This window comes from Magnolia sinica, chromosome 19, assembly GCF_029962835.1.
Source record: "Magnolia sinica isolate HGM2019 chromosome 19, MsV1, whole genome shotgun sequence".
Taxonomy (NCBI): Eukaryota; Viridiplantae; Streptophyta; class Magnoliopsida; order Magnoliales; family Magnoliaceae; genus Magnolia; species Magnolia sinica.
In genome coordinates this window covers 17,818,383-17,871,939 of record NC_080591.1, presented here as the reverse complement: position 1 = coordinate 17,871,939, position 53,557 = coordinate 17,818,383, and the positions used below count along the sequence as shown (strand labels likewise).

General features: G+C 39.7%; 2 protein-coding genes across 11 annotated transcripts; one reads left to right on the top strand and one right to left on the bottom strand.

Moving 5' to 3' along the window:
• The first annotated feature begins 12,414 nt into the window (after nt 1-12,414).
• Nucleotides 12,415-18,053, top strand: LOC131234367 (uncharacterized). Of its 9 annotated transcripts, none has more exons than XM_058231195.1 (4): nt 12,415-12,571; nt 12,653-12,767; nt 13,240-13,466; nt 13,575-13,822. In XM_058231195.1, exons 2-4 carry the CDS (start codon nt 12,698-12,700, stop codon nt 13,593-13,595), a joined length of 318 nt encoding a protein of 105 aa, XP_058087178.1. In that variant the 5' UTR covers nt 12,415-12,571; nt 12,653-12,697; the 3' UTR covers nt 13,596-13,822. The 9 variants fall into 9 exon arrangements, 5 of the variants coding, with proteins under 5 accessions (XP_058087178.1, XP_058087175.1, XP_058087177.1 ...); XR_009165692.1 differs by adding an exon at nt 17,749-18,053 and having other exon boundaries at nt 12,416-12,571; nt 13,240-13,673; XR_009165691.1 differs by adding an exon at nt 14,618-14,923 and having other exon boundaries at nt 12,416-12,571; nt 13,240-13,673.
• A 169-nt stretch (nt 18,054-18,222) lies between these two features.
• Nucleotides 18,223-49,554, bottom strand: LOC131234366 (short-chain dehydrogenase TIC 32 B, chloroplastic-like). Of its 2 annotated transcripts, XM_058231188.1 has the most exons (10): nt 49,243-49,554; nt 43,490-43,721; nt 41,082-41,161; nt 38,857-39,010; nt 26,118-26,195; nt 25,960-26,038; nt 25,476-25,557; nt 22,389-22,435; nt 20,251-20,463; nt 18,223-18,457 (listed from the first exon to the last, which is right to left on the bottom strand). In XM_058231188.1, exons 1-9 carry the CDS (start codon nt 49,358-49,360, stop codon nt 20,287-20,289), a joined length of 1,047 nt encoding a protein of 348 aa, XP_058087171.1. In that variant the 5' UTR covers nt 49,361-49,554; the 3' UTR covers nt 18,223-18,457; nt 20,251-20,286. The 2 variants fall into 2 exon arrangements, with proteins under 2 accessions (XP_058087171.1, XP_058087172.1); XM_058231189.1 differs by lacking the exons at nt 18,223-18,457; nt 26,118-26,195 and having other exon boundaries at nt 20,205-20,463; nt 49,243-49,552.
• Between the last annotated feature and the right edge of the window lie 4,003 nt (nt 49,555-53,557).

Sequence of the window (53,557 nt, the reverse complement as noted above, 5' to 3'; positions counted from 1 at the left end):
CTTCACACTCCAGCATGGTCATTCCATTCGCACTGCATATTGCATTACATCCACGGCATACGGTATTTTGGGTTACTGTGCTTTTGCATTTAGATACGACTGACAACATTTGTGAACTCATTAGGAATTGTATTTTGCATCCTCGACATATGATATTTGATTCTTCATGACTCTTCCTTTGCATAGTTGATCTGTATTGCATACTCTGATAATGTATAACTCATGGACTTGTCAGTAATTTCTGCTTACTCTGATATCGTATGATTTATGAACTTGTTAACATTTTCGCTTACTCTGTTTACTTTGATATTGTTTACTTGACACTTTCCTTGTGCACACACTTTCACAATCCACTAAGCTTTCTATAAGCTTATGCACGATAGATGCGTGCAGGTGGTGGTAGGTAATAACAGTGTTGAGCTTAGAGCATGCAACGGTCTTCTGGAGCTTGATTTTCGATTTATGCATTTCCCTTTCAGCATTGTACTCAAATGATTATATTAGCAAGTATGTGATGATGATGTTGCCTTTGTGATTCAGGTAATCTTGTGGTTATGCTTATTACGAGATAAATGTAAGTTGGAAAATCCTCCTTGTAGGATCCCAAGATCAGAATCTGACGTATGTACGCTGAGAACCGAGAATAGGGTACTACGGAGGCTGTCAACACCGGATTCGGCAATCGAGAATTTTGTGAACCCAGTTTTCGAGTTTGGGGTGTGACAAGGAGTTTACCACATTGTGTTTGACTATCCAAATTTAGGTATGGGACTGGTTTGGATAGAAGTCCCTTGTGATGGACCCCATAGCCTGTGATACTTCGTACTATCATCCCGACTTCACATTCCAGCATCGTCATTTCATTCGCACCGCATATCATATTACGTTCGCAGTACTTAGCATTTTGGGTTACTATGTTTTGCACTTATAGCCTAGATGAGGTTGATGGTATTCATGGCTCGTCAGGATTTGCATATTGCATTGCATCCTCAACATCTGTTATTGTCTTTTTATGTTTCGTATCGCATGGCCTTGGTATGGTCGATAGCATTCATGCCTTGCATCACACAGCTTTGATACAACTAATAGCATTCATGGACTTACCCTATATTTCCGTATTGCTCTGATATTGTATGATTCATGATCTTATCAGTATTTCTACTTATTCCGATGATGTATGATTTATGGGCTTTATTATATACTTGACACTTACCTTATACACACTTTCACCATCCTCTAAGCTTTCTATAAGCTTATGCACGATAGATGCGTGCAGGTGGCATTAGGTTGCAGCAGCGTTGAGCTTAGAGCGTGCAGCAGTTTTCTGGAGTTTCGATTTTTGATATATGTGTTTCCCTTTCAGCATGTACTCAAACATTTATATTAGTGGATATGTGATGATGATGTTGCCTTTGTGATTTGGGTAAACTTGTGGTTATGTTCCATACAAAAAAAAATCATATTGAAAATCCTCCTTATAGGATCCTAGGATCGGAATCTATCGCATGCGAGTTAGGAGCTGAGAATGGGATACTACGGAGGCTGTCAGCACTGAATTCGACAATAAAAAATTTTGTGATCCTGGTTTCCGAGTTTGTGGCGTGATAGGTGGGCCCCAACAAAAAAGCAAAAGGGCCTCACCTATCATGTAATTCGTAACTGAGCTAAATACACTGACCAAAACAAAGAAAAGTAAGAGAAGCGGCTCGAAGCTGAAAGGAGTCTGAGCCTAAGTCCCCCTCCTCACTGAACCTAAAGACAATCTGTCTAAGAAGAGCAGTCCCCGGACTGTCGGTGGGAGGTCAGCATGGAGTAAAACCAAAGTCGTCCTTTGACCTTCGCTCCCCAACTTGGCGAGGGCATCCGCTGGCCCGTTTCCTTCTCTAAAAGTATGAACAAATTTTACATTTCTAGACTTGGAGAGGTGGTTTATTCTGTTTATCCAACATTTCCATTTCCAACCAGGGACAACAAGACCCAAGAGGAAGTTGATGACGAGGAGCGAATCAGATTCAACAAAAATATTGGGGTACCCCAGCAAAAGGCAATGTTGAAGTCCATCGTGAATCGCCCGAAGTTCCGCCCGAGTATTGGAGGCAACGCCATAACCCGAGTGAAAAGTGAAAAGGAACTCACTCCTCTCACCCCTGCAAACACCTCCTCCCCCAGCTGCACCTGGATTACCCCTAGCAGAACCATCAACATTTAACTTGACCCAACTCGGCGGGGGCTTCCTCTAAATCACCACAGGGGAAGAACATCTCGGCTGGGCCGACACGATAATTCCCATAGCCCCAAGCACCCTACTCAATGAATCAGATCGGGACCGATGGACACCCCATCTATTGACGATACAGTGAATCCAACTATTGATGCGGGAGATGATGATCCCTTGCTTCATAGGCACCTCTTCATAACGCGCCAAATTTTTGCTCTTCCAAAGCTCCCATAAGATGAAACAAGGAATAATCTTCTTGAAAGGGGCTGACGGAACGTTCCCTGATCGAGAATCCCACCAATGGGCTAAACCGGCCCGAAGAGAAGAAGAATGGGGCATATGGACATCGAAAAGGGAAGCAAAGTGGGACCAAATGGCACGTGCCATTTCGCTCTGAAGGAAAAGATGGGGAATGGTCTCTATCTGCGGCCTGTGGCCTTGGATACTGTCAACGTTACAGCAACAGCAAATGGAAGTGAGGTGGACTCCACGAGCTTGCACTCTCGCATCTACCGGAAGAGCACACAAGATGATTCTCCACACCAGCACTGACACCTTCGGGGGGACCTTGACATTCCAAATTTTGGGGCCCCAGAACGTGGTGGGCCTGCTCATCCTGATAACATCCCACGCCGATGCAACAGAGAAGGCTCATGTGGGGTTTCTGGGCTAAATAGGAAGATTAGGGCCATCCAAAAGACAAGCCCCTACATGAAAGATGAAGTCTAAATCCTGTTGAGACAGAACCGTGAGGGCCGCCGAAGGCGGGAGGGGGCCAGAGTTGCCCACAAAATCCTTAATTCTGAGGTTTCTGAGAGGGGATTCGATGATGGAGGCAACCCTATTTTCCAAAGGACCTAAACCAGTCCAATTAGTTGTCCATAAATTTTGATTTCCCTCACCGATTTGCCATTGCATGTGGATATCCAGAAGTAGGAAGAGAAGTCTGATTCTTTTCCACAAAGGAGAGAAGTTGGATATCGGTTGAGAAATGCTATCCGTCCGAAAGTCTCAGGTGTATTTTGATTGAACAAAACGACACCACAGCCCTTTGTGTAAACTAAACTTTGTAGACCATGCCATCTTTAGGCGGAACGCCAACATCACATCAAACAGACTTCTGATTCCAAGGCCCCCTTCTGATTTCGGGGATGAAATGTGCTGCCAAGATTTCCAGTGCAACTTTTTTGTGCCGTCAGCCCAACCCATAGAAAATTTGAAAATCTTTTCTCCAGCGATTTTAAAACACCCGACGGGATATGCGTAGCAGCTAAAGAGTGAACCGGGATACTTGACAGCACATGTTTAACCAACATGACTCTACCAGCCATCGATAGTCACCTGACTTTCCAACCTTTGATTTGACCGTCCACTCGATCAACCAGATTTTAAAAATCACTATTTTTCCTTCTACCTACTGATATTGGGAACCCCAAATAGCCGATGCTATTAGCTGAATTTGGGATCCCCAGTTCCCTTTGTATAGTAGCAATTCTAGCAGAGATCATGGTTTCTACACAAAGGAAGACACTCTTGTGGAGGTTGATTTGTTGACCAGAGACCCACTGATACATTTCAAGAAAACCCTTTGCCACTCAGATGGAACAAAGACCTCCGTTAATGAAGAGAAGAGTGTTATCACCGAAAAGAAGGTTAGACACTACCACATTATCCCTTTGGCCTTTGAAAGGAAGACAGGACCCGGAAGCCACTAGCTTGTTAAAACCTCGACTGAGCACCTCAGAGGCTAAGATGAATAAACTGGGGGAGAGCGGGTCGCCCTGACGAAGACCTCGAGTGGACTTAAAGAAGCTGCCCAATTCACCGTTTATGAGAACCGAGAACCAACAGTTGCTCCAGCAGCATTCCACCAGCTTGATCCAGTCATGGGAGAAGCCGAAGCGGTGAAGCACTCTTTTGAGGAAAATCCAATCAACTCTTTCATAAGCTTTTTCCATATCCAATTTAATGACGATATTCCCACCTCTAACTTTTCAATTAAGTTCTCTAAGCAGCTCCTGGGAGAGGGCAATGTTTTTTGAGATGGAGCGTCCCTTCATGAAAGCACCTTGCTCTAGGGAGATGAGGGAGGGAAGCAGTTCACTCAATCTGCTCGCGATAACCTTGGCAAAGATCTTATAAACCACATTACAGAGAAAAAAGGCGGTGGAAGTATCTGGCTACCTCAATTTTGATGTCCTCTTGTAACTCCACAATCTGCCCAGAGTCCAGATGGATTACAGAGATAGCGGCTCTCCTGGCCCTTTAAGTTGCTAACGCATGAAAGAAAGCAGTGTTCCTATCTCCCTCCTGAAGCCAATTATTACAGGCTTTCTATTTCCAGAAAGTTTCCTCCATCCGCTCCAAGCTGGATAAGGAGGTCCTCGCATCATGGAGCTGACGTAGGAGGGGGGCAGACTCTGAAACCGGCTCCTCATTTTGCTGAAATTGCTCCTCCAAGATGGACATCCTCTGCTCAGCTTCTTTGACTGCTGTAAAAATGTTCCCGAATTCATCTCGGTTTTAGCACTTCAGATGGGATTTAACAGCCTTTAGTTTGGAGAGAATGTTGATCATGGGATGGGAATTTTCAGTAGATGACTAGGCTTCCTTGACTTTGGGCAGGAAAGTGTCATGGAGGAGCCACATCCGCTGGAAACGGAATGGTTTGTGGCTAGAAAACTGTTGCCTGGGGAAAACAATTAATAGCGGAGCATGATCGGAATTATACCGAGGGAGGTGGCGTACCTGAAGAGAGGGGAAGGAGATGCTCCAAGCCGCATTGATCAGCACACGGTCCAATCTTGCCCACACTTGAGCCATGCCTGCCTGGTTATTAGACCAGGTGAATTTACTGCCTCGGAAACCAGCATCCAGAAGACCAGCGTTGTCAATGGCCTCCATAAAATTGCGGGAACTCCCGCTATCAAACCTCCTTCTACTGTGCCTTTCTGAAGAGTTGATGACGACGTTGAAATCACCACCCACTGCCCATGGGCCCTGAATGGAGCGAGAGAGATTGGACATCTCATCCTAGAGGCTTCTGCGTTTGACTCTAGAACAGCTCGCGTAGACCACCGATAGAGTGATTTGGTTACTAAATTGCTGCAACTTCAGTGTTAAGGTGATCATATGGTTTGATCTGGCAACAACAGAGATAGGAGACTGGAATTTGGAGAATATCCAAATCTTGCCACCCACATCAGCATTAGAGTATGAATAATGGAACCCAAGGCGGAGACCAATTGCTTTGCGTCTGGAGTCCCTGATCATAGGCTCTAAGATCACCACTATCCAAGGATTGTGGATCTTGATAAGCCTCTGTAAAGTCCTGATAGTTAGTGTGTTGCCAATTCCGTGAGCGTTCCACAATAGAATGTTATCCGTCATTGAATTCCTTATTTTTCTCGATCCTCCTTTATAGATGCCTCAGTCTGGCGTCACTTGAGACTGCATTCGGGGGATTTTTAGGGGCCCTTTTGCCTCCTCTTTTTCGAGTCCGCTGAGCTGATTTGGTGAAGATTGGCTGCGAGGGATGGGGAACACATGGTTTACTGTCGGTTCTTCTGATCCGTCCAATAACTGATTGAGATAATGCTGCTTCAGGGGTGACCGCAAACTAGTCAGATGATCAGTTTATGAGCCTTGTTTCGCTGAGATGTTATCCCAGGCGTCCCCTGATGGAGAGAAGTAAGGGGAGAGATTGACGACAAGCCCTCTGTTATCTGGGGTTCCAACAATTCTCCCATGGCAGGGAGTCCGCGGAGTAGAAGGTGGGGGAGAGTCATCAGATCTGTAGGAAGAAGTATAGGACTGTAAATCAAGATCCTTGTCCAAATTCGAGGTTGTTGATGGATAAGGTCCTGCTGACCGAGCCCTGTTGTAAACCCTGGTAATCTTCTTTCGAACATATACTAGTGATTTACTGCTCCTCTGAGTAGCATCAGCCTCCTTGCACTGAAATCTGGTTGCGAGCAGTTTATGAAGCAAGTTCGATCTTTGTCTGGATCAACCTCTTCGATAGTTTAGTATCCAAGCAACAACTGATGAGGCTTTGGGTTCCGAGGAACTTGTAGGGAGAGCATGCCTTTGCCATGGTTGATGTCCACCCCAGGCCGAACCTCAATCGGTTGGATCTCTTCCACGACAATTAGAGCCTGTCTGAGAGGCTGAACTTCATCATTAGGATTTACCAAAGTTTCCTCTGTCGATTCTGGGGTAGGATCATGAGTAATCTGCTGGTCACTACCCTCATTGAGAATAAGCACAATCTCCTCTGCGATTGGTGTCACTTGTGCATATCGACGGACAGGTAATGAGCGTTGTATTGGAACCACGGAATCCGTTTCCAGGGGACCAGGCCGCGGGCTCCCAGCGCCTTTCTTATGGGATTGGAAACGGTCTTCCATCCACGCCTTAGTGCTGTAGTAGTACCTAGAAGTAAGAGGAGCTGAATCAGTTTCCATTTCTCTGCTTGCGTCTACCTTCTCTGTTTCCAACATGGCATAGATTAGGTATTGCCTCCCTTCAACAACCAATCTCAGGACTCTATGCAGATCGACACCCGGGTGGAGCTGAACTTTAATTCGGGCAAACACTTGAAATAAACCGAACCTACTGATAGAATCTATCAGCAGAACTTTACCAAAGTAGTTTCCCAGGTCCAGTAAGACAGATTCGAACTAAGCATGTGCCGGGATCCCAAAGAGCCGTAACCATGTTCCCCTGTCTTCTCCTGTTGTCGGGGGTGTCTAAGGGGAAATTTCGACTAGACCCATCCTCTTTTGGAGATCCACATTGGCTAGGAACTGTTCTAAGTCATCAGCAGATTTCAGTCTAATAAGGAATGAAAATGGGGATAGACGTACCACATCGACACTAGAGGAAATGGATCTGGACTCATTGATTGATCGGATTAGGTGGAGGATGGAGATAAACGTGGATGTCCACCCAATCAAGCCTAGCTTCAGCTCCTGCTTTTTTCTCCTAACCGCCGCTGGGTCTGCAATGGTGGTGATATCGTCTTGTTGGTGCACCCGACTATGGTGACCCTTTCTTGAGGTATGATGCTTCCCCTAATTGTTCATCTCCGGTGTCGCGTTGGTTACTGTGGCTGCATAGGATTTCGTTGTTGATCCAGGATGCAGATTTGGGGTTTTCGAAATGGTTGGGGGATTAATCGGTCTTGGCCTGGGGGGGGGGGGGGTGTTGACATGTTGAGCCGGGATGTAGATTTGGGGTTTTCGAAAGGGGTGGTGGATTAATCGGTCTTGCCCTGGGGGGGTTTTGAGATCTAGGGTTGGCCCACTCCACCTTCGCTCGCCTACCATCAATCCGCCTACCTCCCAAGATATCCTTAGCGTTTTCTGCGTCCTGTTCGTAGAGAAATCGCACAAATGTGAATCCCCTGGGGAGATTGGTTGATGCCTGAAGTGAGATGTAGACGTCCTGAATTCTTCCATACCTACCAAAGATTTGATAGAGGTCCTAGTGGGAGCAGTCGTACGGTAGGTTTCCAACAAATAAGTTGAAATCGTGGTGGGTTGGAAGACGCGTTCTGGGGAGGGCTCCTCTAGTACAGGAAAGGCGGGCAGCCGATCTGCTCTGGTGACGAAGGACATCCCACCCCGTCGGACGGGACATTGGAGCCCGAGTGGCGTTAGGACATAAATGGGGAAGGATTGGGGTTTAGATGGGGACATAGCATTTAAATGCAGAGAACCACTCACGACTCCTATGCTCAAACTCAATATCAAAATGTATAAAGTTTTCCATCTTAACTGATATGCCTTGAATGGGAGAATATAAGTTCTTGCAATAGAGCAAGTCCTCCATCTTAGCCTTCCATATGGTCCAATTAGAACCATTGAGACTGATCATCCTTGAAGAGCCACTTTCCATAATTCAAACCGATCTCACTCCGTTCAATAAACTAATATCCCTGATACCACTTTGTTGGGGGGCGTTGTACAAAACCTTAGGATCTGGCCTCCCCAAAACACCAGAATTATGGGATAATAAAGCAATGAAATAAATTAAAGCACAAACCACACGACACAAGAGATTTTTACATGGAAACCCCTCAAAGAGGTAAAAACCACAAGACCCAGTACAAAGCAACAATCCACTATGAAGTAGAATGTTACAACTGATTACAAGCACACACCACTTAGATCAAACCTTCTTCACTCATGGAGGAGCAGATGAACAATAAGAGAATAAAAGAAAAACGGAAAGATCTCACCGATCACGAGGATATAGAAGTGTTGAGACGTCGACTATGAATTCTTCCTTCCACAAGCTTCCTCTTTCTCCTTCTCTCTCTCTCTCTCACCTTGGTCGTGAAAACCCTTAAAATACCCTTCTCAATCCCTAGAAAAGCCCTAGGGATCTCTATTTATAGTTTAGGCAACTTGCTTCCGCACCTCTTTAAAAATCGCCTCAAATTTACGCAGTCCGCACAAAATCCGGAATGAATCTGCGTAACCTCGACTAGTCGAGCAGTCCTAAACTGGTCGAGCCAGGCCCTTGACAAGTCGATCACTGTTCACTCGACCGGTCGAGCAGTCCACTCGACTGGTCGAACAGTGCGGTGAAACACTCCGATTTTCAACCAGCTGCACTATCTCTCCTTTAAACTGAGGAGGAAAACCCCATCACTGTGCACTTGACATTGCACCGAAACTGATGGCTAACCCAAAAAACTACAACCTTAGGAAACCAGTTGTCATGAACTGGAATTGTTTTAAGCTTGACTAAGACTTTGTGCATGCACCCCAGCTACCCATACGTGTACGTACTTCCTCACCCGCACAAGTTCATGCATATGCGAACTCTTGTGAGTGAACATGCTATCATCCTATACATATGCACACAAGGCAATAAGAGGAAGTTTGACCAAAGACCCAAGAAAAAAAATACCATTGACCCTACTTTACGCCTCACCATCATTTTTGATAGTAGGCTTTAACCTAGTCAAACCTACGTAGCAGAAGGCCCATGGCCCATTCCAATACTTCCCACTCTCTCTTACATTACTTACCCTCAAATCATGCCCTCCACTAAGTAGGCCTCTCTCTCTCTCTCTCTCTCTCTCTCTCTCTCTCTCTCCACATGCACCCATGTATGTTATTCACCTCATCTCTCATCTCCCTTTCTACTAATGCATGCTCTGATGAAGCCTAGCTACATTTCCGTACATAATTTTCAACTAACTCATCTAACCGGCCAATAGAGTTACTATACTCACAATCCTAAGTTCTAGTTAGTTCTTTGCGTATTTAGAGCTTATAACAAGAGAGAGAGAGAGAGAGAGAGAGAGAGAGAGAGAGAGAGAGATTCCATCAAAGGTTGAAAATCTATTTTATTTTCATTTTTATTGTTTATAGTAAGTTTTGGTTCGATCATAACTAATTTTGATCCTTTGAGTTTTTTAGAGTCATGCTTAACATGAAAAAGGCTTAGAAAAATTAGGAAAATAACATGGTTAGGCCAAATTGGATACTTAATATTTTTGACTGAAAACCATGAAGTATAGTAGAAATTATAACAGTCTATGAACAGTAAATTATAATAGTCTATAAATAGTAAGTTCACTATTTATAGTAAGTCATGTTTTTAGAGTTTGAGTTGAAGTTCGATTCTGAAATACGTTTGATATCAATACCATCAATTAATTTATTTTCGATTTTATTAAAATTGATTTCTTTTTCCTTGTGGATTCGAAGAATCTCTGTAATGAGTCTAGAGAACTTCATGGATTCGGAGTAACTATACTATGAGGAAGACAATGGTTTTTTTTTTTTTTTTTGGTGAGAGAGGAAACATACATAGAACACATATATAGTAACTGCTACCTCTCTACCATTATCTTGTTCACATATATAGTAACCGCTACCTCTCTACCATTATCATGTTCGTTGCGTTAGAATTTCATTTATTCTCTTCTCCACCGCTATCTTGTTGGTTGCATTAGAATTTTATTTAAATAAATTAAATTTCAATTGGTTATGTTTAGGAGGATTAGTTTAAATTTCAAAGTATTTGAATTTTAGTTGCTTTTATTTACTAGAATAACCTCATGTGAATATTTAAATTATTAGGAATAATCTATAAATTTTATAGATTCGGTTGGAAAATCGAAGGAAAATTACTCTTTAAGATTTATCTTATTATTATTATTATTATTATTATTATTAAAATTTACTTATGATCCGTGGCTATAATAGACCCTGAGAAAGATATTCTTAAAGAGTAAAGCTTCTGTGGTGGGGAAAGAGTTCCTAGAAGAGGACATGCCTTTTATCCTTTGAAAAAACATGACAGCTAGATAGGAATCAACCCATCATTAAAAAAAAAAAAAAAATTTAAAAATGTAAATCATTGAAGGAGCAAATGTTAGGAATTGGATTCCCATGAATTTATTTCCCACGTAATATTCCCAGCAGCCAAACGATTCCTTAACAATCGTCCATTTGCATCATAAATGCATAGCTAGACTGATTACGGACCAACTGACCCAAGTACCACATAAATAAGCGGTCTATACATAGAGCTAAACGGTCTATACATGGAGCTGATCTCTCTCTCTCTCTCTCTCTCTCTCTCTCTCTCTCTCTCACATAGTTGGGCCTGGTCAGGCCTAAGCCCTGCTCAACACTAAAGAACCTAGGTTCTTTCTCTCTCGCTCAATCACTTGGGCTTGGTTAGACCCAGTCCTGCTCAACACTTAGGGCCTGTTTGGCCGGGTGGATTGGAAGGGAATGAATGGTATTAGGGTGGATGGCGTGGATTTCTAGGTAATGATGGTGTTGTCAGTGGATTGTCTTGAGATCTATGGGATTGCTATATCCTGTCTGTTTGGCATGCCCGGCCAATCCGGGGATTAAACTTTCCCAACCCTTCCAATCCTACGAACCAAACACGTCCCAGGCAAATTTGAACAGATTATGGTGGATTGGATGGGATTTAAAGGTAATGATGGTGTTGTCAGTGGATTGTCTTAAAATCCATGGGATTGGGATCAGATCACCGACTCTGTTTGGCACGTCCGGCCAATCCCGGGATTTAACTTCCAATCCCTTCCAATCCGACCGGCCAAACGGGCCCTTAAGAACTAAGGGCCAAGCCCAATCCAAACCTGGTCTAGAACAACAAGTCAAAGTGGGAAGCACTTGCGCGAAGAAGTTGATGTAGAGCAAGTCGCGGATAATTTCATGTCCAAGATGGACTAGAAAAGGCCCAATCAGAGATAGAGTTTATCCGGACCGTCAGAGCGTAAAACAGACTTATCTCTCAAACTAGAATGAGCTATTGGACATACCATATATGATTTTGGAATAGGACGAACTACTTTAGCCACCCAACCTCACTATGCTAGAATGCGCACTGAATTTTTGAAATACTATTAGATCATTGGTCGAATTCCTGTTTGAATTTCATTTTTACTATTTATAGTAAGTTTGAATTTGAGTATAACTCTTCATCAATTGGGTTTTAGGAGTTGTGCCCAACATTAAAAGTGCTTAGAATAGTTAGGGGAACACCATGGTTATGCCAAATAGGACACTTACTGTTTTTAGCCGAAAACCATGCGCACTAGTAGATATCGTGACCATTTATAAATAATAAGTTTACTATTTATAATAAGTCGAGGTTTCTAGGAGTTTTACTTGTAGTTTAATTCTGAAACTTCCCCCTAGGGTTCGTAGCCTTATTTAAAGAGTGGTAATCTTGTTTTTCATCATCAATAAAATTATTTCGAATATTTTAGAATTATTATTATTATTATTTTTTTCTCGTGGATACGATGTTTCTTTGTGAAGAATCTAAAGAAGTTCTGTAAATTTGGAACAGTTATCCCTCGAGTAAGGTAGTACTTGACCTCACGTCCTTCCCTACGTCATAAGTGCACATTATCAAAGAATGAAATCTATGAGTTACGTTCAAGATTGATAATTTCTTAATTAAGGACTGGAATGGTATGTTTAAAGGATATGACACATACAAATATCAGTCCGGGCTAAAACGACTTGAGCCCAAGCTAACTGGAAATTGATCGGGCCATCCATGCAATGTGTAAGCCCACCAGTGCATAGGCCAAGCTTGAAACTGCAAGCCTGGCCCAAAGCCTTCTGGACCATTAACCGGCCCATTGCAGTGAGCTGCTCAGCCCATTGTAAGCCTTCTCTCTCTCAAAAACAGATTACTGGATTTCAAATAGAAATTTCTCCTCCTGAGCGTAAACCCTAAGCCGTACACTAACATAGCACATCGAGAAGGAAGAAATTCTCTGTTTAAAGGACTCACTCGACTCGACAAACTGTTGGGCGGAGTTTTCCGAATTTTGGTTTCGTAATTTTCGCACTCTCTTTGATTTCCAATTCTTCCTAATTTTTATTTTATTTTTTACATTTTCTTTTCCATTACTTTCAGATCCGTTTCACAACAAGTTGCCCAATTTTGGATTCAAATGCTGTAATGGAAAATGCTTCTGGGAAAATGCCGGCAGACAGCAGAGGGGTGAAAAGACCGTTGGCGGAATTGGAAGGTAGCCTTTCGAAGAGGAATTAGATGGTCCTTGATTCAAAGATACGAACAACAGATGCCGATCGTTCAGTGATCCAGAATGTTGGTCTTTTGGGCTTCACTGCCGATGGACCCTGCAGCTAATGCCTTCCAGAGAAGAAGATCCTAGTCCTTAATCTTGCATCTGTGATTGTCCCATCGATAAGATCTGTTGGGCATTTTCCATCATCGGTGGGGCCAAGGAACACCGGTTTGGATCGCTGAAACATGGGTTTCTTTTCTGTAGACTGGAAATCGAATTCGTCTATGTCGTATCACCGCCCGATGATCAATTTTCAGCTTTTGATTGGTTAAGGAACATTGGTTTGGATTGCTGAAAGATGGGGTTTTTTGTATAGACTGGAAACACAAATTCATCTGTATTTATTCACTCACCCATGATTGATTTTCGGCTTTTGATCATTCGAATTGCTCATGCTTTCAGTTTTCTTCAGCAGGAGCAGTCTCTGAGCGTTGTTCAATCTCAGACTTGAGGGATTTGTGTGAAAAGCTCCAGCACTTCCTTGAGCAGACGAGAAATATTGTTGCGGCTGTCTGCACCATGCTTGAATTGAGGATTTCAAACTTGGGGCGGCTGAATTTTGCCCGCCGGTATTACCTTGAGCGTGCTTCCCGACGGTCATTAGAATTGGCGTCGACATTATCTGAGATTCGAACAGAGGTATCTGAGCTGAAAGACTCATTATCCTTTTCAGATTTTGATGTGGGGGCCAAGGAATATTTGTCAATTCTGAAGTCGGTCCTGCGCGTTCTGTCGGCTTTGTTGAAGATCACGGGGTGGCAGTTTTGATGTTCTGAGGAGACATTGTTTTTGGAGGCGGAACAATGCTTGAAACAGGAATTCCAGTTCCAGTATGAGTATACTCTGGTATGTTGGGATAGGAGTAGATTTTTCAACTGATGTGGTGTTTTTCATGTCGCTTTGTAGATAAGTAGCATTGTGTAGATATTGCACTGTGAAAACATATATTGTGTTTTTGTTTCAATTCACGATATCCCTTGTTATTCGTTGGTGTACCAGCTTGATGTTTGCTCCTTCTCATCTGCATGGTGCAGCCCAACTTATGCACGACTCAGATGTCCCATGCATAGTTGTAGATGTGGGATTAAGAAATCTTGATAGAGAAATCACTACACTGCATTGCTTTATATTTCTTGCTAGTTGTTGAAAATCATGTGAAATGACTATATGCTGTTAGAAATTGATAACTCTGGTTCTCTTCTTGTTTCAAGATGGTTTGTAGTTATTAAAAACAATAAGAATTCATTTCAAGCAGATCAATTGCTAGCAAAAATCCTTGATGGTCTACCTATGTTATTAGTGCCCTGCTAAAGGTATAGTTTGGTTGACATGAAGAGGCTTCTGCTTCGCTGAGCACTTGGTAATGTGGCCCACATGCCTGATCCAGGCCATTTGTCTATTGTGCCCTATGGTTAGTGTACTTCTGGCCTAAAAATTGGGCTGGTTCACTCATCAGTTCGGTCACAAGTTTTGTTAGAAAAAATAGGCCATTCGAATGCTCACAATGTAACATACATGTGGTCTGCTCGATTGGTGGGCTTGCCTAAGTTTTTGTTTATGGTGGTCCACACTTGATGAATGGTCTAGATCTCATACAAGTGCCACATTTTCACATTTGTGTCAAGGACCATTGTCCATCTCCCTCGTGTGAGTCCTGTTCCCATCTTGTCTACATTTCTCCATCTCACTCAAATTAATCCCCTTTGAGACAATTTCATGCTGATGTTACTCTCTAGAGGAAGGAAAACTTGTTTTGAATTAATCAAGAAGCGTTATGTGCTTCTTTGCAGGATCCGTTGACCTGATGGATGCTAACACGGATGAAGATTTCTTGAAAATTCTCCCAGGTCAGGAGAGATTCTAGCCAGTCCATCTCGTGGGGTAGTTAAATTCTTTCAAATGATAAGGGACACACCTTATTGTAATAATCCACTTCAATATAGCTCTCCTTTACTCCCTTTTCTCTCTGTTATTCTTTACCCTCTGCTAAATTAGCACAATAGTTCATCTTTCTTTTAGGACTAACTGCGTGAATGTTGACTGGGCTAAAAGCATGTAAAACATTTTAAACATCGTTGTATGTCCAGTTGAAGTTATTGGAAGCAATTCCTTTTCCTCTGCTAGGATTTTGCAGCTCTAGTTTTATCCTCTCGTTGAGTTTGTTTCAAAATTGCAGGAAGATGTATAAAATCATTCATACCTCCCTTTCTGTCCATTCTTCATGATTTCTTTCTTTGGCCAGGAAGGGATAATCATGTTCCTCATCTTCACAACCATATAAGAGGTAAGTTATCCCAATTCCCAAATCCGTCTAGAAACATGCTTGATGACTGTCTTCCCAGAGTCGGGAAAATTAGTTAGCCTTGAGTACATTATCCCATGAGATTTTCGTTGAACACAGGATAAGGATAGAACTTAAAAGAGTTCTCTCATTTTGTTTGTATGGTATCCCCACGCCTATATAGTGAGCACGGTGGGGATAAAGAGTTTGCATAAACAATAGTCAATGTGTTCAGTGTGTTAGTGCATGTGCATGTAGGAGTTTATATGTTTGGGCATGCATGGGAGTGTATTAGTGAAATTGGTTGTGTCATGAGTTGACAAAATTCCATGTAGATTTGCACATTCCTTGATGGAAGGTCCGAAAAGCATAGTGGAGTGGCAGAATTTTTCATACATGAGCCTTGTTACCTGCTTTTCCCCACTCTTGATCTTTTGATTTACCTTTTGTTGCTAGCCTCCATTGAAATCATGTCGAAATATGGTTATGTTCTTTCAGTTTTGTAAGCACCCTATTTTTACGATTTTATGACTGAGCAATTCTTCCTCTGGAAGAAAACTGTTCAATGCTTGCTCACAACTCAGGATGCATGGATCTATTAGAGTTCGATATATCAACCTTGATGGCCTACACAAGGCTCCTATCATCAATTTTTTTGGGTATATCTGAGGTCTTTATCTTGTCTCTATAGACTAGTCATGCTTCTTATGTTAGGTTTAATATTACTTGCTTTGTCCGCTTCTTGTGGCAGCATTATCAATCTGCCAAGTCGATCGTACATTTCATCCACATTGTGCATAGTGGCCATTCTTTTCCAGTTGCCGTGATTGCCAAGTCTTCTACCATCTAAAATTTAATGCCATAACCTAACCATGGACCAGTTGGAATGATCTCGATTAGATCTGACCGCTGAGTTGAAATGATTTACTTTGCAAAGGAAAGATCTCACTCGCTTAGGGCATGTTCATTTCCTTAATTACCTTTGTAATTACTTGTAAAGTTGCAATCATTACCCATAGATGTTGTTTGAGAGCGAGGGAATTTCCCAAGGCTGTGTAGTCAACATCCTCTACAGCTATATCGGGGAAATCCTCTCAAAAGGTCAGATTCGAGCAGTGGATTTTAGATGCCCCGAATTACAACCGAAGAGACGTTACCTGCTACTGTTGTCGTGAGGTGTATGGAGTAACAAAAAATGCATTTGCTTCCTCTATAAATGTTTGTCTCTAACCCATTTCTCTTCCAACATATCTGAACCAAATTACAAAGAGGACCCCATTTTTAGCAAAGTACTTGGCAGATGTGTGGATGGCCGAGATCCAAAGTGTGAATTCATCCCACATGATGAATATCCATTCACGGGTTCTCGCCAATGCATTCTTGAAGGATCGATGCTAGAGAAGATCCTATCTGAGTCACATGGGAGAAGTCTAGAGCATGTACTTGACTTGGTACCATTACCAGCACAAGATCAAGTGAGCGAAGATGTTGATGCTTTCGCCCAGTATGTTTAAGACTTGCAAGCTCAAATAAATAAAAAGATTGAGAGCAACCACTAGGTACCAAGACGCTGCAAATGAACATCAATGTGAGAAAATATATAGCGAAGGTGACTTAGTCATGGTCTATCTTCGCAAAGAAAGGCTTCCTAGGAGAACTTACAATAAGCTCAAGTCTAAAAAGATTGGTCCATGCTGGGTCAAGAGGTAGTTGGATAACAATGCCTACGAAATTGAGTTGCCAGGTGACTTAGATATCTCAGTGACTTTCAATGTGGTGGACTTATTCGAATACCATAGTGAGGCTTTTGATCTTTAAAATGAACCCATTATCAATATGGATAAATAACTCCTAAATAAATAGAATGAATTAGTTGAACAAGTGTTGTGAATGAAGACTGCTAACAATTGACGGGGCCAATATAGGCAATATTTGGTGAAATGGAAGAACAAGCCCTATTTTGAATGCATATGGATCACATGTGACGAATTGAATTTTTTTTTATTAGGGCCTGTACTACTTTTATGAAGTGTCCAACCCGTCACAGTTAAGATCCTTCTAACTTGGGGGAAATGATGCAGACCCACGTCCAAGTTAGGCTTATCTAGGCCCACCATAAGGCCCAATCCACTTAGGCCCATATAAGTCCACTGTATGACCCAACAAGTCGTAGGACTATAGCCCACTGTAGGCCCAACATGTGCTGATTTTCAGGCTGATTATTTACAAATTTGGGAGCCTAAATCAAGTACTATAATTTACTATTTTGAGAGATATGGAGGGCTAATTTAAAGATGTGATGAGAGTATAATTGATATGATTGAAGATATCAGCTAGTTTTAGATATATAGTTACTTTTCATGTTTGTTTTTTATTAGGATTTTATATTAAGGAATATTAGATTGGTTCATAGTTTATTGTGATCGATTCTCTTAGTTGTATAGGAATTAGTCATTTGAATGTTTTTCTAAGTGTGGTTTTTCTTTGAGTTTTGTAGGAGAAATGTTGAAATCAATAAAAGTTATCTCCCTCTCTACTCCATTGTTCTTCTAAGTATTATTTTTAAATTATTATTATTATTATTATTATTATTTGCAATTTGCAATTTGGGTGTCGAAATCTCATTGACTTGATAACTAGCTTACACTGGTGGGAGATGAGGTGGATGATAGAAAGAGAAGGGGATAGAAGCTTGTGAGAGAGTTGTACTGAAAGAAGCTGACGTAATTTAGATTGACGGTGAGATCCGCCGGCTCCTTGTTATGTGGTTTGGTTTAGGTACGCTCGAGGAGAAATGAATTATAGATGAACATTTATAGAAAAAGCATGTGTATTCTATGTTACTCCATGTACCCAAGACAACGTTAACAGGTAATGTCTCTTCGATTGTAATTCAAGAGATTTGAAATATGCCCCTTGAATATGATCTTATGAGAGATTTTCCACCAACATAGCTATAGTGGATTTTGACTACATGACGCCCTCGGGAATTCCCTCTCTTAAACAGCATATATGGGTAATGATTACGCTTGTGCAATTAAGTACAAAGGTAATTAGGGAAACAAACATGCTCTATAGGAAAAGCAACCACTAGAACCAAAATGCAATTTCCACTAGAACATAACAGTTGCAGTGAAATTTTAATGGAGAACGGCTAATAACATTGTCTTTCTTGCAACTAATTGCAGACAAACGAAATCATCATAACATGGTAAGATAAAAGAATAGAGAAACCCATAAGAAAAGAAAGAAGAAAAAACTATCAATTCTTCGCATTCAGAAGTTTCCCTAAAATTGCTTTCACCTCTCTTGAGTCCAACTTGAAAGCGACATAATTGCTATTTGAAGCTGAAACACAGAAGGAAAGAAATCACAATTCTGATGCTTCTACTCCATTAGACTAATAATTACAACTCAATCAACGGACATGCAAATACGACCTATATGAATTAATGAAACCAATGCACGATTCCTTGCTCCTTTAGTTGATGAGAACTTCTAAAGATAGAGATGTGAAACCTTCTCTGGCCTGGTTTGAACCCCTGGCTCAGCTACAACCTTCAAATTGATTTGGGTGTTTGTCAAATCTTCTTTTTTCGGGAATTCACATCAATGCACAAAACTCTCTTAGATCTTTCCCTTGATTATGTTTTCGTCTAGAGTTGGATTCTTGCTCTCAAATTTCTGTAACTTATCCTTTACTGTTGCAAATTGGATGTCCCCAGATGAAATTATCAAAGTTGGAATGGTGTCATTTCGATTCACAATGCCAACTCAAACCTATGATTGCAATTCCGAGCATTTCAAGTTGGACATGAAATAATAACAATTGCAAATTCCAGCAATGCTTGGTCTGTGCGTGGAGGCCTCTAGCTTAGATCATTGCCATGAGAACTACGCGATATAAATAATTTATCAGGAAATGGGTTTGCATACCTAAAAGCCCGACTAGTAGGCCACACTGGCCAACCAACATTTGAACATAAATCGGCTGAGTATCTTGACTGGTTCGCATGACCCGGCTGGAGAACCTCATAGGCTGTAGAATAGATTGTGGTCCTTTGCTTATGGGGTGGATTTGGACACTCTTGAGGCTGCCCATTTTTTAACTTCCATTTGTGCCATTCTATTCTCCATTAGAGATATGCTTCTGACCATCTAATAGACTTTCATTTTACTTGATTTTGGGGGTATGACCTGCAGGCTCTTGAGCTGAAACTTAGATCAACTTGATGGACCCTTTGATATTGGCCTTTCCAAATGCTCTTTTGGATAAATAGATCAATCACTATCAATGAAGTAGGAAACTACTCATATCATAACACCTTAAAGTTCGAATTTTGCATACTTCATCTTGACTTTTGGTTTTCGATAACAAGTCTACCAACAATTCCTGTCTATTTGACTTTGCCATTTGACCATACTTCAACACATGGCATTCCTTTTATGCAATCACATAAATACCAATTAAGGCCTACTAAACCTGATGCTTGGATCGACTTGACGGCCTTTTTTATGTGGTAATTTGATATGTCCCTTTTAATAAGTAGATCAATCACTACCAATGAAGGAGCAAAGTATTCATATCACAATATATGGCTAAAAATAGGAGGAAACGTTTGATTTTCCATTACCATATTCCAACTTGCTCATACATCCCACACAATGTGAGTTTACACAAAATCTACCCACCCACCCAGACATAGACACCAAATATGCAATGTTTACCTTGTTGATAGGTTAGCATCTCATGCAACATCCAACTGTATTAAGAACACCCAAGAGAAATGTGAAACAAGCAACAAACACCATAATTTTAAGTTTTAACTCTAGTTTTGGTATAGCAAATTGCATCGCGAAACCTAAGCCGTGGAAAAGACAAGTTACTGCTCAAAAAATGCCTTAAATGAAAATTAGGCTGATCCACTAGTCAGGTGGGGCAGGAATATATGTAGCCTTGTCTACAATTGATTTTGTCAGTGTTGCCCAACTAATTAGCGAATTAGCCTGATTTTTACCACAGGTGATCCTCATGGTGAGGCTTACCTTTTGGATGGTTGGGATGCAATATACAAGTGGCACACTTTCGGGAAAGATGTAAAAGTTCTCATGCAATGCCTGACATTCATAAATCCACTTATCATTTGCGACATAATGTAGGGCCGGATCTGAGAGGTGTCATGTGGGTCCATGGAGTTGCTTAACAAGCTTTTCGCTGAACTCCCATAATCTCTTTCCCAACTCACTATCTCTTGCTTGTTCAGAAGGAAGCGATTCGTTGCAGTTCGCATAATATTTTCCTGTGATACCTCTTACATTTGGATGGAGCGCAACATAGCAAGTTGTGGCCGCACCCTGCAATGCAACAGGCTTTATTTTAGTAGGTCTTTGGAGGATATATATCATAGCTATGATAAAATGAAAGAATACAAAATTTCAATGAAGAAGAAGTGATCTTAGAGGGGTGGGCAACCAAAGGTTGGCCCCATGTGATGGACAGTCCACATCAGTGCTTGGACTTCTCTGACTGTCAATCTATCAAACAACTTATCCAATAATTCCTGACCAAAGGGGAGCTCTTTCTCGACAGAGTAGGCCTGGGTACAGTAAGAGAAACATAGATAGGTGATCCTCTGCTGCAAGCGGGCTTCAGGGCTGGTGTTTGATGGCTGCTGTTGTGTCTGGTGCTTGCTGTGTGATGCAGTTTTCTATGGCTAGCGGCATGATGATATGCGGCTGTTTGCGGTGTAGTAGTGTCATGTCGGTTTTCAATGATGATATGCGGCTGTTTGCAGTGTAGTAGTGTCGTGTCGGTTTTCAGGTTGTCTCAGGAGAAGTTTCGCTTGGGAAGTCCATGTTTTGCAGTTAGGAGAGGCCGGTTGACTCTTTATTTCCTCAGGTTGTCTATAGCCTTTATTTTTTTATTTTTGCGTTCCCAAATTAGGTAATATGATAGGTGAGGACTGTTGTTTTTTGTGGAGCCCACCTGAAAGTCTGGTCTGTTCATCATCTGTTCATATTCAATGATATAGGGGCATGACATCTCCTTTTGAATATATATATATATATATATATAAAGAAAAGAGCTACTTATCCAATAATTATGATCATCTCATCAAAGTGATTTGAAAGGGATAGGCAATCAGAGGTGGACACCACATGATGGACGGTACACATCAAAGCTTAGACCTCTCTAGTATATACAACATTGGCCATCTATTCCAAACCATTAATCTAATGATTAGGATTGTTCAATTAAAGTGATTTGAGAGGGATGAACAACCAAAAGCTGGCCCCACATGATGGATGGTCTACATCAATGCCTCAACCTCTCAAGTATACTAAATACGGACCTTTCATATTCCCAATCACTGATCGAATGATTATGTTCATTTGATAAAAGTGATTTGAGAAGGCTTGGCAATGTTGGGTGGGCTCACATGATGCATAGTCTGTATCAATATGTCCCTTCCATATTGATTGATCGGATCACTAGGATCTTCTAATCAATGTTATTTGCGAGAGATGGGTAATTAGTGGTGTATAGTAGTGCAAACAAATAGAGGACAATGGAGTGTCTATACACGCCATTCTTTGGATTGCGAACACAAGCTTCAGTTCTGAGTTTGGGTTCAGGCTAGGGTTTTAGTTCTAGGTTAGGGTTCAGATCCAGATCTCATATGAACTATCATTCTATATCGAATGGAGTGTCTATAGATGCCCATCTTTGAAAGAGGTTGTGTGCGACTGAAAGACAAAGCAATAGCCACACCATAGTCAAGCATAGAAGTGGTTAGGTCTGTTTCTATCAAAATATTTGTGTTAACCAATCTTGTGATAAAGAGGGAAACTGAGTGTTCCCAGAGGGTGACAGGAGTACGGTGATTGTCCCTACACTCTGTAGCACTTTGTAGCCTTATGGAGATTGACACAACCTTCTCATCATGAATGGTATTTGCTTCGAGTGTGTGATTTTGAATTTCGGTGAGTTGGTCAGATGGTGAGTGATCTAAATTGGAAGGGAATAATCAGATGGTTAATTCTTCCTGGTGCAATTCTTCAGTTATGTTCCATCCTCAGTTGGGCCGACAATTTAGACAGGTGTGTTCTCCAACTTTGTCAGGTGTGCAGTTGAAGAGTCAGCTTATTTTAAGTTTTGCATGTCTAACAAAGCCTATCCCTCAAAATCTTAGTAATAATCCTAAATGGTTGGAAATTTAAGGGGAAAGAAGAGATGAAATGGCAGAAATAGAACAACTCCACCGTGATATCTTACGGACCTGGGATTCTGTCTGTAGAAAAGGCTTCAGCCAACACAATGGAAAGGCTGCAAGAATAGACGGTCATATGATCCCTTTGGTAGAAAATGGAGAAGATAAATGTGAAATAAAGACATTAAGGAGCATTTTTTAAAGCATGCAATAGAAAACATTGTGATAAGGAAAAAAAAAAAACTCTTAGAGGTTTCTATCATTAAGACCACGTCAAAAGTCAATATCTGCAGTGTACAGAGAACTTCTTTAGTTCTTTTTTTTTTTTTTTTAATTATCTTAATAAAATAGTCTCAATAGGACATGTATATTAGCATGATATAGCATATGCAAAAAGGATGGCAACAAATTGAGTGGAAAGATGAGTTTCCAATTACCCTAAGCTGGCACTAGGAGTTGGTATTGAGTTGCATCTTTTTTGGATTGGTTATGCACAAGTTAGTAAGGCATTTACATGAAAAGGTCTCGTAGCATATTTGTTTGTAAATAACATCATTTTCATTGATGAGACAAGGAAGTAGGTAAAGATAATGTTAGAGCTATGGATGGATGCTTTAGAATCTAAAGGTTTTAAAAATATTTAGACTAAAGCAGAGTACATGAAATGTATTTTTAGTAGTTATAGAAGTCTAAATGAGAAATTATAAGACTGGGGACCAAGAAGTACCCAAAAGTAAGCATTTTAGATCTTTTAGGTCAATAGTTTTGGAGAGCAGAGAGATTGAGACTGATGTTTGATGTAGAACCGATGCATTAACTTAAATATTGTGTAAGATCAACTAACAAATTAAAGTAATTAACCAAAAACACAAAACTTGTTATTATCATCACAAATATCAAAATTCCAAGAGAAAATCATGCAAAATACTAGCCTAGGTTACCAAGCATCATCATATAAAATTATTAAATAAAGGAAAATAGAATCTAATGGATGTAGGGATATCTAATTAGCATAGGATAAGGCTTATTTCAAAGGAGAAGGTCTAATACTATCCATGGTGAAATTAGAGTTTTAGGAAAATTGAGAAAACTTAGAATTATGGTTAATGGGTCAAATTGAGTAAATGGGTTAAAGGATTTAGGTATTAAAATAAGGGCATTAGAGTTTTGTATGGGGGGAATGTAAGGATTTGGCTTAATTGAAAACTATTGAGGAGTTAGGGTTTGGTAATTTGGGGAAATAGGAAAATTGGATATTTATAGGTTTATGTTTAGGGTTTGGAAATGGAGAATAGGGTTTTGATGCAAGGGTAAGGGAAAACCAATGGGACAAAAGTGTGACCATGTGGCCAACCCGATGGGTTTACACGTGTGGTTGTACGGTCGCACGTGATGGCTTGGTTAGTAAAGGTTTGAGTCCTCAATGTTTAGTTCAACGATAAATGTGTAAATGATACGGATTTTTTTTTTAAAAAAATGGTGATGATTTGGGATGAAGAAGATCAAAGAATTTGAAAAATATCTTGATGGTTGATGAGGGGATGAAAATGAGAGTGATAGATAGATACATCATGCATCCGTTGATGAATATTAGTTTTGCACCAATCTTCCTTCCAAATCACATAGAAGTCACAATCAAATCACATCAAGATGGAAAGAAAAAGAAATGAGATTTTCCTTCTTCTTTTTTCTCAAATAAGCCAATGAAGAGAGGTCACACCCTCCCATCCCCTTGTAGCCCTGTCTTATGCAATTTGATGAAAATGACAATAGTTTAAAGATAAATCAACTAAAATAACTCATGACGTGTCCAAACATAAATTAATCATAAACTAAATACTAAAAAAATAGTAAAGTCTAAAAACTGATGAAGTCGGTATATGATAAATAGCTTGATCATGTGATCCATGCGATCTAACGGCCCGATCGTCACGTCTCTTAAATCTGACAAACCAAATTAATCTCTAAAGCAGCTCCATATGCATCTTCCCAATGTTGAGTCTTTTAGATGCTCGCACATGTATATGGGGTCTTCAACATGATCAAAGGTACTCGCCTAGCCATAGGAAAGTCGGTGCGGCCCGCTTACTCATCTGATATGTACGCAAAGGTGTACGTGAAGTGATGTCCTCATCAATGTTTTTCATTTGAAAAAAAAAAAACTATGTTAATGAAGTTGAGATGTGCTTATGGAGTTTTATGTGATACATAGCAATGAGGCTAAAGGGGAAAAATTTTATAGGCTTACCATATGACCAGACCGGCCATGCTTTATAGGAGACAATGTTGGCTAGTCAAGGAGCAAAATGTTTATGGAATAAGGATTGTTGATAAGAACATTGAGATGGATGAATGGTGAGAAAAGAAATGATCGAATTAGATATGAATGGGTTTGAGAGATCTTAGGAATAATAATTATAGGTAATAAAATGAGGTAAAGTAGCATTACATGGATTAGCCATATACACTAGAGATCAAGGATTGCACCCGTTACGAGTGACAAAGCTATAAAAAGAACAAGGGAAACATCTTTTAAGGACGCAGTGGTAAGTTGTGAGAAAAGACTCGACCTATTATTTAATTGATCATATTGTTCTTGATGAAGTAGAATGATAGAACAGGATTTGTGCAGTTAACTCAATATATTATTTGGAATAAGGCCCAAATGATGGTATGTGTTGGCTTTAATGATAATTACAGTAGGCATTTTTATAAATATATTTTTAAATCAAACCTAAAGTCATGTTTGGTTGCCAAAGAAGAATGGCTTTTAATTAGGTAGGGTCACACACATGTTAAGACTTGTATAAATGACAAAGGATCGTGTCAAGGATGGTCCCTACTCATGGCTAAGTAGTAGCTAGGCTATGTGAGTTTGAGGTCATAGGCTCGGGTGCCCATGTGGTGTGTGCGTAGGAAAAAAAAGAAGAGGATAATGTTTATGAATGTGGCCTATTAATTTATCAAGAGAGCTAGTTTCATGCAATTCTGCCTATGGATAGAAGGGATCTGGCCCACGTGCCACACATTTGCATGTGTGCCCAAATGGTTGTGAGGACCCTTTCTCTGGCATGTCAGTTCTGCCCAACATTTGGGGTGATACAACAAACTGGCATTCTAAGATAGCACAAGAAAAGAAGAAGAAAAGCTCCTTACCCTTGAGAACTGAATACCGACTTATATTGGTGGGAACTATCCCAGGGTGTAGAGAATTGGCTGTAACATTACTCCCTTCTTCCTAAGAAACAAAAGAATGGCAATTTAGACATTTACATAAAAAGAGGAGTTATATGATACTCAGGCAGCTTACGATGAATCACAATTCCAATATCAGATTGGCTGAACAATCCTAACCATTGGTTCATTGACACTAGTTTGTGGAAATAGGACCATTGATATATTTTGTTTAATTGTCCAATAATGTCCACAAATCTGATAGTCAGATAACCAAATAAGAATAATTTTTGGTTTGTGATACATCTACATCAGGTATTATAATCTGAAGTGTGGAGTACTTGTATGCGGAGCATTCAATTTCGAAGCGCCTGCGTATCATCCTTCACACGCTGCGTGAGTATCAAAGTATATTCATGTAAAACAGTAGGGTCAGACCAGGAACCCAGCGACCATCTAATCTCACCTGCAGACGCCTAGATAGCTCATTTGCATGCAATACGTTGGCTAGCTTAGATCGAGAGTAGGCATCAAATGGTTTGTATCTGACAAAAAAGGTAGGCAAGACGGTTAGGACTGGAAAATGCAAAAGGCTACTCGTGAGAGTGGGGTTGATAATCTTACTTGCAGGCCCACGTACCAGCATGGTATCCATGTGCCAGTTCCATGCCATTCATCATGGTGGCCCAACGTTGTCCATGCCTGGCCCAAAGATGAGGTGATTCCAGTCATCAGGTGGGACAAAGCTTGTACATTGAATGTGGACCGTTGAACAGTTCTTTTCGGTAACCACTATTTTTCACGCACCTGCGGCCTGGTTGATATGCACAGAGCATAGTTTAAAAATTCCAAAAAACTTGATTCGAGCTGCCTGATTTCACCGAGACTCAGAAAAAGTGGATCTGGTCATGACTCGGTTAAAACTCGATAAAATCCCCAACTCAACTCCAAAAAGGAGTAGAAGAAGCAACCTCTGTCAATACTCGATAAAACTCGGCACCCTCGTTGTCCCAACCTTGCCAGCTATCAGGGGGCTTGAGGGCCCAGAGAGAGAGACAGAGAGAGTGATAGAGAGAGAGAGAGATCCACGCAGAGCATCATTTAGTCGTAGGATCCAAAAATTAGACCCCTCAATGATTCAGGTGGGCCACATGATCGATACTGGTGTGTGTGTATATATATATAGAGAGAGACAGAGAGAGAGAGAGAGTAATGATCTCCTGAAAACCATCCCGTAGGCTACTTGGTGCGGTCCAACTCCTACCGCAAAGAGGAAATCGGATTGCGTATCGAGTAAACTCTATTGGGCCCACTGTGAATGGATGTGGTCTATTCACGCCGTCCATCCATTTTTCAAGCGCATTTTAATGGGTGAGACTAAAATTGAATCATTTTTAATACTCAAGTGGACCATAGAACAGGAAACATTGGGAATAATAATTTCCACCATTAAAACCTTTGTAGGGTGTACAGTGATGTTTATTTGTCATCCGGCCTGTTCATAAGATCACGTATATATGGATGAAAGTAAAACACAAATATCAGATTGATCCAAAACTTGTGGACCCCAAGAAAATTTTCAACGGTTGACATTCAATTCACACTGCTTCCTGTGGTGTGGCCCACTTGAGCGTTGGATATACTTCATTTTTGGGCTTAAGCCTTAAAATTATCTATTAAAATGGATGTAAGGAGTGGATGGAATATATAAATCATGGAGGGCCCCACGAAGTTTACTCAAAACGCAATTCCTTCTCTACAGGAGACCTGGGCGCGGACTGGCTATCAAGGGGCTGAGAAGTGACGTCACCAAATTTTGTGGCCCCACCATGATATATGTATTGTATCCACGCCGTCCATCCATCTGGAGAGATCATTTTAAGGTAATATCCAAAGAATGAGTCATATCTAAAGATCCATTGTACCCCACCACAGAAAACAGTAGGGAGAGTGACACCACCGTTAAAAACTTCTAAAGGCCACAAAAGTTTTCGATCAAGCTTATATTTGTAATTTCCCTTCACTTTAATGTCTTTATTAACTTTTGAACATGTCGGATTTTGAAAAAGCATCATGGTGGGCCTTAGAAAGGTTTCAACAGTGAGCATCAATCTTCCCAATGTTTTCTGTGGTGGGGTCCACTAAAGCTTTGGATCTACCTCATCCTCTGGCTCATGGCTTAAAATAATATCTCCAAATGGATGGACGCTGTAGATGTAACACATACATCATAGTAAGGTCCACAAAACTTGGTGACGTCACTTTAGTAGCCAGTCTCCCTACTCAAACTGTCAGTATCCCTACTCAACGGTCGCGTCACTCTCCCCACTGTTTCCTGTGGTGGGGTCCACTGGAGCTTTTGATGTAACTCATTCTTTGGATATTACCCTACAATGATCTATCTAGATGGATGGACGGCGTCGATACAAAACATATATCATGGTGGGGCTACAAAATTTGGTGACGTCACTTCTCAACCGGTTAATAGTCAATCCGCGCCCAGGTCTCCCGCAGGGAAGGAATTGCGTTCTTAGTAAACTCTGTGGGGCCCACCACGATTTAGATATTCCATCCACTCCTTACATCCATTTTAACAGATAACTTTAAGGCTTAAGCCCAAAAATGAATTATATCCAAAGCTCAACTAGGCTACACCACAAGAAACAGTGTGAATTGAATGTCCACCATTGAAAATTTTCTTGGGGCTCACAAGTTTTGGATCAATCTGATATTTATGTTTTCCTTTCATCCATATCCGTTTGATCTTATGATTAAGCCGGATGACAAATAACCATCACTGTACACCCTATAAAGGTTTCAACGGTGGAAATTATTATTCCCAATGTTTCCTGTTCTATGGTCCACTTGAGCATTGGAAATGATTCAATTTTGGTCTCAACCATTAAAATGCAATTGAAAAATGGATGGATGGCATGGATAGACCACATTCATTCCCAGTGGGCCCAACTGAGTTTACTCAGTACGTAATCCGATTTCCTCTTTGCAGTGGGAATTGGACTGTACCAAGTAGCTGCGGGATGGTTCGCAGGAGATCATTACTATATATATATATATATATTAGCCAACGACAAAAGAGGTTGGGGCACCTATCTAGTATGACCACGGAAAGAAAGAAAAACGTGGAGAGGATTAAACCTTATGAAGGTGGTCTAATCCTACTTTGTCTCGAAATAGCTGGCCCTCAACGGCAAATCATGAAATTTTAAAAATCTTCAATTGCATTGAACCAGTCTCGATGGCATCAAACTTAAACTTCGATGTCATCGAAAATGATACCAATATGTCCAGCAACCAATTGAGGAAATCTAAAAATTCCTAATGTCATCGAGCAACTATTCAATGACATCAAATAGTCCTCGTTGACATCGACAAACCCTGTTTCTGAATATATTTAAGACATAAAAAAACAACAATCCTCATCGTGTCTTCAATCATCAAATAGGTAACTTTTTTTTTTCCTCTTCTCTTATTCCTGTCTTGCATCATAACTCCATCAATGCTTCTCGTGCACACATCATCCTCCTTTTACGCATTCGCCAAGCCCAGAGAAGTCGCATAAAACTTAAACTTTTCTGTAGAAACCACTTTGGTGAGCATGTCTGCCGGATTCACGCTTTTATAAATCTTCTCCAGAGTCTCGCCTCCTTCCAGAAGCACATGTCGAATAAAATGGTGACGAATATCATTATGTTTAGTATAAGAGTGATAAACATAATTCTTAGCTAAATTAATAGCGCTTTTGCTCCACAATTAACTGGCACACATCCTGCTAAAGTCCTAACTGATTTATCATGCCTCTCAACCAAACACCTTCCTTGAATGCGTCTGTCACTATCATATATTCTGCTTCAGTCATGAAAAGATCCACCATGGAGTACTGAAGTTTCAACATTCAACTTATCGCTCCACCCACTAGTATAAACGAGTAACCTGAAGTCCATTTTCTAGAATCCACACTGCTTGCGTAATTAGAATCTACATACCCAACTAAATTAGCTTCTGTTTTCTCAAAAGTTAAGACGTAGTCTTTTGTATCTCGAATATATCAAATTAGTCATTTCACTGCTTCCCAATGTTGCCTGTCGGGGTTTGACATGTGTCTGCTCACAACACCAACTTCACGTGAATTATCTGGTTTCATACTGACCATGACATTCATTAAATTGCTTACGATATTAAAATAAGGTACACGAGACATATCCTATTTTTCTTCATTTAATTTAGGACATTACTATGAGGAAAGTTTGAAGTGAGCCACGTGGGGAACGTCAACCATCTTTGTCATGTCCATTCTATACTTGATCAACACATTCTCAAGGTATTCTGCATAAGATAACCAAAGACTCCTCTTCCTATCTATATGAATATCTATGCCAAGAACCTTCTTTGCAGCCCCTAGATATTTTATCTCGAATGTCTGTGATAACTAAGTCTTCAGTACATCGATTTCAGACATGTCATGACTAGCAATTAACATATCATCAACATATAATACTAGGATGCTGAACTTGTCATTACTCAGTGTTTTATAATAGACACAGTGATCGTATTCACTCATCGTAAATTTCTGACTCAAGATGAAAGAATCAAACTTTTTATGTTACTGCTTAGGTGACTATTTTAGGCCTTACAACGACCTCATTAACCTACAAACCTTGTTCTTTACCCATTTAATTTTGTAGCTCTTTAGTTATTTCATGTAGATCTGCTCTTCCAATTTCCAGTGCATAAATGCAGTCTTCACGTCCATCTTTTCCAGCTCGAGATCGTATTGGGTAACTAGCACCAATACGAATCTAACAGATACTTACTTTACAACCGACGCGAATATCTCTGTGAAGTCAATTCATTCTCTCTGAGTGTTACCCTTCGCTAATAACCTTGTTTTGTATCTATCATGTTTCCTCTTGAATATTCACTTACACCTGATCACTTTTCGGCTCACTGAAGCTCCACCAGCTCCTTGTTCTTGTACAAAGAGTACATCTCATAATCCATTGTCACCTTCCACTTTTCTGCATTAGGCTCATCAAAAGCTTCCTAAATAGTAGATGGGCCCCCTTATCTATAATGAGGGCATCTATGATACTAAAGTCGTCCATGTATCTTGCCAGTAACCTGCGATCATGCGGTAGATTTCTTATAGGTGGCTGCCTCACCTCTTCTTTTACCTCTGTCTGTGCATCTGTCTTTACTTGAATATCACCTGTGTTAATTTGAACGTCAACGACCAACCTTTTTGGTTCCTTTTGCTCATCCTGATTATTTTTGTAGAATATAGAGCTTTCGCCGAATTTAACATCCCTACTAATAATGACTTTATGTGTGACTTTGTCATACAGCTTGTATCCCTTCACACCACCATCGTACCAATAAAGATGTACTTTTTAGCTCTTTAGTCCAGCTTATCTCTCTCAACTGATGGTACATGAAAGTAAGCTTTACAACCAAATATATGCAATCCGGAGTAGTCTATTCTGACCACTTCATACTTCCTTTGAAATCTTGCAATCAATCATCGTGGAAGGGGACCAATGTACCCAATAGTAGACCGTGTTAACAACTTCAATCCATAGGTCTTTGCTCAATGCGACATTATTAATCATGCATCGAGCCCTCCACAGGAGAATCCAATTCATCTGCTCGGCCACACCGTTTTGATCGGGTGTGTGGCATACTGTGTTGTGCTTAATGATCCCTTTATCTTTACAATACTCATTAAATTCATTAGAAGTAAATTCACCACCATTATCAATCCTTAAAACTTTTACTTTTCGTCTTGTTTGTTTTTCCACTATGGCTTTCCATTTTTTGAAATTGGTGAAAACTTTAAATTTATATTTCATGAAATAAACTCAAACTTTCTACGAGTAATCGTCAATGAATATGACAAATTACGATAACCCTTCGACAGAAACCACAGGTGTCGACCCCGATACGTCAAAATGCACATAATTAAGTACTCCTTTACATATATATTTTCCGAATTTAAAAGATAATATAGATTGTTTACCATATATACAATGCTCACATATATTTAAATCAAGACTTTTAAAACTTGGAATTAAGCATCGGTCAGAAAGTACCTTCATGCCCCGCTTGCTCATGTGGACTAGTTGTGCATGCCACATACATGCAAACGTGGAATCCGCTACCGCAACTGCAACTCCACCTGTTGAAGTGCTTCCGATAAAGGTTACCATGCCTACTACAAGTGCTCCCTTTGAAACTTTAAGGACACTATTAAAACTAGTGAACTTGCACACTACTGCTCCAAATGCATCGAGAGAAATCAAACTCTTCTTCATATTAAGAACGTACCTCACCTCAGTCAAGGTACGTTTCATCCCATCAAACATCTTGATGTGTACTGTACCAACAACCACAACGTTACAGGCATTATCATTGCCCATAAACATCTATCCACCATCGCATTACCAACAGTCACAACTAATTTTGATGATGAGTCATATGATATGAAGCCCCTATGTCAAGAATCTACTCGTCTTTATGATCATCGTATAAGTGTCCGATCATAGTCACTAACATCACAGTACCTCTGCTTGTCTCTTTATCAGGTGTAGTAGTGTTGGCTTCCCTGGAAGAAGCCTCTGAGTTTTATTTCTTTGCTTTAGGATTTGTACAATCCATCTTTATTTGCCCTGACATCCCACAATTGCAGCACTTTAACTTACCATTGCCCTTGCCCTTGAATTTAGACCTCGATCGAGAAGATTCTATATCCTAATCTAAATTCCGACCACTCATAAACAATGCATTAGTGGATGCTCCTATGCTATTATTTTTCTTTCTCATTGTCTTTCCCTGAAAGACTGAGATAATGGTATCAATACTTAGGGTTGTGTTACCAGTGCATAAGGTCTCTTTAAAAGACTCATACAAAGTAGGGAGTGAATTCAACAAGATACACGCCTGATCGTCTTCATCAACCATTACCTCCACATCCAACAATTTGTAGATCATCTTGTTAAAATTGCTAATGTGGGCTTCAACATCTACTCCCCCAGCCATCTTAAAGTTAAAAAGCTACTGCTTCAAGTGTAGGCAATTTTCAAGTAACTTCTTCACATAGATGTCCTTTAACTTCGCTCACAAATTTGATGTGGCTTTCTCCCTCAGGACATTATAGAGAACCTCATCTATTAAGCACAATTGGATTGAGGATTTCACTTTCTTAACTAGTTTCTTCCATTCATCATCATCCATAGATTCTAGTTGCTTCTCAAGGACCCCATCCAATCCTCGCTGAATTAAAAAGTTAGTCATCTTGACCTTTCATAATTCAAAATTAATTTTCCTGGATTATTTCTCAACATCAAACTTAGGATTGACAGCCATTGATACTCAGTTTCAGATTCAAGCCTACACCCCAATGATAGCTCTGAGACCACTTGTTTGGGACCACGGAAGCACACGGAGATGAATTAAGTGGAGTAATCCAATAACACCAAGCACGCACAACGCAAACACTTTGAATTTAACGTGGAAAAATCCTTTCGGGAAAAAACTATGGAAAAAAGTGACGGATAATCACTATGAAAAGCAGAAATTACAAGAGAAAAGAGGTTACCCGATTTGAACAACCTCGAATCAAACCCTTGCTACACCCTTGAAACCCTTTGGACAAATTTTAAACCCGAAAACAAATTATCTCTCAATTCCGTTTACACCCAAATATATAGCCTTTGGAAGAATCCCTAATGAAATTGGAAATAAATCCCATAAATTTGTGAATCTGTATAAAACCGTTTGATGACATCGACACTTAACCTTCGATGTCATCGAAGCTACTTCAATGTCATCGAAAATAACACCAAACTGTCTCGAGGAAAATTATGAAATTCTGAAAATCTTTGATTGCATCGAACTTGAATTTTGATGTCATCAAAAATGACACCAGTATATCTAACAACCAATTGAGGAAATCCATAAATTCTCGATGGCATCGAGCAACTATTCGATGACATCAAACAGTCTTCAATGACATTGACAGACCTTATTTTTGAATAGATTTAAGACATCCAAAAGAACAGAAGTCCAGGATGAGGACAAAAAATCATGGAACAATACCCTATTTGGTTATTTTATTGGTAAGTGTCATTTCTTCTTGTTGGTAAAATCGGCCTTGGAACGTGTATGAAAAGTAGAGGTGTACACGAGTCGAATTGAGTCGAGCTTGGCACAACTCGACTCGGCTTGGCCATTAGCTGACCCCAGCTTGAATTCGTATCGGCTCGGTCCTCGAGCCTGACTGGCCAGCTCGGCTCAGCTTAGCTCGGTCAGCAACTTGAGCTAGTTCGAAGCAAGATCGAGCTTGTGTGGCATTTTCACAAACACATGAAGTGCATTTTCAATTTCTTACTATATGTAAAATAGCAGCAACTGTTTACAGGTATTTCATCAAACAACTTGTATGCAACATCCAAATCAAGAAAAAAAAAAAAGTATTTGTTTCATATACATACCTTCCTTGCCACTAGCCGACACTTCATTGAGTCATTTCATCAAAACACTTGGTGAGCAACATCAATATCAAAGTAACCGAGTGACTGAACTGGTTCAATTTGAGTTCGATTCGAGTTGGGGTTTGATTCGAGTCGAGTCGAGCTCGAGCAAATTTTTTTGAGCTCAAAAAATCAACTCGACTCGACTCGAACTCAGTGTCAAACCGAGTCAAATCGAGCTTTTTCAAGTTGAGTCGAGCGAGCTATCCGAGCTAACTCAGTTTGTATACAACCCTAATGAAAAGTAAAGAATGGGCTCAAGATCTCAACCCTTGAAATTGGTTTTTACATGTTTAAATTTCAAGACTTTGATGAATGTCAATCCATTCTTGAAAGGGGCCCATGGTTTGTTAGTGGACACTCATTGATGCTAAGAAGGTGGTCTAACACTATCTCTCTCCAAAAGGTAGACTTGGACAACATCCCTTTGCGGATTAAACTTGGTAATCTAAATTTCATGTATAGAACACCACGTATTCTAAGCAGGAGTGCTAGCATGATAGGTAATCCTATCTTTATAGAGAAAGCCACTTCTACAGGACGTGACTCATGTATGCATAGAAATTGGGGTTCATTTAATTCTCATAGACACTGTCAAAATCAAGTGTAAAGGAAAAATCATCGATAAACCTACTGAGTATGTGTGGAAACCGACAGCTTGTGTGAAACATTAAATCAGTCATAAAAAGGTTGCCTAAAAAATCAAGCTATAGTTAAGGTGGCTCCTCCCACAAAAGGGGTTCCCCCTATAAATATGAGTACTTCTAATTCAATTGAAAACTTGACATCTAGGGCCTCTTCATCATCGGGGTAAACTCCCTATAAGATATTTGGGAGTTCCCTTGTTCTCCACCAGACTCCATATTTTAGACTATCAAATGTTGCTTGATAGCCTTAATAGAAACCTTGGTGGTTGGAGGGTGTCCCTCCTCTCCTTTGTAGATAGGGTGGAGCTAATCAATTCTACTCTTTCTAGCCCCCATGTCTTTTGGTCACATGCCTTTTTACCTCCCAAAACTTGCAATAATATTATTGCTAGGCGTTTCAAGGATAATCTTTGGGGCTTTTCATCATTTCATACCATTAGCTGGAGCAAATCTGCAGACCTAAAAATGAGGGTGGTTCTGGCATAACCTCTTTGGAAATCTCTGCTAAAGCCTGGCTTATCAAACAAATTTGAAAAATCATCCACAAAGAGGACAACCTTTAGGTCAAATGGGCCCATGAGAAATACATTGGTTCTAAAAGCATATGGAATATTCAAATGCTACCCAATGCCTCGTGGGCCTGCATAGCATTCTCAGTATTCATGATATCACTAAACCCCACACCAAATTTCTGGTGGGGAATGGGCAATTTATGGATTTTTGGTATTTTGACCCTTGGTTGGGGAATTCTAGTCTATTTCATCGCTTGGTCTTCTTCGTCATTCAAGACCTAAAGTTAGGAACTAACTTCCCGGTTAGTCTCCTAAGCCAAGATACTGAGTGGTAGATTAGATTCCCTATCCTAATTCTCATGTCTTGGTGAATCCTTTCTAGGAAATAAAATTATACCAAATTATTCTGGTGCAAGATGAAATCGTCTAGACCTTGTCCCCAAATGATGCCCTTAACTTTTCCTCTACATTGAAAGCCTGCAGATCTGCTAACACAAACTTGCCTTTTAGTGATGTAATATGATTCAGTGGTCTTATTCCTAAACATTATTGCATCCAGATGGATTTTCTTGAAAAGCTCAAAGCGGAGGACTTGCTTTCTTCCCTCAGTATTATTGATGATACTGCTTGTGTTTTTTGTCAGCATGATATTGAATCCATTAATCATTTATTTTTCTCATGTAGGTTTATTGGTTGGATATAGAATAGAAAAAAAAAAAAAAAATGCATTCTAAACTCTTATCCCCTTTATCCACCATCCTATAATTTTTCAATATGTTGCTTATTTTATGGAAAATGCAAGTGATTTTATTTCTTCTTTTCTTTACAAGCTCTCTTTCTTGGCCCTTGTGTGGCATATTTGGAGAGAGAAATAACTATATATGTAACAAATATTCCCCAAAGGAGACCATGCTTAGGAATATCATTTGGGATCTAAGAGCGGAAGTTTTTTTTTTCCCTTATTGGGCTCTCTATTGCAACTAATGCTCCCGACGCTATTTCTATTGCCTGGGACTTTTCTACTGTCTACTCCATATCATGGCCTCCCCACTCGTCAAGTAACTCAGTGTCTCAGACCTACTCCTAGTTGGACCCTAGCCCGTACTGAGATTTCAACCTCTGGGGTTTGGGTCCGATCTACTGCACTCCTAATGCAACTCCTATTTAAGGAATAGTTTTCGAATATACCGTTCAAGGAGGGACGAGTGCTTGCAATCCTTATTCCTTAGTATATCTAACTTTTGTACTAATCAAAATGCAAGGACTAACATCTTCATGCATAATATATCAACAAAGTCTTGTAGCCATTAAAGATTCGTTGTCCTCCACTTGGGATATGCGTCTATTTGCTCGGAGGTTACACTTCTTCTCTACTTCTAGCAGCCATCTCGGGGTTATTTCTGATTATCTACGGTCAGTTCTCTCTAGATTGGCCGATATTCATATGCACTTCTCTTGTAAATTTATAACTGAGGTTGAGATAATTGATTTAATGTGACGCATGGCCCAGGCTGTGGCCTTCCTCTTTCCTTAATGTACTGCTTTCCTTTCTTCCCTCTTCTAATTTTTAGATTCTTTTCTCTTTTCCCTTGCACCTAGGGTGTGGGTATGCTTCTTTTTCTTTTTTCTTTTTTTCTCTTAGGGCTCGCCCCGCCTGTTATATCTTTACTGCAGGCTTTTCCCTATGTAAGTAATAAGAGAGTATTGCTCACTCGATTTATAAATTTAAAAAAAAAAAAAAAAAAAAACATTTCCTACATAGATTGCAAGATCAAAATAACAAGAGGAAAGCATACACAATCACATACTTATTAGAAACGTGTACTCTCTTGTATATATGGTCGAATGAGATAGGCTACAATTATGTGAAGGATCAAGGAGATTCATAGAAAATCGCGCAACTAACAATCTTAATCTCTTAAGCTTTCAAAGACCACGCAAAACCACTTCGTCTCCAAGTCTCTAAAATCAACATAAAACAAAGAGACATTCCAGATCATTAAGTGGGCCAGACCAAATTTGGGGTGGGTTAAAGTAAATGTGGATGGTTTGACTATTGGAAATCCAGGTTCGTCAAGGGGTGGCAGGATCTGTAGACATTCCTTCGGTAAATTTCTTTTCGCCTTCTCTTCAACCTATGGAGAAGGAACCAACAATAGTTCTGAACTCCAAGCATTACACGATGCTATGGTTCTTAGTGTGGATTTCGGGTATAAATAGGTGGAATTAGAATTAGACTCTCAATTTGTGGTGGATGCTTTTAGGGGGAAGTCCAATCCTGCGTGGAAGTGGAGGTATTGGTTAAGAAGGATCGAGGGCCTTAACAGGAAGGGAGTTTTTTCTATTTCCCTCATTCCTAGAGAAGGGAATGGGCCAACCGACGTTCTGGCCAAAAATGGTGCATCTAATCAAGGACGAAATACTCTTTTCAGACACGCGAATGAATTACCTATCTACATTAGGAGTTTACACATGTTAGATAAGGTAGGTTTGGGTATGTTAAGAGAGTAGTGAGTGGGCCTCTTGTAGCCAGTCGGGTATTGGGCTTGTACATGGATATGATAGGCGGTCCAGGTGATTTTTTACATGCCTAGGGACTGCCTGAATTTTGTCATGCGTTCTTCTAAATATATAGAACAAAAAGCTTCGAGCCTTTTTTTTTTTTTAACACCCAGATCCATAGCTCAACTAGCAGACTGAGTGGAGATACCTCGTTTCAACAACTTCGAGCTTTTACCTATCTAAATCAAACAACTCTTTTCAACTCAAATATGCTTATCTTTTGTCTCTTATGGACACTTATCTTAGAATAATGTAATTTTAGCCTCTCTACTTCTATCCAACACCATGTTGCAATAAGTTTAGATCAATCAACTTAGTTTAGTTTAATTGCAGCACATTGGTTTAATTTAGAGAAATATCCACGACTCTGATATTAGATCCCCTCCAAATCCCAAAGCCCTTAATGATTTCTTGGTCATATCTTGCTAACCCATAACTACAACCATCTCATGACTAGCATGTTTTTTTTCACGGCCATCTCACATTCATTTAGGTCCGAAAGATAATGTAGTCTACTTTATTTACTATTTTATGCCGATTGTACTGAATCATTACTCATATTAATAAAATCAACATTTTTCTTTTAAATTATTGTTTTACTTTCTTATGTTATTTTTTTTGTAGACAAACACTACCAAGCTAACACCGTTGTGATAAAGTCCTTGTCTTCAAGGCATAAAGAACCAATCTGAAGGACTAAGGCTTCCCTTCATAAATCGTTTTATCTTCTTGTTTATCGGTGCTGAGTGGTCAGGCCAATATTCACAGACGTGATCCTCATCCAGCTATTTCGGCGCTTTAGTTTACAAGGCATTTGGTTCGATTCAAGTCGAACATGACTTTGGCACGCTTGGCATGTATACATACTCGGACACACATAAAGGAAATCAGGCCATTCGTTGGACATGTGGCCGTGTATCCTAATTGAATGGCAACAGATTCCATCAGCAAGATATTTGAAGCCACCCCATCTATGGCAGGCCCATCCATATGAATGGTCCAGATCACCAAATCTGGATTCCAGCTAGGGAGTAGGGATTAGGATGAAAAGAGAGCAATGCAGATTATCGAATGCGATGGGAAGAGCCGAAGTTACTTGGATAGGTTGCTGAAGTTCTCGAATCCGATCCCGAAACCGTTGCGATATCTGTGAGCGAGAGATGAAACGTTGACTATTCTACCCTCTATTCCCGTTTCTTTGGCAGTGGCTTTTAGCTTGTCCAGTAGCAGATTAGTTAGTAAGAAATGACCTGCATTATGATAAAAATGGGAAAATGAAGTCCATCAGAATGGGGCCCACCCATTCAATATTAGGTGGTGAAAATCAATCTTGGGCTATAAAAAATGGGGCCCACCCATTGATTCTTTAGCAGATGATCCGACTATAAAAATGGTTTATATATATATATATATATATATATATATATATATATATATGATTCAGTGCTCCAGCCAAGAGACAGGGCTACCAATCTGTCAGATTATCTGTGGCCTCCTGGGCCCACCTGCTCCTAAAATAGGTTTTTGCCAAGCTACATGGATGCTAAGTCAGTCTTGGGCTATAAAAAAACATGGTCCAGTTAAGTAAATGAATCGGTTTTGGGATGAGCGTAGCTCAACCTGATCTTTTCGTGTTGTTTATCAATGGGTTGCGAGAGAGATCAAACCAGGAGTGAACTAATGCGAGTTAAAGGCTGTAAGAGGCTTGTGGAAGACCCAAAATGATGTGGGTGGAGTTATAAGAAAAGACCTGATGATGTTTGTTATAACTCTAGTTATGGCCCTTGATTTAGAGGAATGGTAGAACATGAGTCATGTAACCGATCTTCCCATGAGGTCGAGTTGTGTGGACCCCACCGTGATGTATGTTGAACATCAACACCATGCATTTGATGGGTCCCCTTTAAATTATGGGATATCCCAAAAATTAGCCGTATACGGAACTCAAGTGGGTTATACCATCTAAAATCATGTGAAGACATACCTAAAACATATAAAATCACTTGATGGGGCCCACCTGAAATTTGGATGCATCTGAAACTTGGTCTAACCCCTTATCCAAGTGGGACACACATAATGGATTGGCTGGATTTGTGAACCACATTTTGGTGGGCCCAACAAATGATTATGAATGTTTTAGTGGAAGGGTAACCCTTCTCAACTTTTGTATGTGGTGTGGCCCACACAAGTCACGGATTGACTTGAATTTTAAGCCTGTGCCCACCATGGAATGATGCATCACGGTGTTGATGTTCAACATACATCATGGTGTGGCCCACACAGCTCGACGTCATAAGACCTACCATCATCGGCAATATATATATATATATATATATATATATATATATATATATATATATATATATATATATATATATATATATCTGCTGACCTCATGGAACTTCTCATGACGTCGAGCTATGTGGGCCTCACCATGAATATATATATATCTCTGCCGACCTCATGGGACTTCCCATGACGTCGAGTTGTGTGGGCCTCACCATGGTGTGTGTCGAATATCAACACCTTGCATTGATGGGTCCCCTTTAGTCTACGGGATATCCCAAAAATCAGTGGTATATGAAAGATAGGTAAGTAGTACCATCCAAAACCATGTGAAGACATGCCTAAAACATATAAGAGTACTTCGTGGGGCTTAATTGAGTTTTGGATGCGGCTGAAACTTGGTCTACCCCTTATCCAAGTGGGACACACACAAGGGATTGTTTGAATTTGTGAAACACATCTGGGTGGGTCCAATAAATGATTATGATTGTTTTAATGGGAGGGTAACCCCCCTCAACTCTTGTATGTGGGCCACTCATAGTACCATTTTCATATATATATATATATATATATATATATATATATATATATATATATATAATTGGTCGCTAATACTTTTAGCCACATGGTAGGATTGTGTCAGTCAAAGTTGGGTTGGTCAAGCCTAACTCATGTTAATTAAATGAGCTAGGTCGTGTTAGACCTGGGGTCCATGAATTTTGAGTGCGAATGGTCGTCCTACAGGTTGCTGGGACGCACAACCAGTACGAATCATATTGCTTGATCCGATTGGTGCATGGAGGGCTCAGGATGACCCCTACTCACTGCCAGCCGTAAGTAAAGGTTCAAGATTTCAGTTTACATGTTGGTCCATGATTCAACGGTTGAAAACATTGGATTTATGGTCTTAGTAGTTTCATTTACCAAATAAAATCTTAAAATTTCTAATTGAAGACTTCCACGTTAATTTTTTCCTCAAAAGAGTAAAAAATAAATAATAATAAAAATAAAATAAAATTAAAAATATATATATACCAAGGTGATTGGTGGCAAACTGCAACTCAACTCCGTCTACAGATAGCTGGAATGGGCATGCCATTATCCCTGCATTGTTTCTGTTGCGACAATGATATTAAAACCATGAGAAGATCTTCATAATGATTGAGAAAAGAAACATTAAAGAGTAATATATAACTAATTTCTATGGTGTAGCCCTCCAAAAATGATGGATTTGTCCATGTCTGTTGTGATCAGGACTGTTCATCAGGAGGAAAATGCAGAATTTACTTCAATCACTCACAAGGAATGAAAGAATGAATGCAAATGTAAAAATGAATGGTTTAAAAATATTGAAAGAAGTAACACTCAACAGGTAAAGAGATTTATAAAACATGCAAGTAGGATTGCTGCTTATGCTCAATTTTAATGGTTTTACCCCGTTAAAGTGGGCAAATCCGTTGAACGGTCCAGATCATAGTTCATGAGGTCACATGTACATGCAGGTGGTTTTCTCCTCAAGATTAATGTGAACGGACAAACTGATAGGGCCACCTCATGGATGTACCCACGCCCAAAATTTGTGAAACTGATATAGTGGACAATTCTCCGTAAGAATTTTCGTCGCTCCGAGATAATTGATTCAAAAACCAGTGATGGATCAGATGGCCATGAACATCCAATGGTCGTGATTTTGGAAGTGTAGGACCTCTACAACGTTTCTACCCTGCTGAGGGTATGCTAGAATCAGCCCTTAACCTCAGTAATATCTCATACTGGGTCTAAGAGGGTTGGAGGAGGCCCAGTCTACTTAGGTTGTAGAGAATGCATAAGGGGATTACCATGAGAGATTTAACAATCAATTTCTAGCACACGTGTTATGCCGTCTCGTGTACAAGATCGGGGCCCTTTATTAAGTAGCAACCACCACAAATATGTTTGGCATCCAAATGCCGGTGCCGTAGGATAATCAATCGGCAAGCTCAGACATCGAAACCATTCCCCACCTCTTCCTTTACGGCCATCAGGCGGCTTCAATCTGGTCCCACTTCAGTGTGCTTTTTGGGGTTCCCACACAGCCTCATCAATCGGTAGCGGGAAGACTGCTTCAATGGAGGAGAGCCGCAGCCCCAGGTAGCGCCCAGCTAGAGTTAGGTATCAGCTTCCTTTCCTGATTCTATGGGAAATATGGTGCGCCACAAACGAATACATTTACGATAATAAGCCCATTCAAATCAGGGCCTCCATCGCCCGTATCAAGTGGTGGGCAAAAATAGTGATTGGAGAAGATATAAGTTTCAGCCCGATCATCGACATTCAGAGACCCAACCCCACATCCCGGCAGATGGATCACCGCAGTCCCAGCTCAATTGTCATCAAATGGAAACCTCCTCCCCCAAGCTGGATCAAGTTAAATGTTGACGGGTCGGCGAGAGGGAACCCTGGAAGTCAAGGTGGAGGGGGTATTTTTCATACGGACAATGGCGATTTCATTCTTGCCTTCTCTGCAGGCTACAGAGTTGGGTCCAACAATTTAGCAGAGTTGCAAGCGGTTTTTGATGGGATGTCTATTTGCTTAGACAGGGGCCTGAAGAAGGTGGCAGTCGAACCGGATTCAAAAATGGTTGTGGATTTGCTCCTTGGGAAATCCAGCATCCCTTGGCGGTGGAAGCCATGGAATCCAGCATCCCTTGGCAGTGGAAGCCATGGATTGCTAGGATCTCGTGATTGTTGCAGTTTGGCACTTTCTTCTTCAGCCATATTCTGCGTGAAGGGAACGGCCCGGCAGATGGTATGGCCCGGGAAGGGAGTGGCAGTCATGCTACTTCTTTCCATGTTCACACGGCCTCGCTCCCAAGGCAGCCTGATTTTCCTAGATAGGGTCGGGCTAGGTACAATCAGGGCCGTCTAGCTCAGTCTCTTTTCTAGATGGTTTTTTTGTCGGTTTTTTTCTTGAGCTTTTTCTCTTGTGCATAGTGGGCCGCTATGCGTCCCTATATGATAGGCTCCACGGCTTTTTTTGGTAGCTGGGGCTGCCCGAAGGGCCTGCAGTATGGTGTAGGCTGTATAGCCACTTTTGTTCAGCAATTAATGAAATAGCCTCTTTCTTTTTTTTCTTTTTTTTTTTCTTTAAAAAAAATTTTAAAAAAAGAAAAAAAGCCCACCACAAACATGCCGTTGGCCAAAACTCCAGTACATCTGTTCATCAGACGATCCACATGCGTATATTCAATATAGAACATAGTTATCTTTTTTTCTTTCTTTGTCAAACACGCGTGGTCACTTGTTGAGTTGAAAAGCTCGATTTCATGGTTCAGGACAGTCTCATGGAGGACCCCACCTGATGAACAGCCCAGAATCACATCCACTGACCCAGTTGGCACGTGTGCCAAAAATCACACTCGCATTGAAAACAAAATTTTTCTTCAGGCGAATGGGACACTTACATGAGGATGTTCAGGTGTTTGTTTGAGGATTTGAAGGAGCGAGCAAAAGACGTGACCGATCTTAAGGAGCTGAGGTCCATCTCCATAATCTCGACCTCGGCATCCGGGTTCTCTTTCAGCAGGTTTTCTTTCACTTGCAAACCACCCTCCATGCTTCTCGCTGGGATTATTACCTTTGCTCCCCTTTTGGCTAACACTCTGGCTGTTTCCTTTCCGAGTCCACTCGTTCCACCTATCACCAAAACGTTCTCAACTCAGCTCATAGTTCTAAAACTCACTTGAGGGAGTCAACTCGACTTGGCAGATTCCGAACCGAGACTCTGAGGGCTCGTTTGGCCGGTTGGATTGAAAGGGATTGAATGGTATTAGGGTGGATGGCATGGATTTCTAGGTAATGATGGTGTTGTCAGTGGATTGTCTTGAGATCTATGGGATTGCTATATCTCTGGATTGCTATATCCAGTCTGTTTGGCACGCCCGGCCAATCCTGGGATTAAACCTTCCCATCCCTTCCAATCCCTCCAACCAAACACGTCTTAGGCAAATTTGAATGGATTAAGGTGGATTGGATGGGATTTAAAGGTCATGATGGTGTTGTCAGTGGATTGTCTTAAAACCCATGGGATTGGGATCAGATCACCTACTCTGTTTGGCACGCCCGGCCAATCCCGGGATTTAACTTCCAATCCCTTCCAATACCATCCAATCCCTTCCAATCCGACCGGCCAAACGGGCCCTGAGAAACTCGGAACTGGGTCTGACTCGATCCCGACTTGGGAAGACTTGTTGAGTACTCAACTCGACCTCTTGGTTGAATTGAATGAGTCACTCAGTGAGTCGCAGTGCAAACAATAATACAATATCAAGAGGGAAGGGAAGGAAATTAAACCCTCTACCTTAGCTGTAGATAGGTAAGAACTTAACCAGTACATACTCCACCATGTAATTATTTTAAGTTGATTGATGGTTCATCTGGGGGTCAGGTATTTGCTAGCTAGAATCGGATCCCCTCTAAAGGTGGCAGACGAGACGTGTGGTTCAAGAGTTTTTGTAACACTCAAACCCTTGGTAATCTCAATTAGGGTTGACAATGGGTTGGACTACCCCACCAAGCCCTAGCAGTTAGGGTTGGGCCCCTAAATTGGCCCATAGGTCAGGCTCAGGTTAAAAATCTAAGCGTTGCCGATACAGGCTAGTATTTATAGTATGCAGTTTATGGAGGATTGATATTTTGACAAAGTGCTGTGGCTGATACACAGGGACTTGTTAATTATTTAGAAATCACATACCTTGCACACAAATAAATCAAATTTGATTGTCCTAATAATGGACTCCATTTAGATATATTGTGAAAAAAATTCGCATTTGATAAGCTAATTAACTATAAGATCGGTGGGCATTTGTTTGATGGTTAGAATTGAAAACATCCAACTAGCTTATTTCAACAAACAAGTGTCCACAAATTAATGGCTAGAATTTGTCAACCAATATGATTTTGGGCATGTGACACATAGAGATAGTAGGTCCCACAGTTTATTCAATTTTGTTTGGAATAATTTCTTCCTTGCACATTTTTTGAGTGCTAGTATATCAAGCATCATGTGAAATCAAAGTGTAAAATGAACATATAATAATATATACACTTATAAAAGGTAAGGATCTTGTGAGCTAACTGCATGGTAACCTTTCCAATGCACTTGGTTCCATTTGGTTTCTATGGTTATCATCTTTTAATTTTTACGGTCCAACCTTGATTTGGTTAGGCCCTATTTTAGCCTTGGCCCTACCCTAAAGTGATCAGTTGGATATCGAAACTTCAATCTATAGTAGCACTTTCCACAATTGAAGTGAAATATATGATATTGACAGAAGCATTCAATAAATTTATTTGGTTCAAAAGAATGATGAATGAGTTGGGGCTTCATTAGGAAATTGTATCTGCCTATTATAATAATGAAAGTGTGATCAATTTAGCGAAGAACTCAACATACCACTTTCAGACTAAACACATTAATGTTCTTTATTATTTTATTTGGAAGATGTTAGAGGTAAGCGATGTTACTTTTGAGCAAATTCATACTAGTGAGAATCCGATGAACATGCTTACGCAGATGGTTCTTACATAAAAGTTCAGATTTTTTTCGACTTCTTTAAGCTTGACAAAGAAGGAATGAAGATGGAGTATGTACAAGAAACAACGATGATTGTACTATTATGAAGGATACTAGTAGAAATTATGATAGTAGCTTGGAACAATGGAGGTGAAGGATTAAATACTTGGTGGAGATTGTTGATAGAGTGTCTTTAATTTGGTGCAATGTTGTTCAGTCAACCGATGAATTCTTGGGTCGATTGAAGCACATTGTGATGTTCCTAGTTGATCGAGATCTATTTTGATTGACTCAAAGACTTTGTTTGTCACTGTAGATCAAGGGTGCAACCGAGCATAATGCGTAAGTGCAGTTTTTTTTTTTTCTTTTTTTAATTTCATACAGAAGTATATAAATAGGCTTTTACTAATGCAATTAAGATATTACCAAATGAACTAAACATGTTTTCAAGGGTTTTTGAGGGAGAAGTTACAGTTTCCCTTGTAAGTTGTTTTACTCTTGCTTCGGTGGTAGACTCCCAAGAGTTTCAACACCCGGTCAAGGGTTCAAGTATTCATAGGTGGTGAAATCCCACAAAAGGCGTGAGTGTGTGGGGGTGTGTGTGCGTGTGTAAAAAATAATTTATTATTTTTTTTTTTTTAAAAGTTGTTTCATCTCTTATATTTTTACGTTCATATTGAATTGTTTGTCACTTAGTGCTGTGGTTTTTTCTATAATGATTTTTGCACATAAAATTTATATATTTTTGTAGTTGTTTGAATCTTTCTTTTTCTATTATATTGTGTGATTTGTTTAAAATTGCTTCCATGCCAGACAAATCATGTTAGGGCTTATTGAGTTCCCGGCACCATCTAGCCCATCAAATCTAGCCTGCAAATCAAATCCTCCTACGTCGTTGCTGTGCTGGGCTAGTACCCAATCTGCATCTCAATGCTCCTCTTCTCTGTTAACTCAAGTTCAGACTCGGAGGAGAAACGTTGCTGTGTTTTTTTTTTTTTTTTTTTCACCAAGTTGACCATTTATGCACAGGCCAACAACCACCGTCCATGTGAGAAACACGTAACAAAATTCCCAAGTACTAAGAGTGATGAAGCCCACCATATAGAATAATGTAAATTTATTCCTAAGGACACCGAAGAGAATAACGTAAACATATTCCAACGGACCGCTACTACTATCTGATTGGGTCTGCATACGGATCGCCCAAATGATATTACCCCGCAGATGAAATCGAATAAACAAATACACATTAAAAGATGGTTAATCAATCTAAATTTGAGAATAGAACCATCTAACGTGGATACCACAATTTGGATGGCTTGGATCACACGAAATGCATGCCACATGTACCAACGGCAATGTGCATGCATACAGTTGTTTGTAGTCTTCCAGCTGATCAAGTAATTCCCATTACTCAAATGTTCAAGGTTTATATGGCTAGGATTGTCCCATCCGCTTGGCTTTTAAGGCAGTTGACCGTCAGTAGGAAGTCAGACCAGATAGACGTGCCGGATCATCAGACCATCTAGTCACTTGGGGTACACTACTAGCCAAGTAAGAGACTTGTACATGAACAAAGATCAGATATCCTTGGTTATAATGCACCCACCCTCCCTTCCTAATCCTGCAACCCAATGTGCCAATGATGTCCCAAATTGCGTAGCCGCTCGTCAGGTAGGACACACTACAGGTGTTCATGGCCCGCAAACATACAGTTCTCCCGTGCTACATGTGTATCGGATCAGTGGTCAACACTTTTCAGCCGTCCATCATTTTGGTGACACTCACTTGCCTACCTGCTGACCACCAGCTTGTCCAATTTTGGCCAACCGCACGTAAGAAGTGGGACGTGCCTCATGAACAATCCTTGTTCATTTTCCTTTTACCATTTTGCTGTATTTTTTCTAATTTTTAAGGGGATTTTACCCGAAAAATCCTTGAAGCTTGATATCCCCGTCACGTAATTTGACCATTCATATTTATAAAAATGTTTCTCAAAATGTACATGTGCAAGATGATTTGCACGTAAAATCCACTTTGACCATTAGTTATGTAATATGATGTTAGGCCGAAGCTAAAAAAATATTAAGCTGATTTCCGTTGATGTAGAAACCTAGTTAGCATTCATTACACTTGTGAACCTGCACAAAGAACAAACAATGAAGATTCTGGCTCGTGCTAGAGACCTTTCGATGCTTAAGTTAGCAACTAGAGTCTATTTTCTCATAACAGTCTCTAATTCAAATTGGCCATCCAAAGGAAACAGTTGGGATAATGTTGATTTTTCTTAAGACCCACTGTAAAGATTATAAGAAATCACTCCAACTATTAGATTTCATAATAACATTTACTCTTAAGACTAAGGAATCAGAACAATCCATGAATTAGGTGGGCAAATGATGTAGAGCGGGTTGCAGATAGTTTCATGGCCAAGGTGGATCAGAAAAGGTCCGGTCGACGACAGAAGTGATCCGAACCATTGGACCCTAGATCGGGCGTATCTTGCAATCCGGAATGAGTTATCTGACGTAAAATATATGATTTTGGGGTAGAACGAGCTACTTTAGCCAAGAAACCCCACTACGCCGGGTTGCCTAGCCCGGAATTGCAAAAAACTCCTTGATCGGCGGTCGTTTCCCTATTTTAATTTCATTTTTACTATAAATAGTGAGTTTTAGTTTGATTATAACTCTTCATCCGTCGGACTTTAGGAGTTGTGCCCAACGTAAAAAGAGCTTAGAATAATTAGGAGAACGGTTTGGTGAAGCCAAATAGAACACTTACTATTTTTGGCCGAAAACCTTGCGCACTGTAGACATCTTGACCGTCTATAAATAGTAAGTTTACTATTTATAGTAAGTCGCGGATTCTAGGAGTTTGAGTTGTAGTTTGATTCTGATTTCTTTCACATTACTTGGTATCCCTATTTAAAGGGTTGTGAACTCATTTTTACTCATTCATTAATCAATTTCGAATTTATTAAAAATTATTTCTATTTTCTGCTTTCTTTCCTTGTGGATTCGAGAAGTCTCTTTGAGGAGTCTAGAGAAGTTCCGTGGATTCGGAATAGTTATCCTCTTGAGGAAGACGGTGCTCAACCACACATCCTCCCTTGCATCAATAAAACAGTAGAAAATAACTTGAAGGGTGGTCGTCATTGTGTACACCATTTTTAATGGTATGGTCCACCTAATTCATATATCAGGCTCTTTTTTAATACCTATGTATAAAATTAGGTCACACAAATAATGATCAAATTGACTTTTCAGATACACAACAAATTAAGGTTCACATGGCTTTTTCCAAGTGTAATTATCTCTCTACGTAATTAAGAGAGCAAAAACCTATTGTAAAGGTAAATTCAACTTTTCGTCACGCAACCCTACCATTAGAAGAATGTTTTAGTAAATATGGATGGTCAAAGTATACTACGAGAACATCGCATGCTTCAAGGAATATTTGGATAAAACCCCCCCTTTTTATTAATTTAAGATATCCGATTATGCAGTTGTCCAACTTTTATTCTACTGGTTTCAAAAATATTTGCATCTGTATACCCTACCTGTAATCCACCTATATATTTACAGCCATAATAATAATTTAGAGCAACCAGAAATAGAAAATGAAACGAGAAAAATTTACCCGTGACTATGGCTGTGAGGTTGGTAGCATCTAAGCCGTCCGTTACTTGTTCGGCCGTGGACGACGAGCCAAAGCCCGAAGGCCCAGCTCTTCCAAACCAATCCCACAGTAACCCCATTCTCTCTCTCTCTCTCTCTCTCTCTCTCTCTCTCTCTCTCTCTCTCGGCAGTGGAGTTATGGAGTGAGGGTTGCTTTTTAATGGGCTCTCTGTAGAAAGTGGAGTTATGGAGGGAGGGGCTTGCTTGTGATGGGAGGGAAGAAGGTGGAGGAGACAAGTGACATCCACGTCCACTACTCTTGCAATCAATGGACGAAAATGCTTTAAAAATGTACTTTATCCTGATAGATAAACATGCACTCGTGCCCGTTCTTTCTTGGTCAACACCACAGTCATACTTCACCCACTTGTTTTTAACTCGTGGTGTCTCTTCCACCATACACGTGTCAACCTAACCGTCAGTATCATGGCCCCTATGTGGATGGAGAATACATTGAAATTTACACTGATCGAAGAATGTTGACCACCTGGGCTGCTGACCGTTCTAATTTTTTAACTGTCTGTTTGATAGTGACCACTTGGAAAGCTAGATAGCTCTGTGAGTATGAATTTTCGGCTCTGATCCATCCACGATTGGTCTTTAAATTTGAATGGTCTCGCCTGTGTCGGCCATATATGCGATGGATTAGATGACCAAGCTTCCAAAGTAGTGGTGAACAAGCACGGTAGTACTTTCTTCTTCTTTTCCATATCGGTGTTTAGATAACCCGTGCGTTTGAGGACCCAGCACATCCACACTCAGAGACATGTGCCCGACACGGACGCGGCTTCGGTGGATCCCCATATCCACCGAGGTCGGTGAATCCCTCACTGTGGGGCCCACTGTGATGTATGTTCCTTACATCCATGCCATCCATCCGTTTTGACAGCTCATTTTAGGGCATGATTCGAAAATAGAAGCAAATCCAAACCATAGATGGACTAAACCAAAGTAAACAAGGGTGATGGAATACCCACCATTAGAAACTTCCCGGGGTCACCGGAATATTTATTTTCCATACAACCTGTTAATAAGGTAGAAAAGACATGGATGAAGGAAGCACATAAATATCAGCTTGATCCAAAACTTTTGTGGGCCACAAGAAGTGTTTAATTGTCAATCAGCGCTGTTTTCTGTGGTGTGGTCCACCTGATATTTCTATATTCTTCATTTTTTTGTATATTCATCTAGAATGAATTTTTTTTTAAAGAATGAACGGCATGGATTTAAGGTACATACATCAAGGTGAGCCCCAAGGGGAGTGATCCACAGACTTCGGGATCCATGGAAGCCGCGCCCGCCCGACACCGCATGCATGTGGGAGATTCAAGTTGTCCATTACATGGGCTTAATCATTAAATGTCCTCGATCCTTAGCCTAAAATCAAGCTGGTCCAATAGTAGGGTGGGCCACACTGCAAGAGAGTAGATAGACAAAGTCTTATCTAGATTGATCGAATGAATTCCGCCAGCCCGTAGACATCTGTAATCAAGGTACATATCTTGCCGGTGGTTGGTTGAGCTAACTTGACTTTTAGTCAAGGGCATGTAAATGCCAGGACCACCGGATGGACGAGTGAGATCTTGATGACCTAGTCTTCAGACCCAACTATTAAGTTTGTGTATTTCAATACTAGGAAAATAAAACAAAATTCTCCCTAGTGCCTGTTTCTTGAATCCATTGGATTAGAAGAAAAACATAAAATCTCTCTTCGGCCTTTTTCTTGAATTCGGATTTTTTGCTTGTCACAAATATAAAGTTTTTGTTTTGCATTGTGATCGGTCCACAACATCACTGACATTATCAGCACTACTGGATTAGATGCAGTCTTTGATGATGTGGGGCCAATCATATTACAACAAATAGGAAATGCCTGTTTGTAACAAGTTGAGAATCCGGACTTCTCTTTCTTTAGCCTGGACTGGGGGAGAACCCAAACCTGGACGGTTTTTCTTCTTCTTTCAGAGGGTCGTGAGTCCAATCATCCTTATAGGTAGAGCCGACCGTGAGGATCACTTAATGCAAAAAATCAATCCTATTCCATTATCAAATGAGCCATAGGTTGAGCCCACCGTGAAGGTCTAAAGGCCAATCATCCTTATATGTTGAGCCCACCGTGAGGATCACTTAATGCAAAAAATCAATCCTATTCCATTATCAAATGAGCCATGGGTTGAGCCCACCGTGAGGGTCTAAAGTCCAATCATCCTTATAGGTTGAGCCCACCATGAGGATCACTTAATGCAAAAAATCAATCCCATTCCATTATCAAATGAGCCATAACATAGAAAACAATGTATGATAAATAGTAAAATACAATTGTACTCTACTTGATCAATGGATAGGGCTGATTTTTTTGCATGAAATGTTCTCTACTTGATCAGTGGATAGGGCTGACTTTTGCATAAAGTGATCCTCATGGTGGGGCCAATTCATTTTGTTGAATATCCCATGCACTTAGTGAGTTAGAAGTCATTCACAGGGTGGTCCATAACATGTGATTCAACCGATTGAAATTGAGACCTTCACACACACATTCGTGAATGTCCCTAGTAATTTTGTACAAAATCTCAAAAAATTTCCACTGATAAATGTCAATCAATTTGATAGTCAACTAACCGAATGAGTGTAATTTTTCATTTTTGACCGTCCAATAAATGTCCACCAATAAATTTGGTCCTCATTTCAAATTTCTCAGTTATTTTAAATTTCAATTATTTTCAATCTCACTAATTTTTTCCAAATTTCATTTTTTCAAACTTCTCAAATTTTTTTTTTTTTAAATCTTAATTTCTCACTCAAAATCTTTTTTTTTTTTTTTTTTTTTTTTTTAAATCAGACCTCTCGTTTCTTTCAAACTTCGAAATTACATTCTTTTTATGAAACTTTTCAACTTTTTTTCAAAATACAAAATCTCAATTTCATATTAAAAATCTCAAAAATTTTCAATATTAAATTATTTTTCAAACTAATCAATTTTTTGCAAACTGCCAAAAAAAAAAAAATTTAATATCAAAAATTTTCAACATCTCAATTTCTTTTCTTTCCAAAATCTCAAATTTTCTCAAACAATGTTTTTAAAAAAAGCCTTTTGAACTTTATTTATCAAAATCACAATTTTTTTAACTTCTCAATTTTCTTTTTCAAAACATTTTTTTATCAGACTTCTCATTTTTTTCAAACTTTTCAACTTTTTTTCAAAATACAATTTCAATTTTTTTATTTTATTTTAATGTTTTTTTTCTAAATCTCCATTTCTTCTTCAAAATGTCATTTTTTTTTTTTAAACTTTTTTTTTTTTTTTCAAAATCTCATTTTCTATCAAACTTTTTAATTTTTTCAAAATCAAAAATTTTTCAAACTTATCAATTTCATTCAAACTTCTCAATTGTTTTTCAACTTTTTAATTTTCTTTTTCAAAATGTTAATTTTTTTGTCAAAATCTCGAGGCTTTTTACAATCTAATTTTCTTTTTTAAATTCAAAATCTCAATTTTTCGTAATTATTGTCAGTTTCTTTAACTTCTCAATTTTCCTTTTCAAAATGTCAATTTATTGTCAAAATCTCAATTTTTTAAATCTCACTTTTTTTAAAAATTCTATTTTTTTTTTTCAAACTACTCAAATATTTTATTTTAAAAAAAAAAATCACAAATTTTTTACTGAACTTTTTATTTTTTTCAAAATACAAAATCTCAAAAAAAAATTTCAATATCTAATTAATTTTCAAAGTTATCAATTTTTTTAAGAAAAGTGCCACTTTTTATTAAATGTCAATTTTTTGTAACATTTCAGTTTTTCTTTCAAATATCAATTCTTTTCAAAATCTCAATTTTTCTCAAACATTATTACTTTTTTTTTTTTTTTTTCCAACTTTTGAACCTTATTCATTATCACAAAAATTTTAAACTTTTTAAATTTTTTTTTTCATAATATCACCTTTTTTTTTCCCAAAATTATCAACTTTATTCAAACTTCTTAATTTTTTTCAAAATCTAGATTTTTATTAAATTACATTTTAAAAAAATATATATCAATTTTTCTCAAACATTGTCAATTGTTTTTTTAAACTTCTCAATTTTCTTTTTCAAAATGTCAATTATTTATTAAAATCTCGATTTTTAATAAAATACTAAGGATGCATAGTGGGATTTTTCATGTGATATTGCAAAGCATTTAAATATCAGTTTTGAAGTAAAATAATAATAGCAGTAATACTAATAATAATAATAATAATAATAATAATAATAATAAGAAATAATTCCACTCAATCGATCC

What these genes read in the sequence shown, in the direction of transcription:
- LOC131234367 (XM_058231192.1), top strand. Translation starts at nt 12,698, where the DNA reads ATGGAAAATGCTTCTGGGAAAATGCCGGCAGACAGCAGAGGGGTGAAA. An exon ending in ACCGTTGGCGGAATTGGAAG is followed by an intron (nt 12,768 to 13,239) that starts GTAGCCTTTCGA and finishes AGTTTTCTTCAG; the next exon opens with CAGGAGCAGTCTCTGAGCGT.
- LOC131234366 (XM_058231188.1), bottom strand. Translation starts at nt 49,360, where the DNA reads ATGGGGTTACTGTGGGATTGGTTTGGAAGAGCTGGGCCTTCGGGCTTT. An exon ending in AGCTATCTAGGCGTCTGCAG is followed by an intron (nt 25,558 to 25,959) that starts GTGAGATTAGAT and finishes TTTGTTTCTTAG; the next exon opens with GAAGAAGGGAGTAATGTTAC. An exon ending in TTCTACAGACAGAATCCCAG is followed by an intron (nt 20,464 to 22,388) that starts GTCCGTAAGATA and finishes GTTGCATTGCAG; the next exon opens with GGTGCGGCCACAACTTGCTA.